This window comes from Ursus maritimus, unplaced genomic scaffold (genome assembly GCF_017311325.1).
Source record: "Ursus maritimus isolate PB19 unplaced genomic scaffold, ASM1731132v1 scaffold_3, whole genome shotgun sequence".
NCBI lineage: Eukaryota > Metazoa > Chordata > Mammalia > Carnivora > Ursidae > Ursus > Ursus maritimus.
The window spans coordinates 41,067,841-41,139,929 of record NW_024425563.1 but is presented as its reverse complement, the minus strand read 5'-3'; the positions used below and the strand labels follow the sequence as shown (position 1 = coordinate 41,139,929).

At 43.3% G+C, this 72,089-nt stretch overlaps 3 long non-coding RNA genes across 7 annotated transcripts; all 3 read right to left on the bottom strand.

The window, feature by feature from the left end:
• Positions 1 to 17,205: 17,205 nt before the first annotated feature.
• Positions 17,206 to 36,023, bottom strand: LOC103658973. 4 transcript variants are annotated; one of them, XR_567360.2, is made up of 5 exons: positions 35,340 to 36,023; positions 23,237 to 23,292; positions 22,261 to 22,445; positions 17,881 to 17,973; positions 17,206 to 17,471 (listed from the first exon to the last, which is right to left on the bottom strand). It is a non-coding gene; the product is annotated as an uncharacterized LOC103658973 (long non-coding RNA). The 4 variants fall into 4 exon arrangements; XR_005838534.1 differs by having other exon boundaries at positions 17,206 to 17,973; XR_005838535.1 differs by lacking the exon at positions 22,261 to 22,445.
• A 9-nt stretch (positions 36,024 to 36,032) lies between these two features.
• LOC103658974 lies at positions 36,033 to 54,895 on the bottom strand. The gene is made up of 5 exons (XR_567361.2): positions 54,139 to 54,895; positions 52,999 to 53,204; positions 51,190 to 51,200; positions 38,238 to 38,319; positions 36,033 to 36,494 (listed from the first exon to the last, which is right to left on the bottom strand). It is a non-coding gene; the product is annotated as an uncharacterized LOC103658974 (long non-coding RNA).
• Positions 54,896 to 62,170: 7,275 nt separating this feature from the next.
• LOC121105926 lies at positions 62,171 to 70,428 on the bottom strand. 2 transcript variants are annotated; one of them, XR_005838668.1, is made up of 4 exons: positions 70,235 to 70,428; positions 64,963 to 65,035; positions 64,084 to 64,172; positions 62,171 to 62,403 (listed from the first exon to the last, which is right to left on the bottom strand). It is a non-coding gene; the product is annotated as an uncharacterized LOC121105926 (long non-coding RNA). The 2 variants fall into 2 exon arrangements; XR_005838667.1 differs by having other exon boundaries at positions 64,084 to 64,139.
• Positions 70,429 to 72,089: the final 1,661 nt, after the last annotated feature.

Sequence of the window (72,089 nt, the reverse complement as noted above, 5' to 3'; positions counted from 1 at the left end):
ATGCTACACAGAATGTATGGAATTTGGCCCAAACTGTAAGGAGAATATTCATAGTCCCAATGTTTTTCGTTTGTAATCAGAAAGAATGAAAATAAATGGATTTGAATCATAAGGCTGCAAAGAAAACATTTAAAAATAGAGAAAAAGGGAAAAACATTTTACAAAGATAGGAGCAGAAATTAATGATTTCAAAATAATACAATTATGAAATGAGCTGATTCTTTAAAAAACCAACAAGCCTAGACAGATATCTAACAATAATAATTTTTAAAAAGTGACAAATATACAATGTTAAATATAGGAAATGTAATTACAGATTTTCCAATTTTAAGCATAAACTTGATCATAATATCATACAACTGGTTAACCATTTGGAGAGCACAGAGTTACATTCTTAGCATACCAAACACAAAATTAATTCCAGATGCATTAAAGCACAAAAATAAAGTATATGTAAATATTTATACTTATTTATAGTAGAGAGGTACTTTATAAATATAACATCAAAAGCAGCAACCACAAAGGAAATAATTAATCAATTGTATCACATTAAAAAACCAAAACTCCTATATAGGAAAAAAAAAACTAAAAAGTAAATGACAAATTGGGGTAATATTTCCAATATATGAGACAAAATATTAGTGACTGTAATGCATAAAACATATGAATATAATAATAAATAAAACAAAATTAATAAAATACTAGTCTTAAAAAGTGAAATGTATAAATTTGAAATAGTTAGATTTTTAAATTTTATTTTTTAATTTATTTTCTTTTCTAACAGATACATCTATTTAAAAATGAGATATATTTTCCAACTATTGAATTGGAAAACACTGAAAGAGTAATATCACCTTTCGACATAAACGTTTTGGGGTGCAGTTGGGTTATGTATCAAAAAGGCTTGAGAACGTATACACACTTCCGGAATTCCACTTCTAGGGAACTAGCCTAAGGAGATAACCTGACCAAGGTGTAACTATTTAGTTATAACAATTTTTGCTCTGTTTTTTGAAAATCATATTCCCAAATTGGGAACAACATTAATTCTTAGCAACAGGGGACGGTAGAGTTAATTATGTACCCTCTATTGATGGACTGCTATGTAACCAATGAAAAATAATGGGGTTCATTTATATGTATTAATCCTGAATGATGCCATTAACATGTTCAGCGCAACAGCACATTGCAGGACATACAGTAATATCCAATTGTTTTAAAATATGTATATGTATATACATGGACATATAACACATGCATATTCTTCAGACATTTCCATTACTGGTTGGTGAGACTGGGGATTACTTTATTGATTTAAGTTTTACACCTTACGGTATGTTTTGTTATTTTAAAAAAGAGTGAGAGAAAAGAGAAAAAACGTTAAACAAAATCAATTACATGTTTTAAAACACAGGCATTAGCTATGGTAGAACTTATAGACTTCTTCCATTGCATTCTTTGACACATTTTTTTACATCTATCAGTTTCCATATTAATTTGATATCTCTAGTTCTTATTCCCTTGGGGGCAAGGTATTTATTATCTTTGCATGCCCAGCACTTGGCCCAGTGTCTTATATACCGTGGACATCATTAAATGGTCATATTTCGAGGAAGGAAGAAAGGAGGGCAGGGAGTGAGGAAAGAGGGAAGGAGAGGGGTAAGAAGGGGGAGGGAAGATGGGAGGAAAGGAGGAAGGGAGAAAGGAAGGAAGGAAGGGAGAAAGGAAGGAAGGAAGAAAGGCAGGCAGGCAGGCTGGGGAAAGAGGGGAAGAAAATTTGGTTGTAGGTGTCATTTCTGCACAAATATGCTTTTACCTCCTGCAGATGGAACCAAGATCCCACCAGAGCTGCCTCTGCTGCCCAGTCCACAATTCAGCAGGTTGCTCTGTTCCAGGAGCCCTATGGTGCTGTTGGGTCTGCCAGTCTTTCAGAGCTCAAACCAGTGGGATCCAGCTTAAGAAAACCTTTTCCCACAAGGTATGAGTGCCCCTTGCAGATGTTTGCTACCATTTCAACAGCTGGAGCTCTGCATAGCACAGTTCCTCAATCATAAGCAGACATTACCTAATTGATAAGGGTGTCCCTCTAAGCACAGCAGCCTGTTCCCAGTTCCATGTGACACACAATCAAACTCTGTTCCCTTTCCCTGTGACATCAACATTCTTGGCGCAGCCATTGGAGGAGAACTCCTTTCCACCCAAGATAAACTGAAATCTTGGGACAGAATCATTTCCCCGAGGATCCCCATAGCCACATTCTCCCACCCACTCCCATCTTTCTGTTCCATGCGGAGCTCAAATTCTGGCCATGAGGCTGCTCTTCAGGCTTCACTGACATTGACCCCAGTGCAGCTGTAGCCCTTCAGCAGCTCCCTATGACAACGGGAAACAGATTGGAGGCACCAGGCATTTGGTGTCAGTGGACGGACACACATGAACCCCTGAGGCTGGGATTGTCCCTCCCTCTCCCTTCCTCTGTGGTGCCCCCACACAGTTGTGCATCAACACTGAAAATGTCCATCTGGTCTTTCCTGGCAGGAGGTTCCTAGTGAGAATGTATTTCCTTAATAGCACTTGGGGATGGCCTGTGAACCCAAGAAGCCATGGGTCCTGGCCACCTATGGCCCGCTCAGACCACGGTACAGAGAGAAGCACAAAGCAGAGCCCAAATTAGAGGGAAAGCCTCTGAAATGTGGCCCTAGACAAGCCCACCTTCTGCTACTTCTTATGCCTATTGAATGACACTGTAAGTGTTGTGATTCCTTGGCCAGCATAGCATATCTTGTAAGTACTATGATCCCTGCCTGGGTTAAAAAACAAAAACTAAAAAAACAAAACAAAACAAAGACTTTGCTACTAAAGTGGTCTCTGGCTCTGAGATTACAAGAAAGGCGTAAAATCCGCAAAAGAGAGAAAAACAGAAGTTTGGTTTTGGGGGGTTTTGGGGGTGGTAAGGGGAGATTTAAATAAAATGATAAGTTGATTTATCTTATCTTTGTCTTAGAGCATAATGGGGAATTTGGAGGTCAAACTTTGGCTCTGCCACTTACTGACTTACAACTTTGGGTAAATTTATCTCTCACAGCTTTCATTTTCTCCAGTGGTTCTTCTCAGGATTCAGCAAGAAAACTTATATAAATCCCTGGAATAAGTGCAATTTTTTTTCATTCAATGCATATGAAGAGTTTTGAAGTCAATGCCTTGGATACCTGTGTCTACATTGCCAATTTTTCCTTTTGTCAGGTTGGCATTATCTTCCCATCCCATAGTAAATTGTGAGGGTATTGGCAGAGTCGTCTATAATCAGAAGAGAATGCTAGCAGGGCAAAGGCCTCAAGATCACCTCACCCAGCGCAGGACCTTTTACAGATGAGGCCCCTGAGGCCTAAGGACAGAAAGTGAGGACAAAATTGATGCTAGGGCTCCTGACCCCAGGCCCAGTCCTGTGTCATTCATCCCTGGCACACCCCAGGGGCAGGAAGGAGTAGGGGACACGGACCTGCAACCAACTCTTGGGATCAGGCTGTCTTTCATCCCAGGCCCTAGAGCAGTATATACAAGCCTCCTGAGGCTGCAGAAAAAATTTCTTCATATTTCCCCAGTTTCCTGTTCTCATCAAAGTTGGGTCTCCACTGGAGTGTTCAGCCCAAGACTTTTGCTAAAATATCACCCTGCAGAAAGTTGTGTGGGTGTGAAATAAACTCCCATGCCCTTTGACTTCTGGTGGGTGCCACACTCTGGCCAGCTGTGGGCCTCTGGGAATGAAACACGGGCCCCAGCTGGGGACTGGGCTCCACAGTCATATCACTGTGCTCGCCCCAATAGGGTATCTGGGGGAGAGCCTAGTGGAACCTGGGCACTGGTGGGCAAGTAGAAGGGTCAGGAGTCACCTCCATCTGCGGCCCAGAGAGGCCGAGCCAGTCTCTGCCCCCTCACAAGTGCAGAGTGCTGGCAGGGCCCTGGGCTTATCCGCCTCCTTTTGGCCTTTGGTCTGCCTCTGGTCTTCTATCCCTGGGAGGCCCTGGGCGATCACGCCCCTCCCTCTGATCTCTGTCTCCCCTTCTAGGTGGAGAGGAAGGTTGCAAGGGCCTCTTTCGGGTAGAGTGTCATGGGACGCTATCCACACTGGCCTCCCCTCCCTCCCTGCTTTGCAGGCCTCTGCCCCCCACCACCCTGAACTACAACTGAAGCAGACAGCACAGGGCCACCCCTCACCCCCACCCTTTTAAGAATTTGCATCTCCAGAGGGAAGGACACGGTACAGGATTTCACTTTCATTCACCTGAGCACAGACTGCCAACTTTCCCTGTCACCGGAACCCATCAGAGACCAGACTAAGTAAACTGCTGTTTCCATATCTCATTCTCTTGAAGAGAACACAGCCATAGCTGCACAGAGAGTAAACATACACAGTCTAATCTTTCTCCTTGCCGGGACAGTTTGTTGAAATTGGTGAAATGATGCAGACCCCACCGAAACGGTTTGATAAGAGCTGTAAGTCTGGCTTTGTGATTATTAAACAGAGGGAGCATAACTCAACTGCTTCTGATAATTTTAAAAAGAGCCCTCTCTCTTACCCAAATCTTCCTTCCTACCATGTATACATACGGTCTCTACACATGTAGAGCTCCAGTGTCTACCGAGGCATGGGCACATTCAACTTTTCCGTTCCTTGAGGAGGGTGCCTGTGACTCTAGAGAGAGAGAAAATCCTACCCCAACTTTATGATTTCTCACTGGGTTATTAGCGACATTATGAAAGAGGAACCATAGCCTGAGTGATTCATACTGCACAAGAATTATGCTGAAAAAAAGTAGTTAATGCAGTTTTGGATATGCAAAGAGTTCATTTCTTAGAGCAAGGGTCAGCAAACTACAGACCACAGGCTAAATCTGGCCCACAGCCTATTTTCATATGGCTAAGAAATTACATTTACATTTCAAATGGTTGGAAAAGATCAAAAAAGGAATAATAGTTTATGACACATGAAATTCAAATTTCAGTGCCCATGAATAAAGTTTTATTGGCACACTTCATCCATTCATTAACGTATGAGGTATGGCTACTTTGGGGCAGACTTGAGCCTGAAAACTGAAAAGATTCACTATCTGGACCTTACAGAAAATGTTTGCTGATCCCTGAGCTCGAGAAGTTTTAGAAGTCTTTTTTTTTTTTTCCAAAAAATTTTTTATACCATTTCACAGATGGATGAGCTGGGAATCTGAGCGAGAATAAGACTTTAAAGAATGTTCTCAAAGTGATTGAGCCCGAGGAGAAGCAGATTTCTCACCGCCACGAGGTAGGGTTCCTTTCTAATCCCTCTACCACGCACTGTTCTTCAGACGCTATCCCCCCACGGAAGGGCTGTTGAAATGCCCATTAAGAAAAATTGATTCTGAAGTGTGACATCATGTCCTTGAAGATACATGATATCAGGACAGGACAGGATATAATGTTCTGTGCAAAAAATAAATTGCATTGTCAGAGCCCTGGTTGCTTCAGGAGGAAAGATATGGCTGTGAAAATAAAATCATAATTTATGATACTGTGATGTTTGTGGAAGGAATGTGTAGCGTTGAGAACTCCTCTCTTTACAGCAAACATCAAATTCTGTGTTAGACACTCCGTGACCACTTGCTTGCCTCCTTTGTTCTTTTACTGGCGACACCTCACAAGCACTGAGTTTCCCATGGTTATTTTATTTTTAGGCTTTTTGCCTTCACTCAATGAAAGTTTCAGGGAGGTCACTTTCAAATTCAACTTCTTATATACCATTAAAGCAACACCAGGTTGAGAATTCCCAGAACTTCTTTTTTTTTTTTTTAATCCATTTTTAATGAAAACACTGTAGGATTATGAAATCATCTAATTCATTTAAGTGCTGTAGGAAGTTTCAGAGAAAATAATGTACGGCCACATCCTACACGCCAGAGGAGAGGTGGCCTAAAAATAGGCAGGGGGAGAAATGGTTTGCCCCTCCTTGGGATGAAATGTATAAATTCTATTATGGTTCATTCATAAATGATGTTTGTTCTGGACCCAAGTTACGTGTACTATTTTCATAGACAATACCCTAATACTGACTCCAAATGTCTTTTTCCACCTCAGAATCAGCCTAAAGAAAATGGAAGTAAGAAACACACAGGCTGGTCAGAGGCAGCCTTCTCTTCTGACTGACTTCGGGCAACCACACCAAGGCAAAGGCAGAGGAACCAAGGAAGACAGGGGCGCGGGGCCCCAGTGGTTGGGAGTCTCTGTGAGCTGTAGGGAATGAGCAGGCAGATAGAGGTCAATCCACCAGACCCTGAGAGCAAGATGTCTAAGTGTCCCTTACCTTGTCTCTGCTTCCTGTCCCAAGAAAACCACCTCCAGCCCCTGCCATCCAGTGCACCTCATAGCTCATTTAATAGACATTCATGTTGAACACTCAAGAAGAGATTCCAAGTTAACTGCTCTTTATTGAGTGGCTAGTCTGTGGCAGGCACCGCACTAGCAACTCCCTTGGACTTTATCTTAGGTAATTCTCACAACAGCAACAGCTCTCGGTGATGGTCATTGGCATATCCACAGTGTAAAGATGAGGAAACCAAGGCCCACGGAGGTTAATTATTTTGTCCCAAATTGCACAGTTATAAATTCTAGGAATTCAAGACTATCCCAGTCTGCTGATTTTTGCCAACCACCCCACCCCTCTTCTCTAATAAAATGAATCAGACTGAAACCGCCATTGGAATAATTTGGGTTTCACATACGGAAGAATTTCCCAAGAGCCAATGATGTTAAATGTTAGAACATAAGGAAGGGCCTTGTGCAATCTTGCCAAGCAGACTCTAAAATGATCTATCCTGCTTTTCCATGGTGGACGCCAACTTTTGAGTTGAACGAAGCTTTCTCGAAGTTAGTATTTGAAAGTCCTAAATATTCTGAACCCAATTGATAAGCCATGACCAGGCTGAGAATTTGGGGTTTCTCTGGCTCACTAGCCATCAGAGCCAAGCAAAAACGCCCCCAAATATGCAGTAGACAGTTGCACTGGACGCAACTTGTCTGGACCCAGAGGCTACGCAAGAGAAGTTTAAATGAGGGCTGAGCCGCTGAACCCAGTTCTTCCGCATCACACTTGCTTTCTCTCCCTCTCTGATGTTAGTGGCTGATTTCCCTAAGGTTCTCTTTTCACCTTTTAACCATGTGTCTGTTGCCTCGGCTTGTTAATGGCTTTGGGGTGTCCTGCGGCACAGTGTATCGCTCTGCATCTCCACAGAGACTCCTGCCAGCCTTTCTCCTTGGTAAGGGGTTGCTTACAACTTGTGAATCAGCATATTAGTCACAGTTAAATGTCTCCTGAAGAACTTTCCAAACAGCCTGGGAGCATGGGTTACAACGAGGGGTGGCGGTAGGATGCTTCCAGGGCAGAAGCGGCATCGGCTTGTGGCCCAGAGTTGAGTCCAATCCCGAGCAACATTTGAAGAGGCCGTCCTTCAAGGTGAAGTCACTCAACACTTGGAGCACTGGGAGAGAGCACATCCATCCAGAAGAAACAGAAGGAAACTAAAGAGATTGCTGCTAGGCATTTTCCTTCAGGAGTCCTGGCTGGCTACCCACTCTTTTACACTGAACCCTCAAATACCAGTTTGTTCAGAAACCTTTCTGCTCTACTTTTGGATTTATGCCCAGAGCTTTTTTTTTTTTTTTGAGAACATGGATTGCTGTATCTTCATAGCACACAAGGCCCCCACACCTCCTTGCCCTGAGGGTACAGGAGGGACCTGAGGGAGGCCTGAGCGCCTCATGCCAACCTGGAAAATGCAGGCTGGTTGTGTAAAGGCTTCAATTATGACAAGGTGACTTTCCCAGGCTTGGGGCCTAGGCCCTAGCATTAACTGGTCCAACAATTAGAGACATTCAAAATTGGACTGGGCTGCCTTGTGAGGGGCTGAGCTTCTCACTACTGGGAAGGTGTTGTGGAGACAGACTGTGACTTCCTGCCAGAGTTTTTAAAGAGGGAATTTCTGTATTGGGTGAGCCGCCCAATTCCACAAATGTTTCCTGAGGTTACCATTCCTGTGGGGAATGAGAAGGTGGCATGGTTGTCACAGGCCACTTGCTTGTCATGTGACTGGTTTGTACTAATGTTTCATGGTCAAGAGAAAGACTTAAACACCACCATCTAGGGCTGGAGTGGATGACATTTCCATATGCTGCCATCCTCAGTCACCCACTCACTACCACGTAGTCATTGGGGGAAAGTCGAAAACGATATGGCCCTGCAGAGGAGAGAGTCTGTCCAAAGATGGACAAAAATCCCCTCTCCTTGAATATTAAAGAAAACTCCTGTCTAGTAGGTTTTTTTAACAAAGCAAATTGCTTGCTTCACAGCACCAACTTCTATTTATAAAGAGATCAAGTTATTCTCACTCTGAGTGGCAAAAATCAAGAGTCAACCCACGAAGCTCCTGCCTGCCAGCAGCAGGAAGAACAAAACATGCATCTCTACCAATGTAGATTTCAATCTACCTACGAACCTAATAGATACTCAAGAAACACTGTGGAGTAAATGACATAGATTTCTCTTTCAATTATAGATTTGACACAAAAGATTCTTTTTTTCTTTTTTTTTTTAAGTAGGCTCCACGCTCAGCACAGAGCCCAGCACAGACCTGAACTCTAGACCCTGAAATAGCGACTTGAGCCGAAATCAAGAGTTGGACACTTAACCAACCGAGTGCCCCCCGGCCCCCCACACCACACTACTTTTGAACTGTTCAGGAGGGTGAGCCATGAAACACGCTGCTGTGGAAAGGCCAGCAGCCCAAATGATAACTTCGGCTGTTCTGCTGATACGACACTAAAAGTGCAGGTCCTTCTACTGTATTTTATTTGAACTGTTGTTCAAACTGGGACATTTTTAAGAATGAAAGGAGGTACTATTAATAATGGCCCTGGGACGTCATGTGTAAACAGGCATTATCCCCAGCCAAGTGGATATTCAGTCATCTTTCTCAGAACCCTGAGAACTCTGACTGTCACATGTCAATCATAAGAAAGTAAATGGTGCAAGCTGAAAACAATGTTGGAGGCCATTTGTCTTCAAGTCTCCTACTTTATAGAAGAGGGCACTTGAGGGGCCCCTGGGCGGCTCAGTCAGTTAATCATCTGACTCTTGATTTTGGCTCAGGTCATGATCTCATGGGTCATGAGACTGAGGTCCTGAGTTGCGCTTGAGATTCTCTCTTCCTCTTCCTGTGCCCCTCCCTGCCCCCTGCGCTTGTGTACTCTCTCTCTCCTTCTCTCTCGCTCTCTCTCTGATAATTAAATCTTAAAAAAGAAGAAGAAGAAGAGGAGGAGGAGGGTACTTGGGCCAGAGAGCTTAAAAGACTTTGGCCAGGGACGCCTAGGTGGCTCAGTTGGTGAAACATCTGCCCTCGGCTCAAGTCGTGATCTTAGGGTCATGGGATCGAGCCCCAAGTCAGGCTCCCTGCTCAGTGGAGAGTCTGCTTCTCCCTCTCCCCCCTGCTTGTGCTCTCTCTCTCACAAATAAAATTTTAAACATCTTTAAAAAAAAAAAAAGACTTTGGGGGCGCCCGGGTAGCGCAGTCGTTAAGCGTCTGCCTTTGGCTCAGGGCGTGATCCCGGCGTTCCAGGACCGAGTCCCACATCAGGCTCCTCCGCTGGGAGCCTGCTTCTTCCTCTCCTACTCCCCTGCTGTGTTCCCTCTCTCGCTGGCTGTCTCTCTGTCACATGAATAAATAGAATCTTTAAAAAAAAAAAAGACTTTGCCCAAAGCCATAAAGTTTGGTGGTGGCACACTCAGAGTAGAAGCCAGGTCTGTCTGTCCCCATTCAGGACACACATGCTGCTTCTGGTGTGTTCCTTTATGTGCAGTGCAGCACACTTGCTTAAGGCATGCCCAGCAAAGGAGAGAGCACAGACACCGAAGTTCTTACTTGTGTCACACCGAACAGGACATCAGCACCCATAAGAGTGTGTGCCATCAACTTCCTGGATGATTTTAGATAAAACACCTAATCCCTCTGCATCCTGTTTCCTGCCTTGGAAAATCAGGAGAAATAACTGGCCAATACCTATCACTTCCATGTAGTTAGAAGGAATGAGGTGTAAGTAGAAATAAAGAAGCACATGGAATCCTTGGGGGCGAGGAGAGTTATAGACATCCACGTAGAGCAGTAGGTATTCTCACACTGTAAAATTATACCCAATATCCTGACACACAAGCTACTTAATGGTACTCTTGCATCTGGAAGGTAATAAAGTGATCTCAAATACCTAACTTGTGAAGCAAGAGAAATTTATTGAAGGGAAGGATAGGAGGGGAGATGGGGGGAGGGAGAATAGTGAAAAGACTTATTCAGTGTAATCTTGATTTTCCTAAATGCGCAGCAGAAAACTGCAGAAGACATAGACAACATAGTTCATTTTGAAAAATAAGCAGAAAAATTAACATAGACTTACTATCCCCTCAAATTCCATTGTGACGATTTTACCCAAATGGAAAAACTCAATGAACTAAAATCCCTGAGATCGTGTTGGTATTGATGAAAAATATTGGGCAATGAATGGCCTTAGCTTAACTCACTTGTCCTCCATGTGGCAGCCTGGCAATCAGCCACCCTGGTTCCGGAGTGATGGAGCATTATGTAAATGCAGTGGGATTTGCCTCTCAATGTATGGATTGCTCTGAGCTTTCCAGATCGATTTCTTCCAGTGAGGACAAGTCCCCTGTAAACTTTCCAGGCATTGCTGCATATGAAATGTGCACAGCTTTCAGAATAAGACTTCCATCTGGATAGCCTCCTGGCTCCTGGCATCCCAGAGGCCGGGGGTTTAAGCAAAGTGACGCATCCTGAGAAAGCCAAGTGTTGGATGCATAAAGAGCAGATTGGTGTATGAGCTTCGACTGCCCAGTGTCAGCACCGTTTTATGGGCATCTCATGTGAACATATGGTATTGAGTGTGTGTGAGAAGGTGACAGGGAGAATGAGGGGGGTCACAGGCAGGCAGCTCACTTTGTTGTCAAAGACAGAAACTGTTGAATTATGAAATTGCAATTTTGCACCAAACTGGGGCCTTTTGGGTTGCTGTGCATGTCTGCTTTTCTTTAAGGAAGACAGCAATCTGTTTAAAGCATGTCCTCCCTACTGAAACCCAAAAATCTAAAATGCAGGGGCATCATCTCTTGGACTACTTGTGACTTTTAGGAATAAAATTAAATCATTTGGCAAATGATGCTGTGGATTTCCTTGAACCCGAAAGTCTGAGCCCACACGTGAGAGGTTTAAGGCTACCAAAAGCAAGTGGACTTCCTATGGCTAATTCCTTACAAAGTAGCCACAGTGAAGCCATTCTCAAGCTTATGGAAAGGAAAGCCTTGTGTTTCTTCTAATTTGGGGTTTTCATGCAGGGGGTAGGGGTTTGGACGACAAGAATATGAAAACAAAAGTGTGCCTTGGGACCAGCATGCTCAGCCGATCAGGGTTAGAGCTATCAGTAAAGGAGGAAAAGTGGTCAAATTAAGAAAATGGATTTTAAGAAAGGGGATTTCAACAGGCTTAAGGGATTCATTGAAAAGCCTGCCCAGAAAGGAGATCAAGGGTCAAATAGGGGCCCAGAGACAGCCAGGTGTTCTTGCAGGGAAAAAATTCCCCAAAGCTCTTGCATTGTTATCATTCACCAAAAAAAGATGTAGAAGGGTGGAGTTCAGTCCAGTGAGTAACCCCGGGCTTTACAGGAACGGAGACACCCAACTGAAGTGGCTGAGAAAGTGTACAACAGACTCGTTCCCAGGGAGGACGACACAGAAACCAGAAAAACGTGTTCAAGGAAGTCAAGAAATCTGAAGCAGGAGGTGAGATATAACTTTTCAGGGTGCACAAGAGGAGAGTAAAGGGAAATGCTGTCCCTTTATTAGCTGGAAGAGAAGAGGAAGAGGTGACCGTTGCCCCTCTCCACAATGCTGCATCTGGAAGGCTCATTTAGTCTGTGAGGTAGCCTGAAAATGAGAATTAAGAATGGGCTTTCCTTAAAAGTTCTACAATTTTCTAAGTGCTCTTGTGTCGTCTTATTGGAGCCACCTCACAAGCCAAAGGGAAAGATATGGAAAGGGCGTCACCAGAGGGAGAAAAGGCGTGGGCAGGCGGGATGCCGATGCTTGCTTCGGTTCATCAGTGCAGTCTGACTTGCACAGTCTGAGGACTTGTGACCCAGGCCACCAAGAGAACTGCCCAGGGACATGCCAGGTGGGAAGCACAACAAACCAGAGTGAGCTGGTAGAGTAAGCCATCTTTAAGCTCATTTCCTCCACCAGAAATCGCCTGGCAAGACAAAAATAATGCTAAATGACTTCGCAAGCACTGAGAGGGAAACAGGGAATGGAGTAACACTCCTTACTCATGTAGTCATTCATCCATTCCACAAATACGTTATGAGGACCCTACTGTGTGCCAGACGCTGTTCTAAGTGCGATGACAACCAACAGAGCGTTATAAAAGTAAGCTTTCTGTCGGACCAATCTAATTAACCTTCATATGACGGCCTCACTATTTGGATTAGAATTCATCCCTGCGATCTGTCTTGACTTCGCCAATTTTCCACTCGTGCCTCACATGTCATAGCTCTCCACAAATGGAGGAAGACTGTGTGTGCTCCTGCCCAGAGAAGTCCATGCATAGTGAATGCCTCAACCCCTGTCATGAGAGGGATCAGGACTTAGATTGTGTTTGCGGCTCTAACAACTGCTCAGTAGGGAGAACAGGAGTTTAAATAAGGAGATTGGGACTCACAGAGCTTAGGACTGTGCCCGTGAACTTGCGGCTGGGGAGGAACGAAGCAGGACTTGGCACCACGTCATGCCGTGTCATGAAGTTCTTCCAGAATGGATTTTTATTGCTGTTGCTTAGGATGAAGAAGACAAACACTAATGGGCAGACCATAAAAGGCCAAATGTGAGGCTATCAGAGCCTCTGGGATTAAAGCCACTACATCAAACACAGGTGCCCAGTTAAATTTGAATTTCAAATATGTCCCAAATATTGTCCTTTTTGTTTTGTTTTGTGTCTTGTGGCTAAATTTGGCAAGCTTTCCCGGGATCCACTGGGAAGCCACAAACCGAGTTCTTGGAGCCCTTGCCACACACTCCTTTGGAGCAAGGCTCAATCTCTCATGAGATGGAAGGGGCTGTTTCCCTGAATAGCACCTTGGGCTTGCTGCCTTCTCTAAAGGAGGGTTTCCATCTGCTGAAATAGACAAGCAGAGACACTGGAATCTCAAGAAGACTGACAGCGACCATGTGTAGAACTCTGACTTGTGTTTCGATCCTCAGGACAATGCTAAGGGTTAGCTATGATGGTCTCCATTTTATACTCCAGTACGGAATTGGTAAACTGAGGCCCAAAGAGATGAAGGGTGAGCAGCCGAGATTTAAACTCATATAGATGACACTGTTTTCTTTTCATTACACTCCCTAATGAAATAACATGCATTTTCCAGAAACTGGACCTGAGCTGCTTGTACAGTACTTCCTAACAACTTCCAGCCATGAGACTCCCACCAGAGGCAAGGCTAACTTGAAGTAGGAGGACATGTGAAGAGGCCCGGGAGGGCTGTTAAGATCTGACAAGCAATAGAAAGGTGTCAAAATGACAAATGCTTTCTTGCCCCAGGCACCAGAATTTCCCTTTGGGGAGCAATCTAATGAAATAAAACTTCCACCTTGCTGGGCTGGGTCGTGGCTGTTAACATCTCCCAAGGGAGATCCACTCTCCCATACTCCAGGGGTGGGGGGAAGCTACTGTCCTCCCCAGGGGGTTCTCAGCTCAAGGCCTCACTCTTCCGCCCAGCTGCCTTTCCACGGTTCTCACCAGCACACCCCGCAGTCACAGTGGATCACTTGGTCTGACCCACCGATGTTTGGTGAGGGAGTAAACCAACATGAATTTCTCACACATGTGCATTGGTGGAGAGAGAAGGAGAGGTGTGAAGAGGTTTCTGGTCCTTTTTCATTATCTATTGCCTATGATAACCCAAAGCAAAAGGTTATATCCTTTTGATTCTCTGACTTTACATCCTTGGCCATTCATCCCGCTTCTGGAAATACCCACTACAGAGAGAATCCACTTGCATTTCACCTCTAGCACTCATGGAAGACGGGTGAAGAGAAGGGAGAGAGTGGGTGAAGAAGAGGGTAGATTCAAAGTCAGACCCATCACAGGCCAAGCCTCCCTTCCCCGCCCACAAGTCTGCCCACTGCTCTCTCTAAAAGGCTTTCTGCGATCCATACAAATTCAATTTGTGACTCTCAATAGGATGGCCGCACAGAATCAATGGATAGGCTGGGATAAAAATTAAATATACGGATCATCTTCAAGTGGGGAACTTTGGTTGACAACATTACTCTCTTAGCCAAGGGCTGAAGGCCAAGACTAAAGGTGGCCGCAAATGTTTCAAAGATGTTCCAAGCATACCTGAAAACAGTAGGTATGTTCTAGAAGAACTAGGTAAACTCAGCATCAGCCCAGAGACAAGAATGAAAATATGACACTGAATCAACTAAATGGATATGTAGACATGCCATCTGAAGAGGAAGTAACGAGAAAAATGCATTTGTGTCCTATTCCACCGTAATGGACCCCACACCCAAATTTTTATTCAAAAATATATCATTGTTCTGTGTTGGGCTAGATTTCTAGTTCAGTAAATCTCCCATTATCAGGAGCTTGCTACCTGTCGAGTTTTATATGCACAGTTGTATTTAATCCTCACAGCACCCAGAACTTGCTCTTCCCTCTGCCTGACACTCCAGAAAGCAACATGGTACACGGCTGATTCCTTCACTTCATGCGCATCTAAGCCCAGGCAGCACCTCTCCAGAAAAGTCTTCCCTCCTGGGCCACCCTGCATGAACCAGCACCTCCTTTACCCTCTGCCTCCTTACCCGGCTTTATTTCTTTTCATGGCATTCCTTTTATATACATCTTCATCTCCCCAACATTCATGTGGGCAAGGTCAGGCTTATATAAGCGTCAAGAATGACTGAGAGGAAAAAAGTTCGACTCAAAAGGGAAGCACTCTGCTTGGTGTGTGTGCACGTGTTTTCTGGTTTGTGGAGCAATACTCAGAATACTGGTTTTGTTTCTTTTCTTTCACACACCTAGAATAGTCACAACATGCAAGCAGTACTGCATTCTCATTTGAGCTTTACAACACTTTCCTCTTGTAGGTAGGCCGGCGTTATTGGTTTAAAGATGAGGAAGCCGAGTTTGGGTAGACTGGAGGAAACCTGCTGAGGTTAGGGAGAGGAGGAAAGGGCCCCAAGGGGGACCACCCTGGTGCACTGGATGCTGGGAGCAGCTCTATGAGAAGGAAAGTGTATTCATAAGCTGGTGGCAAACGAGTAAAGACAAAAGGCACCTGGCCCAAACCACATCTTCTCAGTGCACCCCAAGGGGGAGACATGTAGGCATGGGGGAAAGGGAGGGGGTCTGACTCTGGGCTCCACAGCTTAGTTGCCGGGTGGCCCTGGGCTTGTTTTGTCACTTTGTCCCTGTGAGCCTCAGTCTACTGGCCTGTAAATGGGCGTGCTGGTGTCTGTGTTCAGGGGTTGTCGTGAAGATCAGCAATAACGTCTGTGAAATGCCTCTGTGATGCCCGGCCTGGTGCTCAGCGAAGAGTCACAAAGCCAGGCCCTGCCGCTAAGGCAAGCTGAAGTCTCGCTGGGCGAGTTTTCAGATAAGAGGTATTTTAAATGTGTAGTTAGAATGTTCTTTGACTCCTGAACTTGGAGCTACATCCACGACTTCGTGAGCTGCCCCCCTGGGGTCCTGCTTTATCTGTGACGGCATCAGAGCTCAGCGTAGAGCAGGGCTGTACTCATCACAGGGGCCGCGATACAGAACTACCAGAATAAATACGATGCTTTTCTTTGAAGGGGACTTGCCGTCTGCTCTCAGCTGGGTTGCAGCTTGCGAAGTTAGTGAAGTGGCGGAAGGATTCTCTAAAAGTGGGCAGGCGGTTGTAGGCTGGGCTGTGGCTGTGTGTTTCCCACACGCAGAGCGCGCCGGCTCTGAGGCCTGTGCCTGCGTGACTGTGGACCCCCACACGGCACATTTCAGCAGGGGGCCGTTTTCAGCCTTGCCTAGTGTTTCTCGTGGACAAAACTGCTATGCTCAAATTATGCCCTGGTATTTCGATTGCACTGGAACAAATCTGTGTTTTCAAACACAAGCGCCACAGCAGAACTGACGGCGGTGCTCCACAGGCTGTGACCCAGGTGCCTGCCCAGATCTTTTTACACAAGGACACCCCCCCACCACCACCCGGTCGCGGGAGAGACATTTTTCCTCTTCCGCCGGGACTTTGACGTTGCCTTCCAAGCCCTTCCAAAAGCCGTGAGGAAGAGCAGTTTGTTCATAGTCTACCTCGTTGAGAACCACTACTGTGTGTCCCCGTTACACTCCGCTTGATTTCTCTAGGTCCACCCGGCTTTCCTTAAAGCCAGGATCTGCTTTTGCCATCGGCCTCACCTTCTGCTGAAAAGCACCAGCTCTGGACTTGAAAAACAAGAGACTTCCATGTCATCTGGAAGTTGGCAGTTTCTCTTTCATAGCTATGCTTGGCACCCTGCTTAGAGAAAGGTCCCCCCTGGGCAGGCCCAACGTTTGACCACGTGCTCTGTGGATGCCTCTCAGCCTCCGTCCAGGCAGCCCCTGAGCGAGGTGGCCTTGTGCAGACGACGGGGCCCAGCTAGGTTTCCTGGCCACCCTGACTCTCCCTTGGGCTGAGCTGGTCACCAGTTCTCTGGTTCTGGGGTATCGGGCGCTGGACCTGGAGACTCCAGCGGGGGCCCAGAGCGATTAGAGTGTCCTGCCCGTGATCCTGTGGTGGCAAGTGACAGGGCTACTTTCACAAACTTGAGAACCAGGCCGGGAGGATGGGACGGCCGGCTGTGCTCTGAGCTGGGCCCCAGGAAGGGAGCTCAGGGGGTTAGTAGCATGGTTTACCCTCAACCCCACTTGTTTGTAGCTGAGTGGCCACGGACATGGAAGAGCGGAGTCCGTGTCAGAACAAAATCTACACACGACCCTGAGTGAGAAAAGCATCAATTCTGTGTGAAAGCAACAAGCGAACGTGCAGGGGCTGTTGCCACAGGTGCGTAACAAGGAACTGAAACTACCTGATTCCACTTGCCTGTTGTGATTTGGACTGTTTTCAGGAGGGCAGAAGGTGACGGGGCTTTGCTTCCATTCGCAGGGAGGAGTCACTTAGAGCGCGCTGTGCTTGTACAGACTTGAAGCCCGCTGGGGGCCCTATCTGCTGGTCAGATCTCTTCAGGCCTCTTCACAAGTGGGGCCGTTGATACAGGTGGATCAAGGTTAAGTACATGAGGATTACCCCGCGTTTTCTCTCAGCTGCAAATGGTGCCCAAATGAATGGAGTCCAGGTCAAGGAGCCAGGAATGACTGTGGCGGGGGGGAGACACACAGGGTGGGGAGCACATTCCTCAGTCCTCCACCAAAGCTATCTTTTTTTTCTTTAAGAGAAGAGAAATCAGATAACAAAACAGGAGAGAATGAGAGAGGGAGAAGGACAAGGTGGAGGGGAATGAATACAACGGGAGTAGGGGAAGAAGCAAGAAAGAGAAAGAAAAGAAGAAATATCTTTTTCTATGCATGAGGTTGGAAGAACATGAATTGGATAGCAAGTATTTTAGTGTTTACCTGAAGGGCATTTATCCTTTTACTGTCAAGGAAAACAAAGATACATCTGGAACGGAAAGGCCCATTGACCCTTAGCCACCTATCCTATCCATCGTGGCACACCCTCCCCTCCTGTCCATGATTAGTCCTCAGAGGAGCAGGCCAAAAGCACCTGAAGGTCTCGAACGCCGTGCACAAATAAGGATCTCCTAGGAACAGCTGCAGCCATAGGTGGTTCGCTCCTTGGGTCAAAGCTGTGGGCTTCCTGCGGCAAAAGTGGAGAGGGTTACAATCAGGAGCTGCCTCTGCCAGCTCCGGCTTGAGCTCTGAGCTGTGTGGTCATCCTCCAGGGTTGACTCCATGGCACCTCTATTCTGGAAATCACCCTCAGTGAACGGATTCAAGAAGAGTGGAGGGGCTAGGAAGAGTCTGGGAAGTGAAAGGGCAGCTGGTTAGCACAGTCAGACAGTCTCTCTCAGCATTACCATGAAAACACCCACAGACACCCGAGAGGATAGAAAATGCTCTCCAACACCAGCAAGCAAGAGAGACAGATGGAATTCGTTTCAGGATGTTTCTACAGAATCAAGAAAAACTCACACAGATTTAACTGAATGAAACAGACTAAAAAAAAAAAAGATACATTATGTCTTTTCCTAGTGTCTATTCCTAACTCTAAACCAACCCAAAATTCTACTACCATCATTTTCCCCTCATTTGAGGATGTGGCAGCCACCACAGTCCCATATCCCTTTTGGCCGTGCCTTCCCCTCCCCACCACACTTCTGCATACAGCAGCCCTGCTGTTCAGCGAAGGAGCAAAAAAGCAGAAATGATTTTCCCATAATGCAAATCATGCGCGATACCTCTCACACTGTCCCCAGCAGTGTTTCCTAAACTGTTCCCTTTTAAGGGCAGGAAACCTCCCATTTGAAATGCTGAGTGAGCCTGCATGAATATCATGAGCAAATGCATGATTTCCACTTGAACTCCTGTAGTGGACTTCATAATGGATTTCCATTATTACTTTCAGGAATTATTAATGGAACAGAGTCTGCAAATATGGGATCCGGACTTAGAGGAGTAAGTCCAGAGAGAGGGCTTCCTCTAATTTACCCCATAATTCTTGCTGTATTCATCGTCTGCCCCTCTTACAGGATAACAAAACTGTCATTTTTTTTTTCTATATTCATTAGATGCCAGGGGCTTCAAAGACATGATCTCTCATTCTCATTTTATTTTATTTTATTTTATTTTAAGATTTTATTTATTTATTCAACAGAGACAGAGACAGCCAGCGAGAGAGGGAACACAAGCAGGGGGAGTGGGAGAGGAAGAAGCAGGCTCATAGTGGAAGAGCCTGATGTGGGGCTCGATCCCGTAACGCCAGGATCACGTCCTGAGCCGAAGGCAGACGCTTAACCGCTGTGCCACCCAGGCGCCCCTCTCATTCTCATTTTAAAACAAATGAAAAAGGCAAGTGTTATTGTCACTTTACAGACACGGACACTGAGGCTAATGGTGCCCCCACCCCTGAACTCTGGTCCATTCTGAGAACTCTCTGCCTCCACCACCTCTCAAGCGTAGTCCCAAATCTCGGCTCCTTACTTCCTTGTCACTTTGCACATTCTCTTTCTCTGTCTGGAGTCCCGTTCCCCTTTTACAGCCAAACATCACTTTTTCTTCAGCATTTGGTTCTGCATTTGCAGGGGAGCCTTCCCGGACCCCTTCTCCCTGCCTCCTTCCCTGGTCCTTCCAGCATTCATTTCTCCACTAGCTCAACACCATGACTAATGGTCTGTATGTTTTAGCTCCTTCTCCCCCACGGCGCGTCGTATCCACACCCAAGATTTTTGCAGTTGTGGGTCAATGAAAACTCATTTGAAGTGGCCTTAAAGAAAACAACAAAAAGTGAGGGGCAGGGGAGTTCTTTGAAGGCACTGAATTTGGGGTAATTGGTTAAACAGCAATAGATAACCAGAACAACGTCTGCCTGAGAAGGTGGTTGTGAGGATTTAATGTATAAAATGCTCAGTAACGGGCTGAACACAGTAACAACTCAATTAATATGGTTAATTAATTTGTAACTATTCATATCTTTCTAACATAGTTGTTTTCTTGGTAATATATAACCTGAGAAGGCGTAATTTCCTACGTTTTTAGAGGTAGGCCATTTAGAATGTAGGTCACTAATCAATCAAATTAAAACAGACGAGCTTCCTTTCATCTCCAACCTCCCTCTGGAAACTTGACAACAAACCTCTTAATGTATGTTATTTGGAATCAGATGGAAGTGCTCACAGTGCAATCTATATGTATAATGCCAGCAAAATCTGAGTTTTTGATGAAGAGTCATCATCACTTGGCCATTTCTGTCCTCAAAACATAAAAAAAATATAAAGAGAAGATACAGGGCCAAAAGTTAACAAAAAGGACTATCAACACCATCATATTTTAAAAATGTGTTTGAGGTCAGATATTTTATGTTCTCCCTATTAATTCTTTCCACACCAGCCAGTCCTCCAGGACAGTAAGTCTCTGGTCTGTGCAGGTCACAGACTAATTCAGCGGAGACAATTCAATCAAAGTCACAATCCATTGGTCAACCAAAGAAAAGCTGTGATTCCCTGTCTCATTAGTCAAATTGTTTCCTTTCTCTCATATTCTTAATTGGAAATTAAATGCAGCTTTTTAAGACATTGACACAAAGTTTAGAAGTGATTAATTCCTGGCTGTATTTGCAGGCCTGTGCACATAAATTTAAGCACACAATGAATACTGCTTAAATTGAAAAAGACTCAATTTAATTTAACACATTTATTGAATTCCCAATATGTGTTAGGTGCTGGTAATATGGTGACAAAACATTGGCCATGAAGTTATCCCAGTTTTCCAATAAATTACACTGAAAATCTATTTAAAATTCAATGCAACAATTTATGCTGTGTCCCAGTGCTTATGTAATTTGGGAGAAGGTATTATGAGGACTTTTAAATTTTTAAATATTTTAAAATATTGCAACAAATACATGTTGAATGAATGAATGTAGTACAAGGTCATTAATTGACTAAAGTTGGTTACAGCATAGATTGTGTCTCTGTTGACACATCCTTTAAAAATCCCATCGAAGTTTAACTTATGATTGTCATCTGATTTGTGGACAGTTGGTACTTCAAAATTGTGTTTGCTGATAAAACTTTGTCCTGGGACTTATTGATGGATTCTTTTTAACACCCTTTCATTTTGCTAAGAGCCCTGAATAAAGCAGCTAAGTAACTCAGTCGTGAGTTTGAGAGCAGGAATATCAACACTTCTATAAGCTTTTAGCTTCTTGGTCATGATGGACACACAGTGTCTTTGGTCATTTTGGTCATTCTAAAAATAGACTCCATTATAAATAGAAATATATGCATGATTCAAAGCTGCCACATAAAATAGAGATCATCTAAACTTAGCCAGTTGCTAAAACCAATGTAATAGGCTTTTTAAAATATAAGAGTGAGAGATTTGCCTGGAAATTCTGAGCTTCCAGGCTTCCTGTTCTCTGCTGACAACGGAGGGGCCCTTGATGCTCCCTTCACCCCAGAAGCCGCTGTGTGATCCATGTGCGGCTCATGCAGGGGGGGATATTTCCACACAACCTCTTCCACGTCATCACTTAGGCCCATGCTTCTGGATCAAGCAACACACACCATGAGGGGTGAAGTTAGCCTGTCCCCCCATTTCTTCCTTTCACTATCTGAAAGTGAAGAATAAAGAAAACCTACCGAAGAATATTCTCTCTCTCTCTTTTTCGCAGAGCAGTTGTTTTCCATACAACGTCTTGAGAGTGTCTGACTTTAAATGAAAGGATCAGACGATAAACAATTATACCTCTGTGACAGGTGTTGGTACAGCCTGTGGCTTCCTCAATCTGAATCTGTCCCCCTGCCCCTTCTCATACTTGTCAGAATCCTTCCAGATTTCCTCAGGCTTCTCGGCTCTTTGGTGGTCTATTTTGACATCTGCTTACCCTTATCTCGAATCATTTTAGTTGATCGGCATTTCCTTGGAAAAGTTGTCTAACAGATCTTTTTAAACTCCTTTAACAACTACCAAGTACTCAGGAAATTATCTTGGTGCGCTGTGAGAGTGACAGTCCCAAGACTTCCAGAAAGAGAATCACCATATGTACATGTTCCCACGCTTGAGTGTCTCCTGCATCAAACTGTACGTGATCTTTAAACCTTTTATTTCAGCTACAAGAAGTCCATCATACAGGAATACAGACTCTGCTGTCTGACCTGTGTTTGAACCCATTTCTGGACCTTAGTAGCAGTGCAATTTTTGAAAAGTCACAACTTCCTCATCTGTGAAGTAGGGAGAATACCATGAATTTTGCAGGGTTGAGGAGGGAGATGAAGTCAATAAGTGTGCCCTGTCCTGCAGCAGGCACAAGGTTGGTGGATCAGGTCCTCCATGAGAATTAGGCCCCTTCCCCCAGCTGCTTCCTCCTGGGAATGGGAGGTGAGTGGAGAGTGTCTGAAATGGCCCGACGCACTCAATCACGCACCTCTCAGCGCTGCTCTGTGGCTCCGTCTCTAAGGGACTCTTTTCTGGTGTGTCCTTTCGTCTTCTTCCAAGCCTCCTCCTGCCACACAGCACACTGTCCGAGTGTCCTCGTCCCGACACCTCAGCTCAGATGCAAACACATCTCCACAACCCTGACCTCTTCCCACAGCTTCCCCTACAAGGGACCTTGTGGAAGGAGAAACCCAAATCAACCAATCAAGACCTCCCTAACACTTTCCAGGAATGAAAAAGTTCGAAAGAAACACCAAACCTCTACAGCAGACGGAAGGATCTGATGGAAAGATTTAGTCTATGCTTGAAGAGCCTAATCTAAATCAAGAGATAATCCAATATTAGAAGGTAGAAAGGATCTTTTAATTCAGAAAAACATTTAGGATTCTGGGAGAGTGGTTTTTTAAAAAGAAATAGCAGAAGCAGAATAGACTGCCCATTTTGTTAGAAAAGAAAAATGATGCAGATGAAAGACACAGAAAAATAGGGCAGAATTAGCAACATTTTTCTCTAGAAAAAGTCATATTAAACCAGCTGATTCTTTTTCTCATCTTGATCCCTTTCTAAAAATTCACATCCTGAAACTGAGGAGAGCCAATTCCATTTGATGCTCCCTTCAAAAAAGTGGAAATTAAGTTCTGAAGTAATGATAGTAGCAAATGTTTGTTGAATGCTTATAATGTTGGGATGTGAAGCACTCCCTTCTAAGTGTTTTATGTGCATCGTGATCATTTTATTACACTCTCACAATGACCATATGAAGCTGGTTAGTATTAGCCCCATCTTACAGATGAGTTAACAGAGGCACGGTGGGGCTGAATACCTTGCTCATGGTCACGTGAGTGTAAATAATGGAGCTAGGACTTGAAGTGAGTAGTTGGGCTCCAGAATCCATGCTGAGCCAGACTGCCACGCACAATGCCTCGGGGTGTGCCCTCCCCACCCTCCTGGGTGCCAGTCCTTACCCTGGAGCCAGGCAGTTCCTGTGGAGACGGTGCTCCTGGGCCACCATGCCACGCCGCTGCAAGGAAAGCAAGTGTTGATGATATCATGGAGAGCCAATGAGGCAAAGACACTTTCTTTCTGGGGGGACCCACTTGTTTGGAGAAGGGAAGAAAAATGTCAGGACTTGGACATCTCTGAATGCTTGCTTTTTGAGCAGATCGCCTTTTTGAAAAGTGTGTTCTTTATTGTGGAATGCTTTCTGTGGACACAGGATTGAGACAGTGCTTGGAAAGAGAAACAATAAAAGCTCCTGACTGAAAAACATGGAGCTAGTTTGTTCATCCCTGTTGAGCTCTATTGAGCATGCATAATAATTAAAAATAATAATTAATAATATATAATATAATAATTAATTATATAACATTGAATTGATAATATAGCATAATAATAATTAAAATCATAATTGATCATTGAAAACTAGCTGAGGAAAGATTAGGGGAGAGGAGGTAGAAAAAACACTGCATTAAATAGGTAACTGAATTCTAAAATGCTGAAGGTTAAAAGTCTAAAACCAAATTTAAAAGTAATTATATTATGTGGGATTTGACAAATTTCCCAAGCTGGCCAAATAATTTTGAAAGTACCAGTTCCGCTCAATAATACTTATTGATTCCTATACATCAGGTTGCTGTGCTTGATGCTATGAAGATGAGGACAAATCAGTGACACTTGCTTTCCTCAAGCATCATAGCAGAGAGCAGTCAACGTGTCAAAAATGCAAGGCGTGGTACATTTAGGTATGCGAATATAAAACAAAAGCACAATAAAAACAAAAACAAACTTATTTTTAAATATTAAATCAAAAGATGGAGTTAGGGGAGTAAATTATTCTGTTTGTAGCCAGGAAAAGCTTGCTGGATCCTGGCTAGGTTTTGAAGGATGAGTAGTTTACGTCACAGGTAAAATGGCAGGGATTGGGTAGGAGAAGAGCATTATGGAGAAACAGGGGAGGGTGAGCCACACCTGGTGTAGTAGGAAAACATTGTTTTGGATTTGCTAGAAGGAAGAATGTGGGAGGGAGATGGTGGTGGGGACATGAGAAAGCATTTGAGGGGGTGACAGTAAGGCGGAGAAGTTGGCTGGGGGTTACTGTACTAGTTCCAACGAAAGAACAGTTAGACTAAGCTGAGTTCAGAAAAGAAAGGAGAGCAGATTTATTGGAGAAATAATTAGGAACTGATAGTGACAAGGCTTGGAGGTAACTGCAGGACTGAGGGAGAAAGGGAGAACTGAAGGTTATGTCAGAGGTCTTGTGTGCAGGTGACCAGAAGGACGATGGTGCTGGAAGGGTGGCTGAGGCTGTCTATGGAGGACAAGGTATGAGAAGTGAGGCTGAGGACCAGGTCCTGCAGAAGAGAAGCCAGGAATAGGTGAAGAGTCCATCTAGAAAGGACTAGGTTTGAGGCAGCGGCTGAGACCTTACAACTGTTCTTTGCCATTGAAACACCTTCTGAAAAATGAAAAAATATGGAGTCCACCGTGGTGGACAGACTGTAAGGCGGCTTCCATGACCTTCAACCCCTAGTGTTCATACCTATGTAATTCTCTCCCTTTGAGTCCAGGCAGGACCTGTGACTTGCTTCTAACCAACAGAATATGGCAACGGTGATGGCTGTCACTCCCATGACTATGTTATATTATGAAAGACTGTCTTACTAATGGACTCTACTGGCTGGAGATTCTCCTTGCTGGCTTGATGAAGTCAGTGACCATGTGGAGGGATTGCAAGCAGCCTCTAAGAGTTGAGAATGGCCTCCCTCTGACAGCCAGCAAGAAGTCAGGTCCCTCAGTCCTACAATTGCAAGGAAATGAATTCTACCCAACAGCCTGAATGAGCCTGGAAGTGGATTCTTTCCTAGTCAAGCTTCAGATGAGAATATAGCTCAGTTAACACCTTGATTGCAGGGTTGTGAGACCCAAAGCAGAAGGTCCAACTAAGCCATGCCCAGATTCTTGACCCATGGAAACTATATAATATATGCATGTTGTTTTAATTCACACACTTGGTAGTAATTTGTTACGGTAACAATGGGAAACTAATAGAGTCACACTGCAGGAAGCACCCAGAGTAAAACTCTAAGTACTCTCAAGGGTTTTGAGGACTAGGAGGAAAGCAAGGAAAAAAGGAAAAAGAAGCAGGTCAAGGAGGCCACTGCTGAAGTGGTGGGAGAAGGCTGGCTCAGGGCTGGCTGCCCAGCTGGGGACCCGTGGGGAGCCACATGCAGCCTCTTTCTGGCCTCTCTACCTCTGGGGGCCTTGGGGCTTCTCACAAAATGAAGGCCATCTCGTATGGCCCCTGACATTTGTGCAGGTGGGGAGGAGGGTCCGCATGCTGACATCTGTGCTGTGGGGTGGAGTGTCTACCTCTCAGGGGAAATGCTACATCCCTGCAGGAACAAAAACTAGACCCTGGAACAGCATAGACCTCTCTGCCCGAAGCAGGCCACACCTGTGTCTTTTCTGCATGGCAGACACAGACCACTGGGTCTCCTCTGATTCCAGGCACCCCTTCCTGTTCTCTTTCAGAGCTGTGTAGTTCATGGGTCTACAAGGAAAGAAAACTCCTCTACTCCTTCCTTATCTTTCCCCCCTTCTTGTGCTCAGAACCTATACTACTTTCAACTATTCAGATGCAATTCGGTGCTATTTTAGGTAAAATTTTAGGGGGAACTGAGCCATATTTATTTATTTATTTGTTTGTTTGTTTATTTTTTTATAATGATTTTTTATTATATTATGTTAGTCACCATACAGTACATCCCCGGTTTCCGATGTAAGGCTCGATGATTCATTAGTTGTGTATAACACCCAGTGCACCATGCAATACGTGCCCTCCTTACTACCCATCACCGTGAGCCATATTTATACCCAGAAACACACACACACACACACACACAGAGTGCCAATGCCCATTACGGAATAATTGGGTCCTATCTGTAAGTTATTATATGAAAGATAATCATTACTTTGCTTAAAACCCTGCCTTGATTGCTTGTTATTATGTGAAAGCATGGTAAGGAAACCCATTTTTGCCAGGAAATGTAAAATGCTTAAAGTCCAAATCTTAGTTACTGACAGCCACTAGCAACCCTCATGGAAGAAAAAGAGCTCTGTCCCAACTCACTTTTTGGTTAAATAAGAATGAAAGCTCCTGTTTGTTGGGGGCTTATAAGATGCCAGGCCCTGTGCTAAGTACTTGGTGCACTTCATCTCCTGCAATCCTTACAAGGACACGGAAGAGTAAATATTACCATCTGCAAGTGAGGGAAGGAAGGAGAATCTTGGGCTTGGGCAGGTCAGAGTGAGTGCCCAGCTGGACAGCTCCCAACCCATGCCTCTCTCCACCACACTGGAAGACAGCAGGGTCAACACGACTCCAACAGTGTTCATTCTTCTCTGCCCCAACTTAGATATACAATTCCTGAAGACAGAGTCAAAGGCTACGTGGCCACAAGAAAGCTTTCCTTGGTTTTTAAAAGATCAGAGACTCTGTGCAGCAAGCAGTGTGCATGCAGGCAGAGTCGATCCTGCCTACGGGGAACCAGCTGCCTGCAACCCAGCACCTTCAAGAGTGTCCACCAACAAGCCTCCCCCCGAGACATGGGCCCTCTCCAACCCAGCACTTGTGGACATGGAGGTGGAGGTTGGGCCTGTTGTGTTCTCCTTGGTAAACTCAGCGCTGAGCACAGAGGAGGCCCTCTGGCAATGTTTGTTAAACAACTGAATGAGTAAATGGATGGATAGATACATGAATGGATGGATGGATTGACAGACAGGTGGACAATAAGGAAAGACAAGTGGATTAATGGATGGATGAGTGGATGCAACAAAACCCAGCTCAAGAGAAGGAGAGAAATAAGGCCGGCTCCTTTTAAATCATGCTCCTCATCTCTGGCCAGGGACCCCTGGGCATCCCAGACCTAAAATGCAAAATGTCAGTAAGGAATACATGGTTTTCCCCATTATTGTCTCAAGCCACGTGCTTCCAAGATAAATTTTAAAAGTGAAAGTAAACAAAGAATGTTTATTTTATTAAGCATCAAGTCAAAGAGTCTTTTTAAATATCAGCCAATTGAAAGACAGCTAATATTCCTGTCTTGTTGAATTCTTCAGACAGGGCCTTGAAGACTTAGCCCCTGAATGGGCATGTAGGGAGCTTGCAAAAAGGCACATTTCAAGAAGTAGCACAGAATCTTGCTGTGCTCCTGCCTGAATACTAACAAATTAATAAATTAAGCCAATCCAGGCCTGCAAAATGCCTAGCTAGACATTCAAATACCATGGCTCCAAGCCTCTCAGCCTTATCTGCATTCTGGAAGTGTAACCCGAGCCACTGGCAAGCAGGCTCCCCAGAACTGATCTTTTGATACTGAGATGGCAAATGGGGTAATGACCTCAAACCTGCTCCATGGCTACAGGGCATGCCGTTCTGTGCCCAAAGGAGGGGCACATTTTCCTGCCCTCTTGAATGGAGCTGTGACCGTGTCCTGCCGTGTCTCCTGTCTACCAAATGCATCCCTCAGAGGCCAAAGAAGCTGGTGACCAGAGAAGCAGAGGTCATCATTAGCGAGAAAGGCTTCTTTGTTGTGAAGTCCCTTTGGATAGGGACATCTGCCAAACTGGCCGCATGAAGCTGAGGACCAGCCATGGTGCTCCAGAGGGAAGCAAACAATGATATACAAACTTTTTCCACCAGGCTTGATCCTTAGAGAAATCCGTTTCCAGATGTGGCCTTTCATTGGCTTCCTACTGAGAGACCTCAAGGCGCCTAAGCCACGTTCTATACCATATGGATCATCTAACACAAATAGTGTCTAATGACAGTGACTCTCAGTTATCCAGAAGCTATTCATTTAGTGGGTGGGTTAGCCAGAACCTCAGCTCCCTCTTCCCCTCCATGGCTGGCCTGGTTTGTACTGCCATTCAGCTCCTCCCCAGAGGAGGCCCAAACAAGGCTTGGTGGGCTTCCTTCCTGTTGGCATCTGTAGGAGTCTAAAAAGTCAGTGTCAGGAGACCTTATCCCATTACCCATTCCAAACCTCTCATTTTACAGATGAGGAAAATGAGGCACAGACTGGAGAAGTTAGTGGCTGACCTGGATTTCTAGACCAGCGTTCTCCCCATCATGCCTAGCTCCAGCTGAAAACATAATTAGGTTAAGAAAGGTTGAAATCAATGGTAACCAGAGTTTGGGGACTCATGTCTTCTTTATTCATCTATTCTTCACTCAGTAACTTCCCATTTCCAATATCAAGTCTGAAGATAGAGGCCTGGGATGGGAACAGAAAATGGATTTCTTCTTGAAGACCAAAGCTGATCAACTGTCAGTAGCTGCCTGGAGACCGATATGGAGGAGGATGTAGAGTGCCATGAGTGATAAGAGATGTCCTTCTTGGACAAAGGAGTGGAGAAATACCACTAGCCACTGACTTGCATGTGAAGACCCATCATAATCTGGCCCCACTTTACTCATCTAACCTCATTTTTCCTCTCTCCCAAACAAGGTCCTCTGCTGGGGTCAGAGTCCGGCTCAACCTTCCCACTGAACCACATCTGTCTTTCTTACTCCTGCTCTCTTCTTTTGTGTTTTCCTGTCCTTGATTCTCTCCATTCATCAAATCAAATCACAACACCCATTTCTCTGCAGAGCCTTCTTGACTACCACAGCCCACACAGATATCAACTGTGTTGCGACAGACCACCCAAACATAAATCACAGTCTTGATCTGGGTGAGTTCCTATGTGCTAGTCTTTTCTCCCCAACTAGCTACCTAAGAATAGTGGAGACACAATCAGTTTTCAATAATTGACAGTAAAATCAAGGTGAATAGCGAATATAGTTTAAAGTTTTAAATGTACGTGTATATTTTATTACAGTTAGACAACAAGTGGGACTTGGGGACTCCCTCTCCTTTGATTCTTTCCTTCTCGTTCATCAGGCACAACCTCCTTCAAAACTCAATCATAGTGACATTCAGACAAAAGCAGCATTTTCTAAAAACCAAACTCAAGTGCATGCCTAAGCAAATCAGTTTGATATAAATTCTTGGCATTTCAATAAGTCAAAGAAAGAGATTTTTAAGCCTCCCAAGTATAGTCTTTACTCAAGCTAAGCAGATGTTAACTGTCATTTCTTCTAGATTTAGTCCTCGGAACTTAGCAAGGAAGTCAGATATAGATAATATTCCTAAAACTTTTTGCTTTAGTTTTTATCCAAAAGTGTTCATAACTTCTTCCCCTTAACACAAACCCACAAGTTTTTCTTACCAAAAAAGAAAACACAACAATTACCACCATATTATTTGGAATAAAAATAATACTAAATTGATGTATTATTTATACAGTGGCCATCTCTGAGAAACTCAGGGATTTGTATGAGAGCTTGGGGGCAATAAAATAAATATTTAGAATCTTTTACCATTATTTAAGGCCTCCTCACGTATTTTTCTAATTTCTTTTCAGGTTATACCATCAGTGTTTGCTAACAGAACTGGCTGGTAGATAATCGAAGCCCCTTCCTCTCCATCACCCACCACCTGCCCCAGCAATATTCCTTCATTTCCCACTTTGAGTGACAGTATGGACAGAACCTTTGGGCTATTTTCCTGGCCACAACCTATGCTCCCCTAGATAAGTAGGAAGGTCCCCTCAACCAAATCATACTAAGTCACCCAGCATCTCCACTGCCCCAGGCTTGGGAAAGTTTGCCCCATGTACACTCAGCTTTTTAGGGTTCGAAATCTTTTTTTTTTTTTTTAAGCTTATTTATAATTGATGGGTCAGTTCATCCCCTCCATATCATGAAAAGCCAGGGAGAGAAAAGGAAGGCCTCTTGCACTGGGCCAGAAACGGGCAAGCTGACGGAGGGTTTCTCTGCACACACCCACACCCACGGCTCAGGGACACGTGAGGGACTCAGGCTCCCCTCAGGTGGTGGGGCAGGGCACTTTGAAGAGGAGGCCTAGAAGGAAGGACTGTGAGCCCACCTTGCCCCAGAGTCAGAGCTCCTGTGCTTTAGTCTACACCGTGGGACACACTGAAGTTCTGAGTCACCTGATGACATAAAAAAGGCCCTTCTGCTTTTAAAGATGGGAAAACTACTGACCTAATGAATGTCTCATTGCCTTAGAATTCCGGGGTACTGAAGACACCTTTTCACCTTGGGAGCGATAAGATATGGTGGATATAGAAACTAGGAACAAAGATTATTTGGGTCAATTTTTCTCCATAAAATAAACTATGAGGGTAAAATTTCAACAAACCTTTGCTAAGAAGTCTAAAAAGAGAGTCTCATAGATTTTTGTTTTTCAAATGACAAAATGTCTGAGACAAACATTTTTGGAACCCATGGAAACTTCTTATCATCCCAGGTAAGAGCACTGAACACAGACAAAAGCCAAAGCAAAAAACCCTCCTAGCTACTATCACCGTCATCTCAAAAAGTCAAAACTTTTTAAAAGGGACTGTTTGCCACAAGAGACATGAGCAGGACATAAACTCAAGAGAGAGGACAGTCCTCTGAAAGAGGCTTATTTCCCTGAAAAGTGCAGCACACGGCCTTATTTTTCTCTCTTGCCATGGTCAGGTGGATGTGCCATCAGGTCCTCGTTCTTGGAACCTATTGTCCTGGAGGTGGCGGGAGATTCACAGAGGAGGGAGAGGACTGGGGTCACAGAGCCCCACGTGTGTTTCCCAGGCCCTTCTCTCTCTCCTGTGACTGGCTAGAGGGCCTCTGAGTGTCTGAATGTCTGGAGCCTTGCTCGCTCGTTCCGTCAAGTCTGGCCGGAGTCTGGGAGCCAGCGTGGCAGTGTTTGTGGAGCCAAAGTGGAGATTAAGTCATGTTTTAGAGGTGACCTCTGTCCACCCTTTCTGCAGTCACTCCCTCCCCTCCGGGCCTCACTCCCCAGCAATTCCCCACCTAGATGCTTTTGTTCTGGATGAGCCCCTCCCTGCTAACGCAAGACCCAACACGGTCCCGCACACCCACCATCACCTTCCGACCCCCCACCCACCCCCACAGTGGCCTTCTCCTCAAATGGACCTGGTCTTTGTTGTTGTAATTAGATTATCTCTGCCTTAGGGACCTAAGGGACAGTCCCCAGCAGCCCTGGCTGGAAAGGCAGGTCGCATAATCCCTGTTATCAAGAGGCTTGTCATTTAGCATGTAGATCAACTAATTCTTTCGATACCAGGGGAGCAATTGTGCATCTTAATATTGATTTTTTTTGAGATACAATCGCCTACATTCCTGAGTCAGACTCACTTACTGAAGCTAAAAGGTTCCACTTACTATATTATGAAACTACCCCCACCCCCATCACACGCTTCATCCCAATTTAATGTTACAAAATTGGACAAATCTGAAGGGCTTTGTGTTTTTCCACTTGGTCCAATTTCAGAAGGAGCATCTAGTTGAGAAGAAACAGAAAAAATAATTCGGGCTGTTTTAAGACAGCATGTGTGCTTGTGTTTGGGGTAGCGGGTGGGGGCATATTCTGCCATTCCTCACCGCCCACCTGACCAGCGCATGCTTTCTCTACTCCCCAAACTTTGTGGTGTAGTGACATTGGGCTCTTAATTTAATGAAGCCAGCTTATCAGATTTCTATGTTTCAGGATGAATTAGGAAGCTGGGCTTTCAAATTAAGCTGGGGGCATTTTTTTATTACATGCCCTTCCAAGGCAGTAAGAGTCAGAGAAAGAAGAATTTTGAGCTACAGCAGTAAGAAAAAATGCTACCTCCTCAAAGGTCAACAATGCACTCAGATTTGGGACAGGCAGAGGTGTGGATTCTATATTATGAAGGAATATGAGGCAAAGGAAGTAGCAGTCAAGAGCCGGATATAAAATTTGTTCCACTCAGAAGGTTCAGTGTCCTGACATGCAAGGGTGCCTACTGGAGGAAAGCTACCAATCGGGATGGCTCTTTCCACCGCTTAGGATCGGCCATGGGTCTGGCAGTGTTCCAGAGTATGTGCTGTATTTTTACACATATTGTCCCACTTCATTCTCACAGCAAGAGTGTGAGATGTGTTCTGTTAATTATGTCCATCTTACAGATGTAACTACTGAGGCCAAGAAAGATGATAGGAGTTGCTCAAATTCCAGAAGCCAACAAGTAGCAGAGGCAGATTCCAACCAAGGCGGCCTAATTTCTAAACATGCAGGCCTACTGGGAAACTGCTTTTCATGCTTTGCTGGTTGATAAGGGGTGCATTCATTTGTTCCATTATCTATGCATTCATTCTGAGATGATTGCTCATCTTCTGCATCCTAGGTGCCAAGGAGAGAAAAGAATGCACAGTGCAGGGCAGGAGACAGACACAAATAAATAAATGAATAAATAATGTACCATCAAATAAAGTGATGCCTGCTTCCCTTGGGAAAGGAATGAAATTCAGGAGGCATTCTGAAGAGGGGTCTTAAAGATTTCACAGAAGATTTTAGAGTATAAGTGGTTTTGTTTTGAAATTCGTTCAAACAATTAGATGTGCTTGAGAGAGAATGAGAAAAGAAATGAGGTAAGAGATTCTCATTTTAAGTCTGTTCTGTACACAAGCTAATGTTGTCATGTTACTTCCCTTTGTATTTATGTGAAATCTTCTATCTCGTGGGCTTTATGTGCATATTGATGTTTTACTGCTTGCAAAGTGAAATTAAATCTTTAAACAGGAGAGCAAATGTAGCAGATTTCAAAACACTCTCAACAGAGATCTGCACTGTACTGGGGACAAGATACTAATATATGACTTCGTTGTCGTTACTCTGTGCTTAAGAAAGGAAGAGTTATATTTACTTTTTGTTTTGTAATCATAATACAGTGTGTGGTTAAGCACACTTGTAGATTTCTGTCCTAAAACTTCTAACTTTAATTGCATTGTTTTGCTTACCTACCTCTCATGCTATTGAACTGCAAAGTCTTTGTGGAACATAACGTAGGGGCCTAGTTCAGTGTCTGGCCTATAGTAGGCGCTCAAGAAGTGTTTGTTAAAATAGAACATTGACTGCATGAATGAATGAACTAATGCTTGTAAAAATTCTCCTTGAAGTGAATGCTATACCCATTGTACCATGGCCATATCATACTTTTCTGGACGAGTCCTGACTTGAAATATTCTCTTGTCCTCACAACCACCAAAATGGCCATTTTAATATTTGAGCATCATCTATCAGCTTGCTTCTAGTGCCCAAAAACAATTACCATGATCCTTTGTCAGAATCACGGGTCCCACTATCTCACACCATACACAAAAATAAACTCCAAATGGATGAAAGACCTCGATGTGAGACAGGAATCCATCAAAATCCTAGAGGAGAACATAGGCAGCAACCTCTACGACATTGGCCAAAGCAACCTTTTTCATGACACATCCCCAAAGGCAAGAGAAACAAAAGATAAAATGAATTTATGGGACTTCATCAAGATTAATAGTTTCTGCACAGCCAAGGAAACAGTCAGAAAAACTAAGAGGCAGCCCACGGAATGGGAGAATATATTTGCAAATGACACTACAGATAAAGGACTGGTATCCAAGATCTACAAAGAACTTCTCAAACTCAATACACGAGAAACAAATAAACAAATCAAAAAATGGGCAGAAGATATGAACAGACACTTTTCCAATGAAGACATACAAATGGCTAACAGACACATGAAAAAATGTTCAAAATCATTAGCCATCAAGGAAATTCAAATCAAAACCACACTGAGATACCACCTTACGCCAGTTAGAATGGCAAAAATAGACAAGGCAAGAAACAACAATTGTTGGAGAGGATGTGGAGAAAGCGGATCCCTCCTACATTGTTGGTGGGAATGCAAGTTGGTACAGCCACTCTGGAAAACAGTGTGGAGGTCCCTTAAAAAGTTAAAAATTGAGCTCCCCTATGATCCAGTCATTGCACTACTGGGTGTTTACCCCAAAGATACAGACGTAGTGAAGAGAAGGGCCATATGCACCCCAATGTTCATAGCAGCAATATCCACAATAGCTAAATCGTGGAAGGAGCCGAGATGCCCTTCAACAGATGACTGGATTAAGAAGTTGTGGTCCATATATACAATGGAATATTACTCAGCTATCAGAAAGAATGAGTTCTCAACATTTGCTACAACATGGATGGCACTGGAGGAGATAATGCTAAGTGAAATAAGTCAAGCAGAGAAAGACAACTATCATAAGATTTCTCTCATCTATGGAACCTAAGAACTAGGATGATCGGTAGGGGAAGAAAGGGATAAAGAAAGGGGGGGTAATCAGAAGGGGGAATGAAACATGAGAGACTATGGACTATGAGAAACAAACTGAGGGCCTCAGAGGGGAGGGGAGTGGGGGAATGGGATAGGCTGGTGATGGGTAGTAAGGAGGGCACGTATTGCATGGTGCACTGGGTGTTATACACAACTAATGAATCATCGAGCCTTACATCGGAAACCGGGGATGTACTGTATGGTGACTAACATAATATAATAAAAAAAAAAAAAAGAAGAAGAATCACGGGTCCCATTGTTCCTGTTGGGAAACAAAGCTGCCACAGTAACAAATAAACTATATTCTTGAGCGAGAAGGTAGACACCATTAGGGGGTGTGAAAATGAGGAGCTAGAAGCACAATCCAACAATTTGGGTTCCAATAGGCTTTGGTGTTGTCATTAAGAAAAAAGAGTACTTTACATGACAACATTTATTCATTGATTAGCAAACACTATTAAATGTTCCAAGATCTCATTTCTGCCCTTAGAGATTCCATGTTTTCGTTAATATTTTCCTCAAATAATGAACATGTGTTGATTGTAAGAAATCTTATACAAAGCTTTGGTAAGAATTTGACTGAAAATACTTGTCAGCCTTGTTCATCACATTATATTTGTCAAACATGAATTCTGTCATTTTAGAGGCCCAGACATTGAAGAAAGCATAGCGCAGTAGTAGGAAAGGCGCACTCCAGGCCTGCAGCTGACATCTGTCATATTCTTGCCAGCCCATCAACTTTTAAAAGACCTCCCTTTATTAGCTGACATATCTGTTTCTCCCAGTGTAGAAGTTAGAGCTGAAGTTACTCACCTCCCTTGCAGCTAGAACACAGCATGTAACACAGGCGTCCTCCAATCAGGGACACTTGGAAAAGACTTCTTTCCAGAAGATCCTGTTACAGAAATGGCTTCAAAACAGGAGGAAGAAGTTGGTGCAGTAGAAGCGAATCTCAGGTGCTCGGCAGAGGTAGAGTTAGTGGTCTCCTCGTCAGGCCATTCTCTCTGCAGGGTTTGGGTATTGCTTCCAGAAACTGAGTTTCCCTCCCTTTCCTCTAGCCCTCCCCCCAATTCTGTGAGTTTCCTCATATCCTTCAATAAATCCTTCTGCTTAAATGCATATAATGAAATCTGGTTGCTTTGCAGCTAGGAACATGGACTATTACAAAAGATGACATCCAATTATAAAAACGATCTTGACACTCACAGCGAATACATTACCTGGGAAGTCCAGGGTGATCTCTGAGTGTGTCTGCAAGTGTCCAAACAATGGGAAAGAAAGTTAAACTAGTTCAATCAGACCGCAATCCTAGCAATTGTTTGTCAGAATATGGTTAGGATTCATTTGTTGAACATATTGTTATACTTACTCAAACTGTTTGGAAAATAATCCTGAGCTTCCTGTTATTTTTTTTTTAAGATTTTATTTATTTATTTGACAAAGAGACAGCCAGCGAGAGATGAAACACAAGCAGGGAGAGTGGGAGAGAAAGAAGCAGGCTCCTTGCAGAGAAGCCTGATGTGGGGCTTGATCCCAGAACGCCGGGATCACATCCTGAGCCGAAGGCAGCTGCTTAATGACTGCGCTACCCAGGCGCCCCCTGAGCTTCCTGTTATTTAAGAAAATATTGATTTGGAATAAGCAAACGCTTGTTTCCCAACCTGGCTGAATCTGTTCCCCAGCTTTAACACTGGGCTAAGTTCTAGTGTTTTATGCATCTGTAATACCTTTGTATGAGTTTGCTTGGGCTGCTATAACAAAATACCTCAGAGTGGGTGGCTGAGACAATAGAAATTTATTTTCTCGCAGTTTTGGAGGCCAGAAGTCCGAGATCCAGTCCAAGATTAGAAGTCAGCAGGTCTGGCTTCTTCTGAAGCCTCTCTCCTTGGCTCGCAGCTGTCCTCCATCTCTCTGAGTCCATGCATGGTGTTTCCCTTGTGCAGGTGCACATCTTGCACTGATCTCTTCCTAAAAGGACAGCTGCCATATTGGATCAGCACCCACCCATATGAACTCATTTTACCTTAATTACTTCTTTAATGGTCCTATCTCCGAATACAGTCATATTCTGAAGCCCCGGTTGTTAGGATTTCAGCGAATGAACTTGCAGGGGAAGAGGACACAATTTAGCCCATAACACTTGTGTTCATCTAAATTGTTTAAATCTCAGGCTGATTTGGAGACGCTAAGTTCAAAAGTTACCACTACTTCTGTTTAGTTTAACATAAATCTTTACAGTGAAATAATCCATCGATTATTACATAAAAGCTCTGTTTTAGAAAGCAAGGTTAGACCTCTGCTTCCCCACACCCTTCTTCTTCCATCCTTCAAAGTTTACTTTTTAAGTAATTAAAGTAAAAATGTCTAAACAGCTTTTAAAGTCTGATCTTTTCCACAGAGTTGTCCTCATTCTTCAATCCCCCACTAAAATCCTACTTTTACACAAGCTCTCCCCTGATCGTCCCCAGCTGGAGGCGCTTTCTCTCCTTCGGGAGTCTGAGAGTACCAGTTAAAAGGCAGAGATTGGCAGAATGGACAAAAAATATGATGCAACTATATATGCTATCTACAAGAGAGACACTTTAGACTCAAAGACACAAATAGTTTGAACATAGTAGGATGGGAAAAATTATACCATGCAAACACTAACCAAAAGATTGTTGGAGTGGCTATCCTAATATCAGACAAAATGGACTTTAATACAAAATTGTTACCAGAGACAAAGAAGGACATTTCACAATGATAAAAGGATAAATCCATTAAGAAGATATGACAATTACAAACATATAGGCACCTAACAATAGAACCCCAAAATATAGGAGTAAAAACTGTCAAAGTTGAAGGAGAAATAGACAACCCAAAAATAATAGTTGGAGACTTTGAGACCCTACTTTCAATTAAGAATAGAACAACTACGCAGAAGATCAACAAGCAAACAGAAGACTTGAACAACATTACCAAAAAAATGGGCTTAACAGACGTCTATGGAACACTTCAACCATTAACAACAGACTATACGTGCTTCTTAATATATATAGAAAATTCTCCATGAGACACCATATGTTAGGCCATAAAATAAGTCTCAATAAATTTTAAATGATTGAACCACACAAAGTATGTTTTCTGATCTAATGGAATGAAAATACAGAGAAATAACAGGAGGACTTTGGGGAATTAAAAAATATGTGGACATTGACACCCTCCTAAATAACCAGTGAGTCAAAGAAGAAAGCACAAGGGAAATTAGAAAATATTTTGGTTAGTAGTACATTTCGGGTTGCTTTTCCAAAACTAAGCTATTGGGCTAGAAAATTGCCCATCTTATTCATCAAAAGAAAAATCCAGTGGATCATTACTTCCTGGTTATCTGGCAATATGGGAGAATCATAATGAATGAATCAGAATTTCTGTCCTAACAAATCCCTCCAGTTCTGCTTTGATTCCTCATGTCTCCATTTCTTTTATCAATGTGTGGAGGAGAAAAGCCATGAACCAGAAGTGGCAGCTTGCACTTTGAGAATGATTATAACACTTAAAATTTACTGCCTCTGTCAAAAAAGTTTGACGGTAAATACAACATAGTAGTCACAATAAAGTAGAGCAATGATCCATAATCCTATTTTCATGTCTATTATAAAGATTAAATATGTGTCTTATCCAAGACAATCTACATTTATTAATGGACAAGTGTAAACAGTAATATGAGTTTACCTTACAAGAAGGTTTGGGTTTCACACTTGCATTCTATGGTAAGGATCCAGACTCATTCAGCTCTGAAAACTCCGGGTCTTTCCTAAAATAACAATGATTACTCTTCAGGAAAGAATCACCAACAAAGTCTACACTTAGGAAGGTACGAATTGTCTTCTACACTGCACACATGTTTCACTTTTAGACCTGATATATCAACACCATAGATGGATATTTTGATGAATTATACAGGCTTATCAAGTTCTTTGATGATCTTGGGTGAAAAAGTAAAGCAATTCAAAGATTCAGTCTGGACTAAATACTGTAGCCTAATAGATCAAAAAGCCTGCAGGAAACCAAGCTGTGGAAAAGTAATAATGTAAATAAAAATGTGATTTCAATCCCTGCTTGGCGACTGTCCTCGCTCTGGCCACCAAGGCTCGGTGCCATCAGATGCATTAATGCTGAGACACTGGTCACTCATGGGGGGAGGGGAGATGGTGAAAGCTTTTGTGCCAGTACATCAGAGGGGAACTGCTTATGAGCCTGAAGTGCATTCGGCTGATGCATCAGACATCAGTTACTGAAGAAGCAGAGGTGATGAACTTCCTTCAGCATTGCCCTGACCTAAGGGGATAAACGCATGCCAATGTGCTGAGTTACTTCAACAATGCAAATGACATCCAATGTCAAAATGCCACAGGGCTGCACCGTATTCCAAGGCTCGGACTGGGTTTCCAGGAGACTAACTTAAGGTGATGGGATTTCTGAAGCGTTTGCAGAGATCGCAGCCCTCCCCTAGCCCGCACCCTCACCACTCTCATTGTTGGAAGAGCAGAGTAACATTTGTCCTGGGAAACAATGATGGATGATCCCCAAAGCCCAGTGCATATAAACAGTGCTGGTGTCACAGGCTGGGCTGGTGACAGAGCAAGGTATGGGAGGGAACCGAGAAGACATTGGCAAGGAATTTCTGTTCTCCTGTTCTCTCTTCCTATTCTCCTGCTAAGCCATTTTCAACTGCTGACGCCCCAGAGGGTTTAGGACTTTGGCTGGAGAAAGCATGGGAATGAGCATCTGAAATCTAGGATTCCAAGCCCTTTGTTCAGAGTTGGAGATCTTCCTAGAGCAGGGAACTTTAATAGCATTGGATCAAGAGCTAGGGCACTGGAGTCAGACAACCTCGTTTCAGATTCTGATTTGTCACTTAATGGCTGTGCAAACTTGTCAAAGTTGCTTAACTTCTCTGAGTCTAGTTCCCTCATTACAAAGAGGACTTAATAATAATATCTATCAGAATTAATGAGGATTAGGTTGATCTGCAAGTACCAGGAAACCTAAGATAACAGTGGTTTTAATGAGACAGAAGCCTATTTCTCTCCCATATAACACAGCAGTGCAGGCCTGCTATGGAGACCCCACACAATGAAGCAGGTGGTCTTCCACCTAGTTGCTCCACAATCTTCAATGGTGGTTTCCATTCTAGCCCAAGATGCATCTTGGATTGCAGCCCCAGTCCTCACACTCATATTCCACACAGAAGTAGCAGCCCAGGAAAGAAGAGAATGGCCTTCTCCTTTATAGACATGGCCCCTAACTTTCTTTTGTCCTGAACAACCATGGCCACACCTGGCTGCAAGACAGCCTTGGAAATGTGGTCTTTACTCTGGATGGTCACGTGCCCCGCTGCAATTAGGAAAGTCTGCTACTGAGAGGAAAGAATGACAGTGAGGGACACACAGGATCTCTGCTCCCCAACCTATCAGGCTATTGTGAGGATTCAGGTCATTCTGGTAAAGGGCTCTGCACAGAGGCCAAGCCAGAGGAAGTGCCCCCTGAATGGCTGGGCCCTGCAGCCATCCTTCACTCCACTCAGAGCACCAGTGTTTGGTTCTAGGGTGCCAGGAGGGAGTGGCAGCTGCTGGATGGCAGGTGGAACAGGACAGGTAGGGATGTTGTTTGTGGAGCATGAGGGGTACAGAGGGCTCTCAGGGAGCAGGGCCTCCCTGACTTCAGGGGCAAAATTTAGGGATGGGGGGTGCCAAAGAATCAGCATTCAAAAAAGTAATGTTTTAATGCAATATTTTAAAAGCCAAACAAATGCAAAAAATCCACAATAAACAAAATAGCAAAAATGTAAGTAAATATGGGATCCAACACCACACTTGTACGACTCACCTCACCTGCTTTACCCTGATCCCTGATCAGGGCCTATCCCTCCTTTTGTCAGGCCTGCGAGAATCCCAGAGGGTTTAAGGGGGATCACTATAAAACCCAGGAGATGTATCTGCAATAATAGGATCCCATAAAATATAAAACCTCTAAGGCATATGGATATCTTTATTCCATACATTAGCTGTAAAGAAAAACAATACTTTTTTTTTAATTGAAAAAATCCGTACCACCTAAATCACAAGAAAATTAAAAACATTTAAAATTGTACCACTAAGACAGTACCTTAATTAATATTTTAATGTCGATCTTTCCAACTTTCTAAAAACGGTATACATAAACTTCTTTCATTTAAAATTGAACCATTCAGTATATACTATAACTTGCATTTTCACTTGACAATATTTCTGTACTATTACATATTTTTCTTATGGGTCAGCCCATTGTGTGTGTATACCAAAGTAGATTGTTTCCAACTTTTCTACTCTTGTAAATAGCTCTGCAATAAATATCTTTGTAGTTAAGTTGTGTTTGCATTTATCTCTTTATTCACTTGGTATAACTTCCTAGAGGGAGAATTGCTAGTCATCCTTGTTAAGATTGCCAAATAGCCTTCCAGAAAGTTTCTACCAATTTATACTCCTCTCAGAAGCATATGAGAGTACATGTTTCCCATACTCTTGACAACATTGAATATAACCAATTTTTTAACATCTCTACTGATGTAAAGAGTGAAAAATTAAAACATTTTATTCATATTTCTGTAATTGCTAATAGAAGTGAAGATCTTTTCATGTTTTATCAGTATTTGCATTTTTAAAAATAAATTATCTGAGGAGGTAAGCTCTGTCATAGCAGGGAACTGTGTTTGCTTGTTCATTTGAGTTTTCCAAGCACCTACAACAGTGCCTGGCAAAGAATAAGTGCTAGGTCAATATTTGTTGAATGAAGGAAAGTGTCTAAAAATTTGCAAGTGTACTTTATCAAAGGAATTAATACTTAAGATGGGTTTCAAATATTTTTCTCAGTTTATCATGTGCCTGCCAGTTTTATTTATCGTGTTCTCTGCTATGTAAGACGTTTTATTAAAATCAAATTAATCAATGTTTTCCTTCATGTTTTCTCTCTTTGTGTCAAGATATTACATACACCTAGACTGTGTGTGTGTGTGTGTGTGTGTGTGTGTGTGTGTGTACGTGTGTGTGTGTTTGTACACACCTTTCCTGACTCTTTCATTTTTTTGGTTCTTTTTTTTTAAGATTTTATTTATTTATTTGAGAGAGAGAGCAAGCAGGAGCAGGGGGAGGGGCAGAGGGAGAGGGAGGAGGATACTCACCACTGAGCAGGGAGCCTGACATGGGGCTGGATCCCAGGACCCTGGGATCATGACCTGAGCAGATGCTTAACTGACGGAGCCACCCAGGTGCCCCATACTTTTTTCTGTTTTAAAATCATATGGACCTATTTTACTCTACAGCATATTGATTTTTCTTAGTTTTTCCAGGTAGGTGATTATCTTCTGCAAAAAATACCTTTTCCTCTCTACCAGTGTTTATGCCTCTCATTTAATTTTCTTACCTTACTGCCTTTCTTTAAATTCCAGAAAAATGCTTAATAATAATGGTTACAGTAGGCATCTTTTTTTTATAATAATTTTTTATTATATGACAGTAGGCATCTTTATCTTGTTTTCTGACTTGAATGGAAATTCTTCTTATTTTTATGCTATTATTTTCAAGATATTAATTTCAGGATGCTTACTTAAGTTAAAATTTTTTAATTTCCCTTTAAGAGGATTTTTGAAAAATCAGGAATAGATTTCAGATTTTATAAAATGTTTTTGACACCAAGACTTTTGGTATTTTGCTATTTGAGCACTAATATTTTTCCTTGTTCTGGTAATACAATTAATTATATTATTAAATATCCTAAAATTATATCTTTCTTATATTTCCAAAATAAACTCACTCGGACATAGCATATTTTTAAAAAAATAGCTCGTTTTGATTTGCTAACATTTCATATAGGATTATTACATTTATATAGTTATACATTTAGTCTATAGTCTCTTTTTGAGGTTCTAATATGTCAACTTTGGTGTCAGGGTTATACTACTTTTCTAAAATAAATTGTGAGGCTTTTATTTCCCTCCCTCTTAATAGTTTTAATAGCACAGGAACTATGTGTTCCTTGAAAATACGAACAAAGAGTGCCCAGGTGACTGGGTCAGTTAAGCATCCAACTCTTGGTTTTGGCTCAGGTCATGATCCCATGGTCCTGGGATCAAGTGGAGACCTTGTGGGTCTCCCGGCTCAGTGGGAAGTCTGCTCCTCTCCTTGTCCCTCTCCTTCTCCCTCTCCCTCTGCCTTCTCCCTGCTCTCACTCGCTCTCTCTCTCTAAAATAAATAAATAAATAAATAAATAAATAAATAAATAAATAAAAATACAAAAGCACTTGCCAATAAATTGTCCTGAATCCAGTACTTTAACAGTAGGTCTTCAACAATGTTTTCTGTCTTTTCCATGCTTTTTGTTCTATGTAGACTCTTAACTTGTTTTACACAAACTTGATCGTTTGTGTTTTCATTTTTTAAATTAATTTAATCAGGATTTTGAAATTTATCAACATAGAGACATACATTGTATTTTCTTAAAAGTTTTCATAATCTCTTTTGTACTTTGCCCAAACTCACTTCTTGTTATTGATATTTTATATTGGATTTTTTATTTTAGGGGTTCTCTTTTTTCTCTCCTTTTGTTTTGAATTACATTTGTGAGGAATTTGCCTACATAACTGGTCCTATTGAAAGAATGGATTTTTGAATGTATTATCATTTCTCTACTTTTCTAATTAATTAATTTTGCTTTAAACTTTATGCTACCTTCCTCCTGCTTCCCTTATATTTCTCTTTCTGGATTGAGCTAAATGCTTAGGTTATTCTTATTGTTGTTTTTAATAATAAGCGCACTTGAGACTACTTCAGTGTAGCTGTATTAGTTTTTGCTGAGTTATGCTGCAGGAAAAAATAATCCCCAAATCTCATTGGTTTAAACATCTTAGGGTTTATTCTCTTTCACATTACATGTCCTTTGCATGCTGGCTGCAGCTCTAGTCAATGTCTTCATTCTGAAATGCAAGCTGAAAAAACCATCTGGGACATACTTTCCTCCTGGCAGAAGGAAAAGAGCAGTGGCTGAGGCACACATGGGCTCTTAAAGCTTCTGTTTGGACAAGACATAGGTTACTACCATTCACATTCTAAGGGCCTAGCAAAGTCAAGTGGTGGGGGTGGGGTGGGGTGGGGTGGGGTGGGTAAGGTATCAAATCCCTTTCACAAGGAAGATAGCAAATAACTGTCCTAGACTTTAAGAGATAATAATAGTCTTTTTTTTGAGAGAGAGAGAGAGAGTGTGTGCGTGTGAGCAGGGGCAGGGGAGGGGACAGAGGGAGAGAGCTCTAGAGAGAATCTTAAGCAGGCTCCATGCCCAGTGTGGAGCCCAACGTTGGGCTTGGTCTCACGACCCTGAGATCATGACCTGAATCAAAATCAAGAGTTTACTCAACCAACTGAGCCATCCAGGTGCCCCTGAGAGGTAATACTCTTACTGCTATTTTTCTAAGTAGTACGCAGCTACGTTTTTTACTTCTTTTCAGAGTATCTCATAATGGTTTTCTGAGAAAACAAGTCCAGAAATTCTTGTGACCGAACAGAACAAAGACATCTAACCTAGTCTAAAGGTTAGAGAGAGCTTTCTGGTGGAGTGAATGGTGGCTGCTGGCCTGACAGAGAAGAAACAAGGGAGTTTCAGGATTAAAGGCAGGTGGGGGGATAGGGTAGAGTTGGGGGGGGAACTCCTTCAATTATCTCATCAGATGCCAGTCTACAATTTTTGACTGTGAATCTGAATTGTGTCTATGCACACTACTAAAGTATAACCATCAAAAAAGTTAAAAACATAACTTTGTGCAAATATAAAAGGAATATGTGTCAAAGATGACTCATTAATGGGAGAATCCAGAAGACGTTAAGACTGTTTCAATGGAGAATCTGAAGAACAGAGGTATCTATAGACAGTCAAGAACATCACATAAATTTAATAATAGATGCAAAACTGGTTAATACCTGAAAGAGCAATAAAATGTAATGTTTGGGGCTATCTTTTCTATATCTACTGGATGAAATTCATTTGCTTTGCTATGAACAAGAATCATTTGCATTATTATCAAGTTTTCCACATGTTAACTGCTACCCTGGTGGTTGTAAAGTAGCCTAATCAATAAAAAGCCAGTGAAAAGTGCACACCCTATAGGGTATGTTAGATAATGCCCACCAACCCACTGAAAGGCCACATAGTAGTCTGTTTTGTACATTTTCAAGTCTGAACAATTTTTCCTGATAATACCTTTCTAAATTGTGAAAAAAAATTAATATTGCTTTCCAACAAAGTCATTAACTCTATTGAGTGGATCAAATATGTGTGAGCCCACTGCACTGTCTTCAAACATGTACCTCCACCTCCCTGCCTAGACTCAGGTCTGGCCTATATGCTAATAATCTCTACTCTGTGTCCCGGGAAGGTCATTCGGGTTTACTCTTACTATCAAGGGTAACACATTCAGCAAATTCTTAAGCTCTTGTCATCTCCCCAGCAGCCTTTTGTGGTCCTTTTAACAGTCTGCTGGGCTGAGCAGGAAGAGACAGGTTGCTCTGGGCAGTGTTCAACAGCACAGCTCTTTGTCTCCCGTTGTCAGCCAGCCCTGTCACTACATTGTTCTCCAGGCGGCATGCCTTTGATGGACTATCTACCCCTCATGTCTCAACACTCTGAGCAGCATTTGGAGAAACAGCAGCCCTACGTTGTTCCTTCTGCTACAGAATAATCCCATTATAATATGCTGTGCTATCAACTCAGTTCCACATATTTGTTGAGAACACGGTGAGGCAGTCCCAAAGATGTAAAGGCATGCTCCTGTTCTCAGAGAGTTGTCTTTCTCCCGAGGAGACAAGCCACATGCAAGAACAAACACAAAGGCTAGCTAGAAGAGCCCGCAGGAAGGGCACAACCAAATCCCTACTCCACTACTTGTGCAATCATGGACAAGGATTTCTTTTTTTTTTTAAACATCATTACTGAGGTATAATTTATATACAATTACCCATTGTAAATAAAGGGTTCAATAAAATTATTTTTAGTGAATTTATAGAGCTGTGCAAATATCACTTCAGCTCAATCTTAGAACATTTTCATCACCCCCAGAAGTTCCCTTATGATCACTTTCAGTCAATCCTCATTTTCACCGCAGCCCCAGATGAACACTGACCTGTTTTCTGTTTCTATAGATTTGCTTCTCTAGAAATTTCATATACATGGAATCATACAATATCTGCTCATTTCAACATGACTTCTTTTTCTTGGCACAACGTCTTTGAGCTCCACCCTCATTGTAGCATGTATTAGCATGTATTCATTCCTTTTGATTGCCAAATTGAATTCTGCCTTATGGATTTCCATGTTTTGTTCATTCACTCACCAGCCAATGGATGTTTGGATTGGGCCTATTATGAATAATGCTTCTATGAACATTCACATATAAATCTTTGCATAGATACAGGTTTTCATTTCTCTCAGGGAGATACCTGGGCATAGATTTTTGTGATTTAAGTATCCGTTTAACTTTTCAAGACACTGCCAAACTCATCCAAAGTGGTTGTAGCATTTTACATCCCCGTCAGCCATGCATGAGAGTTCCAGTTTCTTCGCATCCCCATCAATACTTGTTATTATCTGTCTTTTCGGTTCTAGCCCTCCCAGTAGGTGGGCATGGCAGCTCATTGTGGTTTTGATTTGTATTTTCCTAATGGCTAATGATGTTAAGCGTATCTTCAGGTGCTGAATAGCCATTCACATATCTTCTTGGGCAAAATGTCTATTCAAATCTGGCCTATTTTTAATTGGGTTATTTATCTTCTTACTGTTGAGATGTAAGAGTTGCTTACATACTCTGGATACAAATTCCACGTCAGATAGATGACGTGCAAATATTTTCTCCCAGTCTGTGGCGTGTCTTCTCATTTTCTTAATGGACAAGTTTTTTAAGCTACTGGAATCTAACTTCAATTTTTGCATATATTTGTGGGGATATTAACTATCTATTCTCAGGATTGTTGAAAGGATTAAAAGAGGTAAAATATGTGAAAATATAGGAGGCTTGCTGAATTTTTATTGAATAATCTGAGTATAAGAAAGTGTGTGAAAAGTGCCGAATTGCAGGTAAACAATGAGTGCTTCACTTGTTTGGGGAGGAAAGAAATCAAGCTAGAGCTGAAGGCTACACAGCTTCATGGTGGGAATAAAACCTTGAGATGTGTTGCAGGATGAAAAAAATCTGAACATAGGAAAGTAGTCCAGGATAGGGGAAGGGCCAACAGAGGCACAGAGGCATGAGTAAGCAAAGCTTGTGAGGATGGCAGAAGGGAGACCAATTTACTGCAGACTGTGTTCTTTATACAGAGGCAAATATCATTAAAGTCTGGTGTTATCAAGTTAGTATGTAAAGTAGGCATTCTGTCCAGTTCTCTAACACTCAAGTTAAAAGAAAAAAGTGATTGTTCTCTTTTGAAATGGGGAAATAAAAGAGCAAAAATATTGTAGCTGATATAAAATTATGTCACCAATCCTGGAGAAAATCGCAAATACAGTACTTGAGGTGGGGACACTGTGGTGCTTGATGAGGCTGGGCAGGAGACAGGGCCCAAGAGAGAGCACCCAGACCGGCTGTCCCATCTGGGAACTCCTGTGGGCATAAGCCACTCCCCGGGCTTGAAACCTGGGCCAGTTTAAAACTGAGATCATGTTGGTGTGGAGTCAGCAACCAAATACAGATTGGAGAGCCTGGGCTGCTAGCCCAGGAAACCCCAGCTGTCATAAAAAGAGGGGAAACCCAAGATGTCAGGAAACAATAACAGTTGATATCTGTTTGAGCTCTCTACACACTGGGGACTGGGTCAAGTTTTTCTATAAAGTATGTCATTATTGTCCCCATTTTATAGATGAGAAAACCAAGGCTCAATGAGGTTAAGATATTTGATGGAGCTGGGGGCCTAACTTGGACAGTCTGACCCAGGCCCTTGCTCTTAAGCACAGTCTATGCTCACTGTTTCCTCAGCAGGGCTCACGTCAATGGCAGGAACTGCCACCTATTTTTCTCAGTCTTGTAAGCCAGCATAGGGCTTGGTATATAATCAAGTCCCCAAGAGGTGTGTATGGCAGGGACCAAAGTCAAAGCGACCCCTAACATCACAGAACAAAGCTGACCACTGTACACATGAGGCACGATGAAGAACCCACAGGGAACAGACCCACAGGTATTGAGAATCAGGCATGAGATGGAATGCAGGTCCTATGTGGCTAATACAAGTAAGAGTTCTGAAGTTTGCAAATAATCTACTTTTAAACAGCAATTAGAGCAGTTCCAGGCTTTTCCCTCTGTAACAATAACTTCATTCCATCTCACTTTATTTCACTGGACTTTGTGAAGTCAGTCCCATAACTGGCCCACTGGGGCTTGTGCATGACCCATTGTCCACCACAGCAGTGGGTTTGACCTCGAGAGAACCATCACACCTGCAGCTGCCCTGGACAGGTGGGAAAATACTCCCCCAACCTGCATCACCCCACACAGCATAGTGGTTTGGGGGCACACTATGTCAGCGCCTTGCTGACCAAATCATGGGCAAGGGGCTTAACCTTTTTGGTCTCAATTTCATCCTTTTTAAAATGTAAATAACAGTTTCTACCCAAAGAAATCCATAGGGCTGCAGGGACATTTAAATAAAATATGGCCTTTAAAGACGTTAAGCACAGGACGTGGCATTTAGAAAAGGCTCAAAAAAATGTTGGTCTTATCATTTGGCTTTCCCAGGTGCTAGTTCCAAAACCCGTATCAGGTGGGAGTGTCTCTTCCCCAAACGTGTCACATCCTTCCTGTGCAATCCCAGGCTGGATACATAGGACGCCAATAGGGCCGGCTTGCAATTCTTATCCTATGCCGAGAAAGAATGGATGAACTCTCTGAAGATAAGGCATCCCTAATTCCCTTCCTTCCTCTGTAATTCTCCACCCCCTCTTTTTTTCCCTTTCAGCCTAGTAGACGAAGAATGAGTGTTCTGGCGTCTTGCCAGATGTAGCAGGAAGTTATGAATGAGGATTGCACAGGACAGTTGACTCTCTACAGAGATAGGCTCCAAATTAATCCTGAAGGCTGGGCAGTAACCACAGGAAACTTGGAGCCATGAGGCCACCACTTAACACTTACATATCTCCGTCTATCCTGGAGCCTTAGGCAAACAACAGCTTAATCCACTAAAAGACTGGGGGAAGTATTATTAGTCACGGACTATCTGAGATCAACCTTTGGGAGCAGAATCTGGAATCAAGGCCTTGGGTGGGACTAGGATCCCTATATGAGTCTTTGAGGATTGTCACAGCAAATTTCCAACAACTGGTTAATGTCTACCAGTGTTTAGCAAATTAGGCCTGTGTTGAAGTGTCAATGCCCAAGGGACTGATTTATTGAACTACCCTAATTAGGATCTTGTAACACATCAAAGGAGCATTAAAGGAAAAAGTGCTGGTTTCTGAGGCTAAGGAGTACACATAGGCATCGTTTGTCTCTGCCAGGCTCAACAAATGCCATTCTGACACTGTTGTGGGCCCTAGTGGGACAGCAGCCATCAATTAAATTAAAACATTGACCCAACTGCTGGAGCAACCATGTTGTAACCTCTTCCTCATGCCCACTTTCTCCTTTGCTAGACTTTTGCCTCTTTTAGGACCTTATTTGGATCCTGGTAAGAATAAACTACATATGGTGGGGTATAGGGTGGAGAGAAGGAGAGGAGAAATAAGTAGATATCAAAAGATATTAAGGAATTATTGTAATAATTTTTAGAGGTGATAATGTGATTATGCTTGAAAAATAGTCCTCTGTACAACTAAATACTGAAATGTGTACATAATAATATGAAAGCTGGGATTTGCTTTAAAATATTTTGGTAGGATAGCAAGTGAATAAGTAATAGTAATAGTCAGACTGAGCCAGAGGGCATAGCTAGAAATGTGTTTTCCCTCTCTCCTAAAGCATAGACTTCTCAGAATTTGAATGTAAGTTGTCTCTGCTAGGACGCCTTATGCATCCTGTCCCAAAAGTTCTAAAAGAGTTGATGAAAACTCTCACTGCCAATGTTACACACTTTGACTTACATAGCATATCACTTTCTAGGTTGGATGAACCAGACGTTCTGATTCTACTGGAGCAAATTTGGGTAAAATAATAAAACTCCAAAGTCACTATATGATAGATATTGTTTGTAATTTACTGTGTGTATTTGCTATTTCAGATGAACTGGTACTCAGTAGGTACACAATTAGAGTGAATACCTTCAGGTTGCACTGTTTTGTAAAGGATGAAAATAGCATACAGATTTGGGTGTTTTTTCGAAAGTCATATAGGTAGGAAAGCATCTTCTTCCAGGGGTGTGATTGTGGTCTGAGATTCTCTGAGGCCAGTCTGCTAGGAGCCCCATCTAAACCAGTCACCAAGGAGGAAATAGTTTGATATCCACCCTCTAGTAACTTAAGTCTATGCCTGCAGGTGACAAAGAGCTTCAGGGAAGATTGGGGTATCCCAATACAGAATGCAAGCTCTTAATCAGTAAGACTGAGAAGTTACCAAACCCACCTTGCCTCTTTCCCACTGCTTTCTGCCTTCTCACCCTCATTCCATGTAGACAAAATCTTCATGAGGAACTTACCTTCAGTAGTTGATATCTTGCAAGTAGAACATCTAGAACATTTGGAAGGTTTAGCAGAACAGCCATTGGCAATCAATGCCTTACCCTAGGGACTCTCCACCATAAGTCACTCTATGAATCAGCCCTACTGAAGTCGGCAGGATCTTTGCAAAGGAGAGAGAGCTCTTTTCAGGCACTCCACCCTATGCTCTCAACACACAGTCAGGATTTGCTTAAGCAATAGGAGCAAACAAAGGGCAGATTTTAGCAACAATGCTGAAATCCTATAATCCTATTCCACAGCTTCAAATTGTCACCATCATGGATGTGGAGCAAGTGATCAATACATCAACATCCATGACGAAACTAATCTATGGACTTCCTACCACCACTCAGACCTCCCAGAATCACCCTCTCCTTGCCCTCAGAGGCTAGAGTTGGGCCTCATGAAAGCAGAAACACAGAGGATGCAGTGTGCCCAGCTACAGGAGGCAGGGCCTCCGCCCAACTAACATGTAATCCCCTCTGTCCCTCATCACTCCCTGGAAAGCAAGCAGAAAGACACCACTCTTCCCATCTTACAGACAAGGAAACTGAGGCACAGAGAGGTAATACTATTTTGTCCAGATTCCTACAGCTAGTAGTTAATAGAGCTGAGACCACCTCCTTGGTCTTCTGACACTCAGACCTTTGCTCTTTCCATTATCCATTAAAGCGACATAGATGGAAATCCTCATTGCAGCATGTTATAATGCTTTCATCTTCTGAAAGGGATGTCTACTAAGACATTGCCAAGTAGCGGCAATACAAGGTTGTTCTCCCATCAGAAGGTCGTCTGCTAATAATGTCCTTTCTTTCCCCCCAAGTTCCTCTTCACTCTTGTGCCTGCCCTTCCTCTACTTCCATCTGTCAGCACCACCTGCCTTGGGTTACCTTCCCCTGGCAGATGTGCAGTGCCCGCCATTTGCCAGGGTCCCCAGGAGGGAGGCATCCTTGGGGATTCTCACCTCTGGCGCATCTGTCAAAGGAAGAGAAATGGGAAAATCATGAGAAAAGGGAACGTGTGGGAAGAGCAGCTATCTTATCTCTCCAATCCCTGGAAGAGAGAGCGAGATTTCCGGCTTCTACAAACAACCGGGCTTTGCAAGGAGGCTTCTTTTACATACACTTTGCAGGGATGACTTAAGTAAGTCTTGATGACTCTCTTTCCCTGGAGACTAGACTAAAAGTATTGTTTAGAAATCTAATATATGGTTTATTTACTCAATTTGTGCTGAGCTCCACAGTTCCTTCAGGCCAGCCCCACTAGCCCATTACTCTATTAATGCTCCATTACTGAAATTAGTGCTGTAATTGGAGGGGGAAGGGCCGAGGAAAGGGGCACTCCTTAAAGGCACAGGTCTCATTTAATCACATCATGGGCAGAGGCATGGAACTGGGGTGGCGGCCACATGAACGCCTGGGCCAAAGCGACGCCTTAACAGCAAGGTGGCAGGAAATGGCCAGCGGCACCCGCACCTGCCAGTGAGCGCGCAGCACTTGTGCGAGGCCCGGTGGGGGCAAAAGGGAGCCCAGGTCACAGCCTGACCCTGCAGCAGCTCTGCAGACCATAATGTTTAAGACTTCATTTCATCCTCACACCAGCAAGTCCCAGACACACTGTCTTGGCCCCTTGATCCCCCACTCTTAGCAGGTGCTGTAAAGGCCATTTTTCTTAAGCTTCCTTTGCTTCCCACCCCTTTATTTCAATATGCCTACCCCTTTTTGTCTCTCCTTGCCCAAACTGAGCCCCCTCCCAACCACCTCCCACTCACCACTCGCTGTATCTTCAGTCTGGGCTGTGCCCACTTCCTCTAAGAACCATTCCTGAAACCTCCACTCTTGCTCTCCCCTTCTATGTTTTTTCCCCTCCTTGCCAACTTACCTGTCTTCCAAAAAGTAAAATATAATCAGCCACTCTTTAAGTATCTGGCCATCACTTCCTCTCATAAATACATTTCTTATGAGGGGTGCCCATGCCCCTTGCCTCTCAGTCCTCACCTCCCACTCATTTCTCCACACTTTGAGATCTGAATTGCACCCTCTCCCACCTACTAAGATGGGAGACCTTTCTTTAAAGGTCATCAGTTGTCCAATCCAAAAGCCATTCCTCAATTCTCATCCTCTATGGGACATCTCTGTAGCATCTGAAATCGCCAAACATCCACTTTCTGGAATGAATTTTCCCTCTGGCACTTGTGAATAATGATTTCTCCAAATTCTTCTGTTCTTTCTGACAGAATATTCTCTTTCTACAGCTGTAATTCTTGACATTTTTTAAAGAGTCACAGGTTGTTTTGAGAATGTAATAAACACACACACACACACACACACACACACACACACACACACCCATTCGTGGGCCCTATAAATTCTGGAAATGCCAGGTTAACCACCTCTGCTCCTTACTTTCTTTCTTGAGATCTTGACAATTCCTATTTTTAAAATTATGTATTTAGATAATTCTCAAATCTAAGCCTCCAACCTCGGTCCCTTTACCAATTCCATATATACATTTTCAGCTGCCTGATAGACACCCCACAGGGACTTCAAAGACACCTTCCCTTCATATCCTGCTTTACTCTTGCATATCTCTGTGAGTGGCTGGGTGCCATCTCTGTGGTTATGCAGACTGGAAAACTTGGGGTCATCATTAACCTTTCTGGTTTTCCTACACCTGTCGCCAAACCCATCAGACACTAAGTCCTGGTAATTCTTCCTCTACCTCACACCACTGCTCTCTTTGTCCCCACCGGCACCACCTCGGTTTGGCTCACCCTCACAACGGTCTCCATGGCTCAGGAGCAGACTGCTCAATGCACCCACATCACACCACTGCTGTGAGACGGAGATTTAGTACGAACGGAGTCCAGGTCTTAGACATGGCGGGGGTCCTCTAGGGAAGGTCCAGTCCAGCCCTCTCTCTCCTCATTGGTCTCTGAGACATCTGGATAGTGGCTCTGCAGCATCTGCTCAGATATCTCTGATGAAGAGAAACCGACTTCATCATTAAATCGATCATTTAACTTTTGGTCAGCTCCGGTTGTGGAAGGCTTCATCCTTACATCAGGCTGAAATCTGCCTCCCGCGTGCTAGTCCTCAGCTCTGTAGTGATTCTCTTTGCCTACAGAAGTTCCCATCTTTTTATCTTAGCCCTTTGCAATTAGGCCCAAATCTCCCCAGCAACAAAGATTAGCTGCAGAGTGGCCTGCACAGCTAGTGACTACATTTTCTGAAGTTTCCTGAAGCTAGCCGTGGCCAGTGACTCAATTCTTGCTCATTGACAGCAAGAATGAAGTGTGTTGGAGCCGCTTCCAGGTGTGGGCCTTCAAACATTCAGTACCCAGTTCTCTAGTCTGCCATCCTCTTCCCTGAAGCTGGAATGTGGAACCTGCCTGGGTCACACAGACAAGGGCAACACCCCAGGGGATGATGGAACAGTCAAGCAAGGAACTGAGTCCCTAAACAATCAGCCAGAGTGCTACTCCCCTGACCACTTGGACCACTCCCTTCATGACTGTTGTGTGAGAGACAAGTAAGCTTTAACATCCTTTAAGCCACTGCATTTTGTTAAGGAAACTTAGCTTTGACTCTGAATAAACTCACTGCTTCCCCCTCGAAACCTATCCTAACCACAATGAACTTTTCACCATGTCCAAATATAGCGTGCCTTTCTGCACCCGTGTTCCATTGCCCAAGCTGATGCCTCTGCCTAGAATGCTCTTCCTCACTTTCTTCACGAGGTGAGCTCCACTCATCCTTCAAGACCCGGCTCAAATGTCATCTCCTGTGTGCAGCCTTCAATGTGTAGCCTCCCTCCCCCAAGAATTTAGTAGCATATATCTTGTTAAAGCCCTTCCCTTGTTTTTAACATTCAAGAACGCTTTTGGCTACTAGTAACAAAAAATTTAACTCACTGTGGCTCAAACTGAAGAATGTTTATTTCCTTAATAGGAAGTCAGGTGACAGATGGTTCTAGGTTTGCCTTAGTCTTCAATGATGCCGTCAAAGACCCAAGTACCAGTATCTCTACTTCATCAACCACAGTTGTTTAGAATTCTTCTCCAAGTCACAGAATGGCTTCTCCAATTTTAAGCGTCACATAATTATACAATAGTGTTCCAAGAAAGAAGAATGAATGAAGAAACAAAAGAATTTAAACTTGTAATAGCTTTTGTCAGGGATAAATATACTTTTCAGATGTTCAGAAGACTTCCCCTGAAGTCTTACTGGCCAGAACAGAGTCACATATCCACCCCCAGGGCTGGTCACTTGAAAAGAGCATCAGACTTGCAGTGATTGATTCAGACCCATCCTAACTGCTCCACCGTGGCAGAGCAGGTTAAATGGGAATACAACTGGAGTTCCATTAGCAAGAAAAAAGGGAGAGTGGCTGTTCATTAAGCATGTAGGCCACTAATTATGGCTACCATGATACAGTATTATAATTTACCAGTTTACCTGTCTGACTGGGAGTTCCTTAAAGAAAGAGAGACTGTGTATGTTTCACCATGGAGCCATTTGTATCTCTCACAACAAAGGTGTTTAAAGACAGTTTCAAAAGATACATGAAGAAGCCCCAATCTTTTGATTCTTTTCCTGATTTCCCAGGTGCTTAGCATTCTTGTCAGAGCAAAAAGTTGACTTGATGGCCTCTGCCAGAGAAGGAGAAAGCTGAGGAGACTCATCATCACTTCAAACTTCATGTGAAACTTAAACAACCAACTAACACTCACCATTCCCAAGAAGCCTAGATTATTTTAAGGGTGTGCGGGTGAAATACTATTAGTGTCTCACGTCCCTCTACCCTTATTTGCCGCTGTTGAAGCCAGAGACAAAAGTGCTAAAATATAGCTGAAAAGGCTGGTCTCAGGGCATTTCTGACCAAGTCAAAGTTGGAAGGATAAGAAATCCCACAAGATTGTTCTTGTAAAGCTTGAGGCTATGTCTTGGACAGACTCAAGGTTTATGGAGAAGTAGCTGCCCTTCAGGGTACTCTCTGGGTCAGGGGAGAGCTCTGAGTCACACCTTTTCTGGGCAGAGTGACATCTTCCACTGCCAGGGAGAAGCTCCTGTTAATGATTTTGCAAGCACAGCACTTCTAAGTGCTCTGTGCTGTTCTCTGGTGGGAGCACAGCTCGTAGGAAGGTGGAGGGTAGTCAAGAGGACTGAATGGTATAAAGTGTGTTGAAAGTGCTACATAAGGTGATATTTGCAAAATGAGTCCCTATAACAGTGTTGGCCCTGCAGATGTTTATTAAGTGTTAAGGATTGACTGCTATAGGATCAAGCAGTCCTTAATATTTCCAACTCCAGGAATCAAGATAGTGAATAGGCAGTGACTATAAATAGAGTTCAAATGTTTGGTCTTATTTTATATATTCACCAAGTTGTAAGACACACGTTTTAGAGTTTTCTTATATCCTTCTGAAGGGAGTGACTATCCGTCTGACAGAACTGTATGAAAGGAAGAGCTTGAATTTTGTGATTGTTCCCTGTAATCTACAGGTCAGTTAATCAAAGAAATATTAAAATAGAAAGTAGGAGAATTCTATTCCATTCCTTGATCAGTGGTTAGCTTCAATTGAATAGCATCTACCTGATTAAAATAATGCAGACTTTTAGATCAAAGACGTTATTTAATCCAATGCTTTTGTTTAATACATGAAGAACCTGAGATCCTCCAAAGAATTAAAAGACTAACCCAAAGACACCAGTCTTTCAAAGTGATGGATTGGGTTTCCTGATTCCCAGATCTGTGATCTTGCCTGTTCCAGGACTGTCCTACTATTATCTCTGTTTTGGATCCAATGATCTTCTGCTGTGCAGGTACAGTTGGCTATTAATTATACCAGAAGCTTTGGCCATTCTGACAGGAGCCATTGGTGGTCTGCAATCAGATGCAGATGGCCCTTTAAAGCTGTTTCTTGCATCAGGATCTTCTCATGTGTTCCAATGAAGGCAACAAATTCGTGTAAATCTGATGGCATTTGGTGCAGCCCAATCTAAAGCTTTTAGGATGCAGATTGTCCTAAATTTCCACAAGCTCATAATATTCGTGATTCCAGAAGACTCAAACATGCTCACCAGAGTCCCGCCCTTGATTTGCTCTATTTAGAGAGAAACCAAACCTGGTCAGCCACTAGGGACCAAGAATGCCCAAAATAGAGTCCCCTGGTGAGCTTGAACACCTATCTTCTCCTCAAGGTGGGCCTCTCCAACCTGGAGCTTCAGAGTTCCCCTTCTATATTTCTTTCTTCATTCATCAAACTGATATTTACTGGGATCTAATATGTAGCAAGTACATTGTAAGACTAGGGATACAGAAATGGTTAAGCCATTGCCTCTTCCCTGGAAAAACACATTCTGTATTCTGGAGATCAGCATGGAAACAGCTCATTCTGGTTCGAAGGGGTAAGTGCTGTGGTTGTTACGAGTGTACAGGGAAATGTGCCACTCCTTCCGCCTGAGAGATCTTTGTACCAGTGTTTATCTGGTGGACCAGAGCAGGGCAAGCATTCCATGCAGCATTCCAGGCAGCAGGAACAGCATGTGCAAAGGCAAGGAAGCATGCAAGAGGCATGTTTGTTGGATTAGGCCTATCCAGCTCTTTAGCTATTCAGTCCGTATCTCATAAATCTAGAGATTCTCTGGAAGATGAGAGAGCTGACATCAGGTCCCACAATGAGTTTCATAAGTCCCATGTTTATATGGTCAAGACTTTAGCACTTTGCTGTGCCCATCCCTGCTCTGCATTCCATCACCATCAACCCATGAGGACAGAAGATAGTAACAGTCAACCCTGATCAGATTATGAAATGGGTGATGTTTGATTTGTCTCTTTGTTCTGTCTCTTCTGCTCCTTTCCCCAGCCCCCGGGTGTCCTGAAACCCCCTTTTCTCTCCTATGGAGAGAGATCCCCCTCCTCTGATGTCTGTCGTTGGCAGTTCAATTTGATTTGAGCCCTCGTATTCCCCCACTTAGGGCTTTGAAAGGAATTCCTGCCTTCCACTGGAATGAATGTCTGCATCTCCTTCTACAAGAGTTTCAAAACTAAATTCCATCATAGGAACTAGGGTAAAAAAAATTGTGGGGGAGAAAATATGTGTATATATAACCACAAAATCTGAGGGGACTTGCAGCCTAAGAGTCTTGATTTAATCAAACATTTTAAAGCATATATATTGAATGATCATATTGGTTTTTTAATTTTTGATCCATTGATTATTAAATTACTCCATTGATTATGAAATGTGTAATACTATAGTACCATTTTTACATGTCTGAAATTAAACCCAAGTTTTTTATGATAGCAAAGTCTTTTAATAATCTGTCCAATCCACTTTGTTAGTATTTAATTTGGGATTTTTATACCTCTTGTCTTAGAGTGGAAAACCCAATTTGAAGGTGAGCTCTATTGAATATCTGGCTTTGGTTTCTCCTTCTGAAGCATGTATAATTCTCAGTTTGCTGTACACTCTTAAGTCTCAAGATCTGCCACCCACAACCATTTTCATCTTTTCAACATTTTCCTCCATGTCAAGGAAGTTCCTCAGGTTGCTCTTCCACATTTCTGGTATCATTTTCTGCAAGATCTTCTGTTTTACTCACCATCTTCAATTGGGTTTTAATTCTGCTACTACTTTTGGAATTTCCCTGCATCCCTATTTCAGCCAGCTAGTTTTCACTGATCCTGTTTCACAGCAAGAAGGTTTGCTCCGTGATTCTCTTCTTCCAACAGAATAGTGCTTTAGAACCATGAATCATCAGGTAAAGTCTCCCATACTTTGCAAAACCTTTCCATAGGCCCCTTAGTGATCTCTTCTATTCATTCATCCATGAGAGGAGAGATTGCTGCCTATGCCTGGAGTGTCCAGCAGCCCCCATCACTGCACATTCTGGTGCTGCAGCTGCCTTCCTAAGGTACAGAGTTAAGAACCAGCCACTAGGTCAATGCACCTGTAGCCCTTTGTCTTGGGTAATGCCTCTAGGCTGAAGTTAGATCTTCCTTGTGCAACTAGCAGGTTCTCTAAATAAGATGTAGAACATGAAAGATGACACCCCTTCCTTATCCAGAACTGTGTCCACGGGTCTTCCTGACTCTACTCTGTTTCTGGTGCTTCTCTCCAGGTATCTAAGTGAGCCATGATGCAACGTGGCTTCCTCCAGTTCCCCTGTGCTCTGTGGCAAGTGTGGCTTTTGAGTGGATACAGGTCAAGATAATCTGAAGGCGGTGGTGTGAGGGGCAGGGGGTGGTGGGGGGCATCCTGGGGAGAGAGAGAGGACCCCTGCAGCGCCGCCAGCTCTGAAGGTTTTGGAGGAGAGATGGCCTGTTTTTCTAATCCTTGTCCCTGTGGTTTGGTGATATAGGCATCAGTAGGAAGCTCTTCAGGTTATTCCATCTTCCATCTTTGGATGTGGGCTGTTTTAATTGGAGAATGTATGCTCCAAAATTATTTCTCAACTCTTTCCTATTGGTAAAGCCATCAATAACAATTATCCCGAGAGTTTAACACAGAACCTGTCTTAAATTTTGTCAAAGAATTACTATCTGTTTGTTTGTTTGCTTGCATTTTAGTGAGTTTTATGCTGCCACATTGTGGGGGCGGGGGGCGCAGTGATATACCACGAAGCACAAACCTTGTTAAATCAGAAATCCATACTTCTGAATTCTAAATTTTACTGAGTTTTCTTAACTCTTCTCCCTAACCATGTAGCTATAATAAATATTTAAAATTGTACAGAGCTTTAACATAGTGATCATTTTTAGGCTATGAAAGTATATAAGATAGTGCCCCTACACTGCATGGGCCCAATCTGTTGTGCTTTTTAAAATCCTTTTGTTTTCTTTCTCTTTTCTCCCTAATCTTTGAATGAGGTTGTCTTTTCTCCTGGGTTCCCTCTAGGACCACCCCGTCCTTCCCGAAGAGAAGCCTCTAAGGTGCTGTGGCTAGAAAAGACTATGCTTCTTTCTGAAGAGTCATAAAATCTCAAATTGGAAGATCATTTTTAAAAGGTCTAAACCGGTCACTGATGCTCATCTGGAAGCCCTTCTAACCCTCTCCCTACCTCCCACCCAGCCCTACATACTCACCAACAGGTCATTTGTCCTCTGCTTGAACACCACCAGCGGTCAGGAACTCACGACCTAGTGGTGCAGTCAGTTCCCTCTCGGGGCCGCTCAGGTTGTTAGAATAAATTCATTTCTCGCATTGAGCTGAAACGTGTTTCTCCATTGCTCCCCTGCCATTCATCCTGGTTCTCCCACGTATGGACTCAGAGCACGAGTCTACCACCTTTCCCACACAAGTGCCTGTTGGACAGCTGAACACAGATGCCTTGCTGCTCCCCCACCCGAGTCCTCCCTTCTTGGAGATAAACATGCTCACTTCCTCAATTCCACCTGCAATTCCTTGGAACTACTTATTTGTGTCCGTGGACTCAAGGTGGGAGGCGGGGTTCTCCGTTCCCTTGATGGGAAGCAGGAGAACCATAAGCACCAAGGGTGAAGGTGCCGGGGAGAGAATACCCATCGACTGGTTTGGGGGTACCATCAGAGGGCGAGACAGGACTCCCCAAGGAAGATGGGTCAGAAGTGTTCATTTAGAGCCCGAGGTGCTACTGTCAGTAAGATGAGATAGCCACTCACATTGGAAAACTAGAGAAGAGGCTGATAAAAAAGTGAGTTCCAAAGGTGTAGAGTGGATAAAGGGAAACCACCGAGCAGGTGCCATCTCAGGAGCTGGTAGCAGTGGGACAGGTCACCATTCCTGGGAGTGAAGGGGGAAGAGGAGGGGTGGTGACCGTGGAACACAGTGCAGAATCTATTAGTGGTAAAACTTTCCTTTTACTTTGCTTAAAAACCATGAACATTGATAAAAATTCTCTAGCTTATATTTTAACCCCCCACTTGTAGAGATTAGTCGGCATCTATTAAATGACTAAGAACTTCGTTAGCTTTAATTAAGCATCAAATGAGGAATGAACTCAGTAATCAGGATGGTTGAAGTGGGAGCATGAAGAAAAGTGCATTGTGAGACTTATTTTAAAGGAGCCGTGAGTAAGTGCCAAACCCTTCCGCACACGGGATCTCACTGCCCTCCCCCTGCTCCCGGAGGTGGCGATTATATGTCCCTGCTTGGCTCAGGTTTGAAGCACACCCTGGCTGGGAGGCAGCTGGCACTGGCCCAGGCATGAATTCGTGCCTCCCCCTCTGGGCCCCACTTCCAGCAGGTCACCCGGGTCTGTGTTGTCACCTTGAAACATTCGAGAGAGTTGTGAGCTCCAGAAGGTGAGACGTGTGGGGCTGGGGGCAGGGAAGGCCAGCCCTGGAGGGTGGCTGGAGAGCTTTTGACAGCCCAGACCAGAGCCCAGGGTCCTATTCCTGACAACGTGAGCCCCCAGGCAGGCGCCGAGTGGATAAGAGTGTAGACAGTGAGGCCGGCCGTGATGCTTGCCAGCACCTGCAGATAGCAGGCAAATAATTGGCACATGTTTAAAAAAAAATTAAAAAGCTATTGGATGTGAGTATTTTCTAACAGCGTCTGGCGGGAGTGCCCGGGAGGAATTTAATCAGCAAGAGTTGTTTAAACGGGGCTTCGCACACAGGCCCTGGCGAGGCTCGTAATGAACTCCGTATCATGTGCCACTCCTGTCTGCTGGGGACATTCAATTTGTTAATTCTGCAGCTGGTGAGAGAGGTCAGATAGGAAAGTGACGATTGTTTTCTGACGTTCCAGCCCCTGCTCACATCTTTCTAATTAATCCTTTTAGGAGCCACGGGTAGATTAAGAAGGAGAAAAGGTGCGGGAAGCAAGCGTGAGAGAAATTGATGGAAAGACAGCGCTGCCCTTCTCTTCCCAAATGGGATGGGATGCTAGGAGTGGATGGTGGGGAGAGAAACAGCCCCGCTTGGCCTGCCGCCCACTGCTCTCTTCTCACTCAAAGGGAAATTAGATGCTACGAAGAGATGGAATCCTTGGGGCCTCAGATAGTCTCCTGTGGTGACTGTTTGAAACAAGGGTCACAGAAGGAAGGGCCCTTGGTCTCCATCACTAGGTCTTAGACGGACCACAGCCATCAGGGGCTGCAGAGGTGGACAGCCATGTCCAAACAGAGTGGACAGCCATGCAGGGTGGGAGTGTGACCTGCAGTTGAAGGACCACAGTCATTGGAATTTTGTAAGACTATCCCCTGGGCCTAGGGGGCCCGGTTAGGTGTCTCCATCCCACGTCCAGGTTGTTCTTGCCTGCCTGTGTTGAGAAGCTGCTAGTGTGCACTTGTCTTCTGTTTGTCCTTCCAGATCCATTTCCCCTCTTCTCCGCCCTGCTCTCTGCCTCGAAAGCAGAGCCCTGTGGACCGTCCATGGGCGCCCTGGTCCCTGGGAGGAGGAGCACAGGAGGTTGCCTCAGGCTGGCTGGGTCGGGCTGGAAGGCCTGTGGCTCACCAGCTCTCTTTAGAGGCTCTGCACCCTCTCTTCTGTTGCTGACAGCTGTGCTGCTCCCAGCCCAGGATCCTGAACTTCCCCTTCCCCACAACCCCCCCCCATAGCTTTGTAATCCATGTCTCTATAAATATACACCCCTCAAGTTATCCTAATAGGGTCCTTCTCTCCCCACCCCAGGACACTGAGACTAGTGCCTGATAGGTAAGTCAAACCTGAGCTTGCATCTGACCTCTTTCTCCTGTAAGGACAAGAGAGAGTTACTTGCCTTTTCTAAGCCTAGGTTAACATCTGTAAAATGGGAACAGTGATACCCACCCACCGTGTTGTGAAACAACCTAAATCAAACACCTAGTAGTTGCTTTGTCAATCCCCATTTCTTTTCTTATAAAAATGTCAAGTTTAGGAGAACCACAAAGGAGCAAAGGGTATGAAATAAAAGATACTTGAATCAATACTTGATTGATAATAAAAGAACACTTGAATCATGATTAAACCCAAGATTTACATACTTCTGCCAGTGTGACTCCAGGCAGTTGGTCGATCTGACATAGGATTCCTGTCCTGGCTGAAGGAGAGCCTTGCTCAGAGCTGTCCATTCATAGCAGGCTTTGGGCGTGGAGCATGGATGTCCCCTCTCCAACCTATAGGCTCCTTGAGTCCTCAGTGCTTCCACTCATGCTGATACATGCATTCTGCAGACATTTGCTGGACCACCTCCTATGTGCCAGGCTCTGTGCTAGGTCCCAGGGAAGGAGAGGTGAATCAGACACAGCACCGGACCTCAAGATGCTCACAATGTTGGTCCTAAGTTGTTAACTTTGATTAAATGCCATCAAGCACAAAAGTGAGAATGATTAATTCTGCTGTGCGTGTGGGGTGTGTGTGTGTGTGTGTGTGTGTGTGTGTGTGTGTGTTAAGAGAGAAGGGTCTAGGAAGACTTTTCGAGGGCCTTAAAAGATGAGCTTCCCAGAGAATAGAGAAGAGCTCTGCAGGCAGAGGGAACAGCATGTGCAAAGGCTTGGAGGCAGGAGAGTACACAGGGATCCATGTTCCACAGTGGTTGGGGTACCCTCCAAGTCCCCAGAGCAGAGGGATCCTGCTGGAAACGAAGCCCAGCTTGGAAGCAGGGAGGACCTGAAAACCACTCTGAGAGATCTGGCTCTGATTTAGGAGACGAAGGAGAAGTAGCAAAAATTCTTCATCCTAAGCATTTTGGAACTCTGGCGTGAACTCTATGTGCACTTTTTATAATCAACTGCATTCTGACAGTAAGGCCCTATTCCACTGGATAGGCAGAAGATGGATTCACCGTCCTCACTGAGATTCCCCTTTCCCTGACTGCCCCCAGGATGATGCCCTGTCCCCAGAATCTTGCACTGAGACAAATCTCTAGGAGGCCCCACAAAGCCATCCCCTTGAAGTCTGTACACCTCCCCTGGTACGGCCATGGGGTGGGAGTGGATCCCACATCACTTGTGTAACTCGCTGGCCAGAAACCACACCTCAGTCTGGGAGTCAGCTTAGAGCCCTCTACCTCTCTCCCATCACCCTCCTCCTGGAGACACAGACTAATCTGCCATAAGCGTTTACAAAATACAGGAAGAATCATAGACTTTGAGCAGTTTTTGTTTATACTGTCCTGCAAAAATTCCCTAAGGCAAAGAAATGATAAGGGCCTGACAACTTGCTTGAGATGTGGGAGAAGGAAAATCCAGAGAGAGCAAACACAAATGAGCACATCCATGAAGTGGACATTTTGAAAGGCCTTTGATACTCATTACTAAGTAGAACACTCATTACTAAGTAGAACATTCTGAGGCCGTGTGTATTGAAATAATTTTCCAAATAATTTCATCCCCCAAGCACTTTTGGCAAAATCGGATAACTGAGACAATGGAAGGAATATTCAACTTGAAATTTAGAACACTTTCATAATAATCATACCCGAAATAGTCACTACTAGACAGTGAACTTCAGGGCAGAACTGCTGACTATAATGGTCAGAGGGTGATTTTCATCTCTGAGTTCTAGAACTGTAAGCAAATTACTTTAATCCCTTGAGCCCTTCTTCCCATCAGTAAAATAGGGCTCACCTTTCAGCATGGTGAGGACAGAGTCCGTAACAGGACCTGGCTGGGAGTAGGCATCAAATAAGTGCTAACTGGAGGGGTGGATGGATGGAAGGACTTATGGACAGCCAGACAGATGGACACCTAAGCCCTTTGATCTATGTTTTCAGTCACGACACTGCTGGAAACTCTGCATCTTGGAATAACATCTAAGCATTTTGTGAGCTCTTAGTTAAGTGTAACTCCTAAACTAGGATCTAAGCTGGGGTCTCTGTCTTGCCTATGCAGATTATTGCACATAAAAAGAAATACTGAGGGTGGAGAGAGAGGAGGTGGGGGTCAATTACCTCTTTATCAGGTGTAAGGACAGCACATTCTTCCATTCATTAGCACCCACTTGTGCCTGCCAAGAGAAAGCCAATCAGCTGCCATTTGCCTGGGGAACAAATAGAAGAGGTGACCCAGAGACAGAAGATTGGGCGCAGCAGTAGAGAGAGCCAAGGAAGAAGGCTGAGACCTGCTGACCTCCAGGAAGGGGCTAGCTCTCCTGGCCTCAGTGATACAAAGCTGTGACCCCCACCAGCCCTCGCAGGGTACTCCGAAAAAGCTGGCAAAGTATTCTGGTTCTTACTAATCATCATAAAGTTGCTTTTGAAGGCAATGAAGTACTTCTCTGAAGTGGCAGAGAAACAAATCTACCCAATGTACTGGTCGGGTAAGCAGTGTGATTGTTCTAAGCAAGGAGTCATCATCTCTGGGGCCCACAGGTGGATGAGTGAAGCAAGAGAAGTAACATGGGGGGGAACCACTGGGATAAACAGTACAGCCTAAACACAGAAGCTTCCAGGCTATCAGGTTTGCAATTTTTAAATATAAGTCTGAAATTTGGGTATATATGTGAAATCTCCCAATTTTAAATGTGGACTAGGAACTCAAAGTTTATCGAGACACTGTGTAGGTCAAGTAAACACGTCTGAAGGCCATCAGTGGCCCTCAGACTGCCAGTGTCTCAATGGAATCCCAAATCCAGGCACGAGACAAGGGTGGTATGAGGGGTCAAAGCCAGAATCAATATCAAGAATCATAGTGGAGGATGGCAGGCACCTGGTAAAAAGAACAGCATGATCAGGAGCCAAGTTTAGAATTAGCAACGCACAGGAGGGAGTTGGTGTTGAGGTCTTGAGGGGAGACTTTGTGCGGGATGACTTAATTCTGGCAGATCCTACCTGGCAAGAAGCTGTGCCCACACTGCGTGTTTCCATTTCCGGTTACCCTGCAGCCGGAGACCAATTCACTGCACTGAGGATAAGAGGGCAATGGTAGTAATTATGGTGCAGTTACATCATTATAAACAATATAACGATGATCGTTTTTATGTATTTACATTTTACCGTTTTTCTATTTTCTGAAAATACATCTTCGGAAGTGAAATTATTATTGCATTTGACTTCTACTGTAAATTCATTTCCAAAAGAGCAGAATTCACTAAATACTTAACATTTCACATTTATTCACTTGTTAAGCTTCCTTACACTTTCCAGCTCTCTTGTAACTATTTCACTAGTGACTAGTTCTGGCCAATGGGCTTTGAGCAGAAATGACACACATCCAAGATACTTCAGGGAGGCTGTGGTTTCCACACCTCCTTTCCATCTGCCAAGTGATGCTAAAAACCATACATTGAGATAGTACTAGAGACCCCTGAGTCACCAGATGGAGAAGAACCACAACAAACAGCCATTGGGCTTTGAGTAAGTGAGAAATCAGCTTTTGTGAAAAATCTCAGCCACTGAGATTTTCAAGTTACTTGTTAGAGCCACATGGTCTAATCCTCCTGATTAATATATACCACTTTATAATGCCATCAGTAACAAGTGTAAATATCATTTCTACTGTATCTCTAATATTTGGCATCACCATTAAAAACATTTATTTTAGCTTATTTAAGAGGTGAAGTATTATTTCTCACTTTTGTTTAATTTTGCATTTCTGAGATAATCTGTAAGGTTGAATACGTTTCATGTTTATTCATTTGTTATAATTCCTACTCTGCGAATTATCGATTACCATTTGATGTCGCCTAATACTGTTGATTTTAATGCTTTGATTATTTTTTAAAGTCTAGATGAGCCCTTTGTATGATAAACTGCCTTTGTCAATAAAACTGATTGAACATATTTTCCAGGGTGTTTTTTGGCTTTTTATTTTTTCATTTTAAGGGCAGTTAAAATTGTTTGAGTTAAGTCAGTCATACTTTTCACCTGTGAACTTTTTCTATTACTTTTAAACTTAAAAATTCTTCCTCCACAAAAGGTCTAATAAATATTTAACTCAAATTTTTAACTTTTTACAATATTTGAAAATAAATCCATCTTGAATTTATTTTGGCTCATAATAAAAAATGATGACCTAAATAGTACTTCATTACAAAATGCCAGTCAGTTATCCCACACGTTTATATGTAATGTTGGTCTTTTTTCCAAATTAATTTATAATGCCTATTTTGTCATATATTTAATGTAAATATAAAAGGCTATTTCTCTGTTATCCTATTCCATTGTTGCATTTACTACTGAATCAGTGCCACAAAGTTTATTATAACTTCACAGTGTGATTTAATGCCGGGAAAAACTAACTGGCATCACCCTCTGCTCTCACGCTCACTTTTTTCAGAATCATCTTTCATATTCCTGGTTTAGCTCTTTTGTCACGTGAGATTTTGAATTATTTTTTGTCATGTTCCCTGCAAAATATCCTGTATATATACTTCATTGGAATTTTATGTTGGTGATCTGTTAATAGAGAAAGATGAAATATTTATGATACTTGATCTCTCATTTAAGAATATAGTACATCTTGCCATTTGCTTAAGTTATCTTTTCTACCTCTTCGTATCATTTTGTAATTCTATTCATAGAGACTAAAGTCTAAACAAATATACATTTAAAAAATGATATAAATAAAGCATATGCATTTGAAGGAGAGAGAATTTAAACAGTATGGGTGACCCTGCCCATTATCCTCTCGCTGAGCACATTCTGGAGAGAAATGGGGGATCAGCCTCAGATTCTGGCACTTTTCCTGATGCCATCTTCTCGAGGTGCTGGGTATTATGCTAGGTTTATGTTAACTATACAAGATTTTAGCTGAGAGCTCAGTTTGTGGTCTCACTTCTATGCCAAAGGTGGTTCCACTTGAGTTTCCAAGCACCTATGATAAAGTTTATTATGTAGTTTGTATTTTTTGTTTATTATGTAGTTTGTATTTTTTGTTTATTATGTAGTTTATATTTCTTTCGCTATCGTGAGACCTTTCATAATAAGATCTCGTCTCTTTTAAAAATCTTTACCTTTTCTTATTATAAGAGAAACAGTTGTTCTTTATAAAAAACTCACAAATACAGGTTATCAACAAGAAAATTAAATATTAGTAGAAAAATGGCATACTAGGAAGCTCCAGGCTCTCATTCCCCCATAGAAACACTTTTTGAAAACAACTAGTGAGCAGCCAAAGTAACTTTATAGGAGCTCTGGAAAACAGTCAAAGGTCGACAGCAACCAAACAAATCTCCAATCAAGAAAATCCATATTCAAAATGGTAGGAAATTTTGTGACATGTTTGCTGATCCTTGTCCCATTCCTCCCCCTGCCCCGCCCCCAGTATGGAACACTCTTGGACTGAAGGAGGTATTAACCCAGCTCCCATTTTCCTCCCTTGAACCAGAGGGAGCAAAGCAGACTTTATTTGCCATGTTAGAACTTGTCTGGGAGCTTCCCGAAGGACTGGTCTCTGTTCTGCCTAACTTGCAGCTTAGTGGGGAAAAGTGGCATAGCTTGCATCTCGGGCTGGGAAAAATAGCACAAAGCAGTGGGCACAGTTCATAAAAGTTGCAGGTACCTGAGCAAGAGTTTGCAAACAGAGGCATACAATAAAACATTTAAGGTCCTGGGTTGCCTGGGTGGCTCAGTCAGTTAAGTGTCTGCCTTAGCTCAGGTCATGATCCCAGGGTCCTCTGCAGGGAGCCTGCTTCTCCCCCTCCCTCTACCTGCCGCTCTGCCTACTGGTACTCTTTCTCTCTCTGTCAAACAAACAAATAAATAAAATCTTGTTTTAAAAAAGAAAAAACATTTAAGGTCTTGAGGAGAAGCTGAGGTGAAGCTCTTTGGGAAAGTAAGATGTTCAAAAATACTCAATTCCCTGTATCTACAGGGGAATTCAAAAAGCCACACACAGGTCCAGATAAAACATGTGTTCAGAAAAGATTTGTAAAGATCTTAAGCCTTCACCTTGGGTTGATTCTAAGACTCAAAATATGTCCTTCTAGTAAGTAGAGGAATGACCAAGCACATAGCCAATCTGTAAAGACTGGGAGAAGTGACTATTTTATTTTTATTTTTTTAAGATTTTATTTTTAAGTAATCTCTATACCTAATGTGAGGCCCAAACTCATAGCCCAGAAATTAAGAGTTGCATGCTCTACCAACTGAGCCAGCCAGGTGCCCCAGTGACTATTTTTCAAATACCCAATTTCCTACAAAAAATAAATTAAATAAAAATAAAGTGTACAAAGAAGTAGAAAAACATGTCCCATTCAAAGAAACAAAATATATCTCCAGAAACTATCCCTGAGGAAACACAGACATTAGACTTCTAGACAAAGACTTTTTAAAAAATTATCTTTAAGTATCCTCAAAGAGCTAAAACACAAAGCACCAAGAACCAAAGGAAATTTTAAAAATGATACTTGAATAAAATGAGAATTTCAACAAAGAAATCAATAGCAGAAGGAAAACTGGAAAATTCACAAATGTATGGGAATTAAAAATACACTCCTAAACAACAAATGGGTCAAAGAAAAAACCATAAGGGAAATTAGAAAAAACCTTGAGACAAATTAAAATGAAACACACATACTAAAACTTACGGAATGTAGTAAAAACTGGAGAGAAACTTATACTTGCAAATGCTTACAGGAGGAAAGAAGAAAAATCCACAGTCTTGCCTTCCCTAAAGAACTAGGGGGGAAAAAAACTAACCCAAAAGCTAGCAGAAGAAAAGAAATAGTAAAGATTAGAGGAGCGATAAATAAAATAAAGAATAGAAAAGCAATAGAGAAAATGAACAAAAGCAAAATTTGTTGGCTCTTTGAAAATATCAGTAAAATTGACAAACCATTAGCTACACTAAGAAAAAGAGAGAAGACTCAAATTACTAAAATCAGAATGGGAGACGGGACATGACTACTGATGTCGCATAAATAAAATAGACTGTAAGCAAAATATGAACAACTGTATGCTAACACACTGGATAACCTAGATGAAATGGACAAATCCCTACCAGGAATGAATCATGAAGAAAGGGTTGGCAATTCGACCACTCATGATCATTCTGATGTCTACATCCCCAGATGGATGAATGGACAGGCAGGAGCAAAGATGGAATCTTCTACATGGAACTGCTTTTTATCAGACCTCTCCAATTAACAACACTTATGAACATCTCCAATTAACAACACTTTGTGGTTACAATTTACTATCTACAACTGCACTATCCAACACAGTAGCCACTAGACAACTGTGGCGATTTACATGTTAATTTAAACTAAGCAAAGTTAAACAAAATTAGAAATGCAGTTTGTCAGTATATCAGCTTCCTATAACTATAACAAATTACCACAAATTTAGCAGCTTAAAACCACACATGCTTAATATCTTACAGTTCTGGGACAGAAGCTCAAAATGGCCCACACTGGACTAAACTTAAGGGATAAGTGGGGCCACATTCCTTCTGGAAGCTCTAAGGGAGAACTGTCTCCTTTCCTTTTCCAGCTAATAGAGGCAGGCTCACATTCTTCGGCTCGTGGTCCCTTCCTCCATCCTCAAAGCTAGCAGCGTAACACCTTCAGAGCTCTCTCTCTGGCTCTGACTCCTCTGCCTTCTTCTTATAAGGCTTCTGGGGCTACTTTGGGCCTGTCCAGATAATCCAGGATAATCTCCCCATCTCAAGATCCCTAACTCAATCATGTCTACAAAACTCTTTTGTCATGCCATGAAACACAGTCACGGTTTTGGCGATTAGGAAGTGGCCATCTTTGGGGGGGGGGTGTACTGGGGGCAGACTGCCTACCACGCTCCCAAGTTTGCAGTAGCCACACATATTGGATGGCACGGATCACAGAACATTTCCATCATCCCAGGATGTTCCACTGGACAACACTGATGGAGAGTTAAGAATCTTTAACTAGTTACTTAACTTCTTTGTGCCTCGTTTCCTCCTCTGCAGAATGTATAGAATAACAGGACTCAGCGTAGGGCTGTTGTAACAGCAGAGGAATTAATTGTGTTAGGCCTCACACGGTACTTACTATGTTCCAGGCACTGCTCCAAGCACTTTACATACTTTACGTTATGTAATCTCCACAACAACCCTATGAAGCAGATAAATGATTATTATTTCCATGTTATAGATAAGGCAACTGAGACGCAAGAGGTCAAGTACCTTGCACAAGACCACGCAGCCAGCAGGAGGCAGCACGTTGCAGTGTGTCGTATGCTTCCCATTACATGGAGTTGGACATCGAATCTGCCCAAAGACCCTGCAAGGTAAATCCCATTACAGACAGAAACACCGAGACTTGGCTGAATAACTGAATCGGCTACATAACTTGCTGAAGGTCATGCACAGAGTGTGCATTTGTGCTAAGACGCAAACTCATTGCTCTTTCCACCTCACCTCTGGACAGGCAGAGATACTGGCACTAAGGGCAAGGGAGGTTCCTATATCTCACAGAAGAAAATAAAAACTGTGCCCCTGGAAGATATAAAAGCCATCCCAGCTTCCCACACGGGCTGACAGTAAGGCAGGGGTGAGCACCAAGGCCAGGGGGCTATGGGGGGGCACTGTAGCTCATGTTTCTGAGCCCAGAATGGGGAGCACAACTAAGCCTCCTCACCAGGATGAAAAAGGACAATGGGAAGAGACCAAAATTGGAGGGTGAAAACGATTTCAGAGGCTTTAATAAAAACATGGACTTTGAAGTTAGGAAAGAGAACAGCTCTATAACAGCCAAATCAAGACCCACAGATTGAATACAGGGCAAGAGTGATCGGAGGAGCCCTGATTAAAGAGCAGCTTGGCTGTCTGCTGGAGGCTTCGTGGGAGGCCAGCCCTCCCTCTGGCTCTCCCCTATGATGCCCTCCCCCAACATTCAGGGACATGCTCTCACCATGATGGATGGTTCGAATAAGCCTGGAAAGAGAGCTCTGCATGAAAGTAGAGCTCGGGCAGTCCACAGGACAAAACCTCCATGTGACTTGCAAAACAATAGCAATAACGTGTTTTCTCATGCAGAAATCATTTGTGTAGCACTTACTCTAGGCCAAGCCTTTCCTGAGCCCTTCTTAGCCCACCGCTTCCTAACTTACCCCTGCCTCCTCTCTCCATGCTTCTCCTGCCCATCCTGAGCTCTGGCCACCCAAATTCCACCAAGCCCATGCTCTCTCTTCTATCTGAAACACCCTCCCCTACCCTGTCTGGAAAACTCCTACCCAGACTTCAAAACCTCAGCTCGCAATGACCCCCCCCCCCCCCCAGAGAGCCATTTCTGAGCCACAAGCCTTCCTCTGTGCCTCGCCCCAGCCTTGGACAATTCTGCATTTTTCTATTTTTATATTTAGGTTGTATTATACTGTATCGACCTGTTCCCACCAGACCTGCAGCTCCTTGACTATGAAAGCTGCATCCTATTCATCTTTGGATTGTCAGGGCCGAACACGGGTCCTGGCTCTGTGCATTGGTCAAGTGAATGGGGAATACAAAGGTAAGATGCAGTTTTAGTCTGGCAGAGGAGGTATGAGATGCATACAAGTAACCATACCATAGTGCAAAGTTCGCTGAAAATATGAATGAGCTACCTAGAGAACTATGGGGTTCTGGAGGATGAGCCAATTATCCAAGCCTAGAGGATAAGCAAAGGATACTTGCGAATGAAGCCACAGAGGTGGAGCAGAATTTCCTTAAGCATTTCAGCTGTCTAGCACTTTGGGGGATGTTAGGATCTCCATTTGCCTGCTTATAGTACCAGGAAGGGAATGGCTTGACAGCCAGGATGTACACGTCCTTTCAGAAAGGCCGGTCATGTTGGAGTCTGGGGAAGAAGGCAGCCTAGTGCTGGAAGAGAAGGAACGGATGCCATTTAAGGGCTTCTTTCTCTTTCTGCCCTGGCATTGTTTTCTTCCTCCCCCATCTTCTCTGTTCAGGTGAGGCAAAGCAATGCAGTGTTAAAAACTAAGCCTCTGGAAACTGAATTCGAAGCCAGTTTTTGTCACATATGGCCCATGGCCGTATTCTATTT